General features: G+C 41.4%; 2 protein-coding genes and 1 pseudogene across 6 annotated transcripts in view; 2 read left to right on the top strand and 1 right to left on the bottom strand.

The window, feature by feature from the left end:
* Positions 1 to 13420, top strand: part of GMEB1 (glucocorticoid modulatory element binding protein 1) — a 29335-nt gene extending 15915 nt beyond the window's left edge. For all 5 annotated transcript variants that reach the window (XM_029229394.1, XM_029229392.1, XM_029229397.1 and 2 more), the window contains 6 exons: positions 248 to 351; positions 2506 to 2663; positions 4521 to 4652; positions 6006 to 6143; positions 9897 to 10019; positions 12589 to 13420. In XM_029229394.1, the coding sequence (XP_029085227.1) occupies positions 248 to 351; positions 2506 to 2663; positions 4521 to 4652; positions 6006 to 6143; positions 9897 to 10019; positions 12589 to 13289 (1356 nt within the window). In that variant the 3' untranslated portion in view covers positions 13290 to 13420. The remainder of the gene's footprint in view (positions 1 to 247; positions 352 to 2505; positions 2664 to 4520; positions 4653 to 6005; positions 6144 to 9896; positions 10020 to 12588) is intronic.
* Positions 13421 to 26083: 12663 nt separating this feature from the next.
* YTHDF2 (YTH N6-methyladenosine RNA binding protein 2) lies at positions 26084 to 57995 on the top strand. Its single transcript, XM_029228718.1, has 5 exons — positions 26084 to 26473; positions 26969 to 26993; positions 27564 to 27643; positions 30585 to 32171; positions 57147 to 57995. Exons 1-5 carry the CDS (start codon positions 26447 to 26449, stop codon positions 57168 to 57170), a joined length of 1743 nt encoding a protein of 580 aa, XP_029084551.1. The 5' UTR covers positions 26084 to 26446; the 3' UTR covers positions 57171 to 57995.
* On the bottom strand, positions 35928 to 45429 carry LOC114898735 (annotated as a pseudogene).
* Positions 57996 to 71477: the final 13482 nt, after the last annotated feature.

Here is a 71477-nt window from a genome sequence, read left to right as displayed (position 1 = left end):
CTAATCAGTGTATTAATCTCTGACCCTCCTTGTGTCTTCCGTAGCTTCGTACCAGGACAGGGCACTGTGTCCAGAGAAGGATCATCTTCTCTAGCACAATAGGGTGGGAGGATGGAGAATACAAGGCTATGACTAAAGATGTCATTTGGGTATTTTTTGTTCATAACAAGTAGAGTTATGTCTTTCTTTCCCTCTTGGCCTGCCTAAATTAACATTGGATTATTTTGGACTTTACTTTTTACATTAGTTTAATGATCAGTTGATCAGCCCCAAGCATTTTGTTCATCTGGCTGGCAAGTCCACCCTGAAGGACTGGAAGAGAGCTATTCGTCTGGGTGGAATCATGCTCAGGTGAGCTCTGATAGCAAGTTCATACCTTTCAGCTGACTGTGGGGCACTTAATCATGGTGGAATCCAGAGAGTCCAGTCTTCTTAATTTGAATTTTTATTCTGTCTGAAGGATTGGCTTAAACAATCCATGTATTATTTGACCTTCATCAACTTGTTTTTAAAATCCCTGTGAGAGAAGAAAAATTGAATTAAATTGACTCTTCCCAGCATCTAGGACAAATTCTTCTGATGTCAGAATGTTGGGCAGGATCTTCTCTGGGCAGAGAAGCTCAGGAGTAGATGACAGTCCAGCTTGAGATCACTCAGCATAGGCAGAGCTAAGCCTGGTGCTAAGAAAGCTTGACAACAACGGAGATGTGGGCTGATGGACAAATCGTGGGATAATCTGGTAGAGTAGAAGGGTGCTGTTCGTAAGTAACAATTATGCACAGCGAATGCAATCCTTGCCGTCATTGTACCATTGAAATAAACTTTATTTGTTTTTAAAAAATATTTATTTATTTATTTAGGCTGCGCCTGGTCTTAGTTGTGGCGTGCGGACTCTTAGTTGCGGCATGCATATGGGATCTAGTTCCCCAACCAGGGATCGAACCCGGGCCCCCTGCATTGGCAGCGTGGAGTCTTACCCACTGCACCACCAGGAAAGTCCCAGAAATAAACTTTAGAATGTATAGTATCCCCACTCCCATCTCTTTATGCAGCAAGTTTATCATTGTAATCCACCCCACTCCTCAGTGAAATTAACATTAGTTGGTGTTTCTTGAGCACTCAACTATTGATAGAAAATTTTAAAATGTGGTTAAGAATTAAAAGTTCCCCACAGAACATGTATCATGAGCCTTAAAAACCTCTTACCTTTTGTCTTTAATTTTTTTAAGGAATCTGTCTTAAGAGAAATCTATAGTGCTTGTAGAGATTCAAGTATAAAAATGTTCATTGCAACATAATTTATGATGGTGAAAATTACAGTCTGCTTTAATATACAATCAAGGTGTATCTAAAGTAAATTATGGCTCATCTAAATGTATATGAGTTTATACTATGGGGCATTATGAGGTCATTAAAATATTTCTAAAGAGTTTTTACATGGAAAATGCTTATGATGTAATGTAAGGAAGAAAACAAAATGTAATATCAATTGATATAGTTGTTTCAAAAAACACACATATGTAAGTAAATTTAGTAGAAAAAAATATGCTGAAATGTTGATATGATCTCTGTGTTGGATATTTTTTTAAAGAGCAGTTGTTTTCTTTATAGTTTTCTGTATTTTCCACAGAAAATGTTTTTTTCTTTACATATGATTTTTATAGTCAGAGGCATAATTAAAAAAAATTCATTCCAGATGATTTGTGTCCATTAATCAGTAGTTGAATGAAATTGGCGGTGAATACCTTTAACTTTCTTTTTTTTGTTGTTGTTCTTGGCTTGTTTTATTTGCCCAGAAAAACAAGTGTATGCCAACTTTCCCCAAATGTAAAAGACTCAGAGTGTCTAAAAAATCTTTAGTGAAAGCCAAGTAACATTATAGCATAGAGTTTACTGTAATTAAAATACCTCATGGCTTTGCTCATGGCCTATAATAACGTCTTGTGAATCTAGTTATAAGGACATTTTATAGTAGGGGTTTAGTATAATCAACTTTTCTCTGTATTTATAGGAGAGTTATCTCTTTTTTTTTTTTTTAAAGGAAAGAAATGTGCTGAAGTTTTATGTCTCCAGAAGTGGCAACAGATCTTGCTGGTCTACAAGTACTAATACATCAGAATCTAATCACAAAATTCTAATCCCCCTGTGGCATTTCTCATTTGTGCTGGGATATGAGTTAGTCTTTTCCCCTTTTGGGCTTTATTTCACTGAGATTCTATGGGGAAATTTAGCTATTGTCAGGAGTATATGTCTAAAACTTAGTGATAACGGGAAATACAAGAGAGTACTCATAATGAGTAGAGGAAGGAGGGAAGAGGAGTACTTGTAAATGTGGGCAGGACCAATGAACATTTTATAGCCCCAATTAGAATTTCTGCAACCTAATGACTTTTAATACTATTAGGTTTCATTAACATATAGAAGGGACTCAGCAACTTTGTCTCTATTTGTCCCTTCAAGATGAAGTGCAGGCTGAATTGGTACTTCTTGTCTCTCTTTGCACAGGAAAATGATGGACTCTGGACAGATTGATTTTTACCAACATGACAAGGTTTGCTCCAATACCTGCAGAAGCACCAAATTTGATCTTCTGATCAGCAGTGCAAGAGCTCCAGTGCCAGGACAGCAGACAAGTGTGGTGCAGACACCCACTTCGGCCGATGGTAGGGGGTAGGAAACCACCTGAAAACCCACTGTGTTTTTCAGTAGCACTTTTCCTCTCATTTCTTCTTTGTGTTTCTTTTTTCAATTCTCGAGAGCGTTAATGTAAGGCATGGTAATCTTGGGTGGGAGTCCCTGCTTTAGAAAGAACTCTCTTTGTTTTCTCCCAAATGATTCCTATTGGCCAGACCTCCTTCCTTGTTTCTTTATTACAGTGCATGGTAAACATAAGAAAGGTGATCCAAATAATGCTTATTTAACAGTCTCACTTTGCCACTTGACATATCTTTGAAATCAGATTGTTTTAAAAATCCTTTGCTCTTCTAGTGGCAAGGCAAGCGGGTGGATTAGAACGGAGAACGGGTTTTCAGCTGTTGAACTGAGATGTATCAAAGACAGTGTGTCATTGGCTGGGCTGGACTCTGGAGACTGCTGTAAGGATCAAAGAGCTCTGTCTGTAAGGAATTCAGATAAGCAAGCTGAGGCTTCTTCACAAATGAGATAGGATGGGCACACACTTAACTTCAGTATTGTTGAGCTTGGGACAAGGGCTCTCTAGGAAAGATATAGCCATATGAGGTTATTATTAAGGATTTAGTTCAGCTGGAGACTTAGCACAGCTAAAATTCTTAGATAGAATATGTCTAAACTACTTCCAGGAGACTTATAAATATGCCTGACAGAGACACAAGAACGCTAAAGGATGTAAGGGAAGTATTGTGCTTTAAAAATGACTTATCAAGGTTTCTTTTGGTCAGTCCTAATGTTCTGTGAGTAACCACTGGGTGAGTAGAAGCCAAATTTCTTGGAACCTAAGTTCCTTTCAGGAAAGTGTACAATATCTAGCAGTTTGAATATTTGGTGGTGTGATACTTTCACTTGAAAAGTGAAAAATGCTGTGAAATTATCTACTTCATTTTGCCGAAACTTCTTTACTTGATCATCCATATTGATATTACTTGTTTGCTTGATTATTGATATCCTTCAATGTGGAGAGTCCACACTTGTCTATATTTCTGTCTGGATCAGTTTGATTTTTCTCAATTCTCTTTGTTTAAAACCTTAATATAAAATTGATAGCAGTAGTTTTTTCCTCTGTGAATCTGCTATTCATGGATCTCTTATCTGATTTATTTTGGTCTCATTTCTCTTGCTTTCTTTTACATAGCCTGATAAATAAGTTACAGCAACTTCATGAATTCTAGATGGTTAGTATCAAACATGCTTGTAGTAGGGCTCTTGACTATAATTTTCTTTTAAATTATTTCAAGTCCTCCTCATCCTCACCAAGTCTGGGGCCTGCAGCCTGGTAATCGTGCCCACCTTCTGTCTCTTTCGAAAACGTAACTGCTCAGAAAGCAGATTGCTCTTTTGTGATTTTGTAAGTTACCTTTCACTTTCTTTTTTTCTTTCTTTCTTTATTTTTATTTATTTATTTATTTTTGCGGTATGCAGGCCTCTCACTGTTGTGGCCTCTCCCGCTGCGGAGCGCAGGCTCAGCAGCCATGGCTCACAGGCCTAGCTGCTGCGCAGCATGTGGGATCTTCCCGGGCTGGGGCACGAACCCGCGTCCCCTGCATCGGCAGGCGGACTCTCAACCACTGCGCCACCAGGGAAGCTCCTAGCTTTCACTTTCTATTCAGAGTAAGAAGAAAGCATTTTCTTTTGCAAGGCAGGTTTTATTTAGGAAATCAAATATTCATCCTGGATTACCTAGGATTCTAGTTTTTAAATATAGGGACACGCAGGCAAAAGGTTAGAAAGTTAAATAACAGGATCTCTTTGGCTGTCTGAGATAGAGGATAGTTGTGACTTTTTCATAAAATTCATGGGCCTTCCCTCTAATGGACTGCTTTTAGGTAGCATCACACAGATTGCCATCTCAGAAGAGAGCATGGAAGAGGCAGGGCTGGAATGGAACTCGGCTCTCACTGCTGCTGTCAGCATGGCCACAGAGGAGGGCATGAAGAAAGACTCAGAGGAAATTTCAGGTACTTTCTATGGGGCTCAGATTTCTTGTAAGGTTTTGTGACTCTTATCACCATTATGATTATGGACACAGAAGGCCTCTTCATTACTTGTGCTGGTTTTTCTTATGCATATTAATACTAATTACAGCTGCAAACACCTTATTTTAATCCAAGCAATAGCCCTGTAAAGTCAGATTTTATGAAGCAATTGATACTCAGAAAGGGTCAGCACCCTGCCTAAGACCAGTCACACAACTAATAATTCAGCTGTTTAACTGAATTCATCTGTTTAACTCTGAAGTCCATGCTTTTTATCCTGTCACACTGACTCCAACTTTGGCCCATTTGTTAGAGAAACCAAGCTGCAAGATGTTAGAAGAAAAAATTAGGTAGCAGGTGGTGTAGAGGATGGTGATTAATGATGATTCACTTAGAGGGGACAGGAGAAGCTTCACATCATCCTTCATTCATTAATTTATTTAACAAATATCTATTGCTGCCTGTTTTTAGCTGGTACTGTTGTTAGATCTAGATAGATGAAAAGACATAGCTTCTGCCCCCAGGGAGCTTATAACCCCACCTATTCAACTGTTTTATTGTTTTTTGGTTTTTTTTTAAATATTTATTTATTTTGGCTGCGCCGAGTCTTAGTTGCAGCACATGGGATCTTCGTTGCAGCATGTGGACTTCTTAGTTGCAGCATGTGAACTCTTAGTTGCGGCATGCATGAGGTATCTAGTTCCCTGACCAGGATTAAACCCAAGCCCCCCTGCATTGGGAGCGTGAAGTCTTACCCACTGGACCACCAGGGAAGTCCCTTTATTTTGGTTTTTTAAATATAGGATTAGAGGGAGTATATCTTTAACTTAATTTAATTTCTTTATTACTTAACATTTAAAATATTATGTATTATTTAATTTTAAATTAAATTATTTAAATAAATGCTTTAGTATTTATTAAATATTTAATTTAATATTTTTATTGGAGGAAGATACCTGTTCCCTGTAGCCAGAGGCATGACAAATTGAGGCAATTATCACAAGTCCCTATTTTGCTGCAGAGTTCAAATAATTAGATACCAACTCAGGGAGGCAGCTAGTGTTCCAAAGGCTTCTTTTCTTTTCCCAGAAATAGCCCAATAAGAAATCATTTTGAGGGGGGTTCCCCGGTTGCCTAGTGGTTAGGATTCTGGGCTTTCACTGTTGTGGCCCGGTTTCAATCTCTGGTCAGGGAACTGAGATCCTACAAGCTGCGCAGCACGGAAAAAAAAAAATCATTTTGAATCAAAATAATTTTGAATTTAACATTGAAGAGATATGCCTAAGTATATGTAGCATCCCTTGTTTACCCTCTGTCTTATCCCTCTTTTGCCAGAGGACACTTTGATGTTCTGGAAAGGAATAGCTGATGTAGGACTGATGGAAGAGGTTGTCTGCAATATACAGAAGGAAATAGAGGAGCTACTCAGGGGAGTTCAGCAGCGGCTTATCCAGGCTCCCTTCCAGGTCACAGGTAAACACACTAATCCTAACAATAGCGGTCATTGTAGGCAGATCATGTTAGCCTCATGAAACACTGAGGTATAGGTATTATTATCCTCATTTTACAGAATAGGAAACTAAGGCTCATAAAAAGTTACTATCCAAAGTTCGTAACTAGGGCTTTTTATTTTGAATTGTAAATTTTTTTTTTTATTGAGGTATAGTTGATTTACAATATTGTGTTAGTTTCAGGTGTACAGCAAAGTGATTCAGTTATATGTGTGTGTGTGTGTGTGTGTGTGTGTTTTTAAATTTATTTTTATTTAATTTATTTTATTTTTGGCTGTGTTGGGTCTTTGTTGCTGCGCGCGGGCATTCTCTAGTTGCGGCGAGTGGGGGCTACTCTTTGTTGTGGTGCTCGGGCTTCTCATTGTGGTGGCTTCTCTTGTTGCGGAGCCTGGGCTCTAGGCGTGTGGGCTTCAGTAGTTGTGGCACGTGGGCTTCAGTAGTTGTGGCTCATGGGCTCTAGAGCGCAGGCTCAGTAGTCGTGGCACACGGGCTTAGTTGCTCCGCAGCATGTGGGATCTTCCCGGACCAGGGCTTGAACCCGTGTCCCCTGCAATGACAGGCGGATTCTTAACTACTGTGCCACCAGGGAAGCCCCTATGTGTATTTTTTCAAATTATTTTCCATTATAGGTTATTAGAAGATATTGAATATAGTTCCCTGTGCTATACAGTAGATCCTTGTTGCTTATGTATTTTATACATAGTAGTGTGTATCTGTTAATCCCATACTCCTAATTTATCCCTTCCTCACTTCCCCTTTGGTAACCATAAGTTTTTTTTCTATGTCTGTGAGTCTGTTTCTGTTTTGTAAATAAATTCATTTGTATTATTTTTTGCTTCCACATGTAAGTGTAATTTGTCTTTCTCTTACTTAGTATGTTATTCTCTAGGTCCATCCACCTTGCTGCAAATGGCAATATTTCATTCTGTTTTTATAGCTAAGTAATATTCCTTTGGATATGTATACCACATCTTCTCTGTCCATTCATCTGATTGATGGACACTTAGGTTGCTTCCATGTCTTGGCTACTGTAAATTGTAAATTGCTGCTGTGAACACTGGAGTGCGTGTATCTTTTCAAATTAGAGTTTTCATCTTTTCTGGATATATGCCCAGGAGTGGGATTACTGGATCATATATGGTAGCTCTATTTTTAGCATAACTAGCTTTTGAACTCAGGTCTGGCATTGCTTTTTCCACAGGTAATTTTTGCCTTGTAAATGGTGCCAGAAAGCAATCTCTCTCTCTCTCTCTCGATATAGATACAAAGTAGATATATAGAGTCTGAAAATTGGAGAAATCCACCTGGTTTTAGACAGTTCTCATATTCTGTTCGTTTAAAGCCTCCAGAACGATTGTCTGCATTCCAGGCAGAGGGAACAAAGATCTTGAAGTTACAATGAACCTGGTGGGTTCAAAGAATTAGAGAAGCACTGACGTGGCTCCAGTGGACTAATTAATGGAGAGAGTGGTAGGTGATGAGGTTGCACAGGAGCAGAGGGGACAGTTTAGATAAGCTTTGGTCAGAACTTTGGGTTTTATTTTAAGGTGATGGTAAGCCATCATAGTGATTTTGAGCAGGGGAGTAAAGTGATCAGATATATTTATAATATAGTTTTTTAATTTTTATATCTTTTTTTTTTTTTTTTTTTGGTACGTGGGCCTCTCACTGTTGTGGCCTCTCCCGTTGCGGAGCACAGGCTCCGGACGTGCAGGCTCAGCGGCCATGGCTCACGGGCCCAGCTGCTCCGCGGCATGTGGGATCTTCTGGGACTGGGGCACGAACCCGTGTCCCCTGCATCAGCAGGCGGACTCTCAACCACTGCGCCACCAGGGAAGCCCTAATTTTTATATCTTTAATGGAAGCAAACTCATTAATATTTTCAAGATTATTTCTTGTTTGTAATTGAGTTATCACGTTTGACAATTTCTAATGACCCCATGACAGTCTTAACTAATTTTTAAAATTTTTATTTTATTTATTTATTTTTGGCTGCGTTGGGTTTTCGTTGCTGCACGCGGGGTTTCTCTAGTTTGCGGCGAGCAGGGGCTACTCTTCGTTGCAGTGTGTGGGCTTCTCATTGTGGTGGCTTCTCTTGTTGTGGAGCACAGGCTCTAGGTGCACGGGCTTAGTTGCTCCGCAGCATGTGGGATCTTCCCAGACCAGGAATCGAACCTGTGTCCCCTGCATTGGCAGATGGATTCTTAACCACTGCACCACCAGGGAAGTCCCTCAGATTTATTTATATTTTTAAAAGATCACTGTGGTTGCTGTGGGGAGAATAGATTATATGGGGCAAGAGTAGAAACAAGAAGACCAGTTGGGAAACTCTTGAAGGAATTAGTCCAGGCAAGAGATGATGGTAGCGTGGATTAGAGTGGGTAGTGGTAGACCTGGGAAGAAGGGATCATATTGGGCTTATATTTTGAATGTGGAACTGACAAGTCTTGCTGATGGATTGGATGTAGGGTGAAAAAGAAAGAAATCCAGGATGACTCATATATTTTTGGTCTGAGCTGTGAGCGGTGGTAAAATTTCCTGAGATGAAGACCACTGGGAGAAGAAATCAGAATTGGTTTTTGACTTGTTTAGTTGAGATGCTTATGAGGGCTTCAAATGGAGAAGTCATTTGGCTCAACAGAAGTATTAATCTGTAATGCAGGAAAGAGGTCTGGGCTGGAGATCTACATGTGGAAATTCTTAGCATGTCCATGATATTCAAAACCATGGAACTGGATGAGACAACTGTAGAAGAGAGTTGTAGGTGGAAAAGTGGTCTGAGTTAAGGAAGTAATGACCAGTTACTGACAGCTCTTTCAAGAAGTTTTGTTTAAAGGGGAACAGAGGGACTTCCCCTGGAGGTCCAGTGGTTAGGGCTCCGTGCTTCCACTGCAGGGGGCACGGGTTCAATCCCTGGTCAGAGAAGTAAGATCTTACATGCCGCGTGGCACAGCCAAAAAAAAAAAAAAATAATAATAATAAAGAGGAGCAGAGATAATACTATTAATAATATTGCATGTCATTTCCCATGTTTGGCACTTAAAATATGATGTTTCTAATCTTCATATCTATCTTGCAGAGTAAGTATTATTAGTCGCATTTGTTTCAGATGAGAAAACTGATGACGAAAATGACTTACCCAAGGTCACACAGATAGGCAACATCAAAACCAAGGTTCAAACTTAGCTCTGTCTAGTAGAATGACCATATTTTCTAAGACAAGTCAGAACCTATAACCAGATGCAAGATTTTTTTCCTTATTTTTGTATTTATTTATATGGAAACATGTATAAAGATATAACAATTAAATAATAATTAGTTACACATGTGATAAATCTTTGTTAAAATATTTTGAAAATGCTATTAGTATTCTAATTTCTGGATTGTTTTATTTTTCTTTTTCCCAATTTTTTTTTTTTTTCTTTTTTTTTTTGCTGTACATGGGCCTTTCACTGTTGTGGCCTCTCCCGTTGTGGAGCACAGGCTCCGGACGCACAGGCTCAGCGGCCATGGCTCACGGGCCCAGCCGCTCCGCAGCATGTGGGATCTTCCCGGACCGGGACACGAACCCGTGTCCCCTGCATCGGCAGGCAGACTCGCAACCACTGCGCCACCAGGGAAGCCCTGGATTGTTTTATATTTATAAGCGGCACAATAGGGAGTTGGTGGAACATTTCTGTTTTAACTGGACAGGCATGTCTTTTGTTTTAAATAGATGCTGCTGTTCTCAACAATGTAGCACATACATTTGGCCTAATGGACACAGTCAAGAAGGTTTTGGACAACAGAAGGAACCAAGTAGAGCAGGGAGAAGAGCAGTTTCTCTATACTCTGACAGGTATGTATAACTTCTGTCTTTTCTTAGGCGATATTATACTAATATCCTTGAGTCTTGCCATTTCTTTGTTGACTTCTGTTGGGACTGGATTGGCTTGCTTCTTCTTTCTTTCCTTCCTTCTTCCCTTCCTCTGTCCTTTCTTCCTTCTTTCTCTGTCTCTCTTTCTGTCTCTCTCTCTCTTTCTTTCTTTCAACTCACATAGTATCAGATTTGGCTTTTTCTTTGTACATAGTCCTAGGTGAGGTGGAGTGGTGGGAAGCAGAGGAAGCACAAAGGAAAAGAAAAGAAAGCCAGCAACATGATCCTCCTTCTATATCTTTGGAGGATTAAGATGTCTGCTAGATCGCTCCATTAGTCCAGTAATATAAGTGGCAGAAGAAAAAAATTGGCCTTTGTCTTTTTTACATTATTAATACTGAGTCTTTTGATATACATTTAGCACTTTCATTATTTCTGGTAATCAGAAATTATGAGCACATGGATAATTTAACTCTTTTTAATAAGTACTTTGTGCTGGTCTCCAAGCTAGGTTTTAGAAATAAAATGTTGAATAAGGTAGCCTCAGTCTCTTGAGGGCTTTCAAGGAACTCAAGGGAAAGCAGACTTAGAAATAAGTGCAAAAAGCAGTCAGTTTTGTAACAGAGGCATATAGCAGGTATAGTGGTGGAACAAAGGGAGTTATCATTTTTACCCAGAAAAGAATCAAGAGAAGCTTTTGGAGGAGGTAAGGCAGTGAAGGATGCAAAACAAGTTGGAGGTATGGATTATCAGTCTTAAATGACATAGAATATATTATAATAGTTGGTCATGAAGACAAGAGGCAAGAAAGATCATTTGGTAAGAGAAGAACAATTTAGGTTGTTTTAAACTTATTTTTATGCCCAGTTTATATTTTAAATTCGGTTTACCAGGTATTTTCAGAGATGCCCTTTTTCATTTGATCTTTCTAGGAATATTATAGGCTGTTTCCTTATTTTACAGATAACCCAGTAGAGGCACAGAGAGGATAAATGATTTGCCTGGGACCACATCACTCCTTGACAGTGAAGCCCAGAGTAGAACTCTGTCTTCTTATTCATAGTCCAATGCTGTCTTCCACCTTGAAACTTTACACCATCTGAAAAATGGTTTTTGTTAGAAATGTAGGCTTCTGGTCCCTTGTCCATATCATTTTAGTTATAACCACAGTATACATAAAGTTGTGTTTTCTGCTTTTTTCACTGTGACATACTAATATTTTTCCAAGTTGCTACACAGTATTTTACCTAGATATTCTTCTAGGGATGAATTTAAATTTTCAAAATTTTCTTCAGTAGCTTATTTTGTTGCAGTGAACTTGTATGAATATAACTTTTCTTCTTATGTTCTTTTAAACTAGTTCACAATATCAATACCATTTAAGCTTGAGGTTAAATGGTATTGATAATTTGTTTATGGAGTCTTGTGACCTATTGTCAAATTTTCAAGAAGATTATACCAATTTACATCACAAGTTTGAGCTCACCAACAATGGGCATTGTTTTTTACAATACACCCTGATTTAACTTTTTAAAATTATAGATTTGGTATCTTGTTTAGGTTCACATTTCTTTGATTACTACTAAAGTTGGAAAAAATGCATTATCTTATAACCGTAAAAGGCAATGTTTTAAAATTTTTGAATGTGTTCTTTATCACTCCCTACTCCTTTTATTCCAAACAAGGAGTTGACTTGCTCTGGGTGTTCCACAGTGAGCAAGGTGCTCTACAGGTGTGACTGGTTATTTATTGGATGCTTATCAGGTGCTAAGCAATAGAGAAGTTCTGGTGTAGAACCAGACTCACCAGTGGTCATCAAGGTTGGATTGGACCCTTGGGAGAGGGATAGTGATAGGTGTATTGGGGTGGAAAAGCCACCAAGTTGACTCTCAGAAGACTTTTGTTTTGGCCCATGCTCTGTAACCGTAAGGAAATCGCTTTATCTCTCTGGATCTATGTCAAAATGAATGTGTTAGAACTCTTAAGACCTCCTTTAGTTCTGTAATTCTTAGGGACTTCCTCTATAACTTTCTGTAGACTTCTCTGGGGGCTAATGGTAGACTAAAGCCATCTGGGTCACCAGCAAGTGATCCTGCCTTGAAGGACAGTTTGGGAATCACTGCTTTTCAGAGTGGCCATTGTAGCTCCTTTGTGGGTCCATGGCAGTTGCAAAGGGATTATGCAGATATTATTTTCATCTGTAGACCCAGGCAGGGCATATATAAGCTGGTAGACCAACTGGAGACTTCTTTGGTTTGCATTTTGGTGACAGGTGACAAAATGCCACAGGAGCTTCTAGAGTTGAGCTATAGTAGGATCACAGCACGAAAAGATTCTGAATTATTGACCTGTCTATAATCACACAATGACATGTAGTAACTGGAGGGATTTTAAAGACCATCCAGTCTAGTTTCTTCTTGAAAACAATGAAATGACTTGCCTGAGGCTACATAGTAGCAAAACCAGGACAAGACCCCAGGTCTCCTCACTCCCAGTTTACTGTTCCCAAGATTATACTTCTCTCCACATAAAGTCTGTCTTTTTTCCATAGACTTGGAACGCCAGTTGGAAGAGCAGAAGAAGCAAGCTCAGGATCACAGGCTGAAATCCCAGACGGTTCAAAACGTGGTATTGATGCCTGTGAGCACTCCTAAGCCTCCCAAAAGGCCCCGGCTCCAACGGCCAGCCTCTACCACTGTCCTGAGCCCTTCTCCTCCTGTCCAGCAGCCTCAGTTCACAGTCATCTCACCCATCACCATCACCCCCGTGGGTCAGTCGTTTTCCATGGGCAATATTCCAGTGGCCACCCTCAGCCAGGGCTCCAGTCCTGTGACTGTCCACGCACTTCCTTCTGGCCCTCAGCTCTTCCGTTATGCCACAGTGGTCTCATCTGCCAAGAGCAGCTCACCAGACACAGTGACCATCCACCCTTCATCTAGCCTGGCGCTGCTAAGCTCCACCGCCATGCAGGATGGGAGTACCCTGGGCAACATGACCACCATGGTGAGCCCTGTGGAGTTGGTGGCCATGGAGTCTGGCCTGACCTCAGCCATCCAGGCTGTTGAAAGCACCTCAGAGGATGGGCAGACCATCATTGAGATTGACCCAGCCCCAGACCCAGAGGCTGAGGATACTGAGGGCAAAGCAGTCATTTTGGAGACAGAACTGAGGACTGAGGAGAAAGTCGTGGCTGAGATGGAAGAACACCAGCATCAAGTCCACAATGTGGAGATTGTGGTCTTAGAGGATTAACTGGGGGTCTCGGGGCCAGGAGATATGTTTTGGTTTGGAATTTTAATTATTTGTTTATTTTTATCATTGTCCCACTCATTTCCACATAGGATCCTTTTTTTAAAAAACAAAATCTTGTTGTTGTAACTGAACAGGTTGGGTCCCTTCCACCCCCTCATTGAAAAATGGACAAAACAAGCTGCCCTTCCGGAAGTTGAGAGTAGGTCACTCTATGTCCTAATCCTCTTACACCAAGAAAGTGATTTCTTTTAGGGGAGGCATCAAGATAACCAGAAACCCTATCCAGAAAGCCCTTTCCAGGCTAGTCTGTCTGTGTACGCATGTGGTTTTATTCTCATAAAGGTGCATTGACCAAACCAGGGAACACAAATCTGACCCTGGAAGGCAACCCACTCACACGTGGATGCAGAAGGATACTTTACTTTGTATCCTGGAAGGGGCCCTCAGAGGCCAATGCAAAAGTCTGAAACAAAAGTAAGTTGCACTCTGCTTGGAGGGGAAGGTAGCATACCAGCAGCGGCTTAAAAAGGGAAGTGCTTTGGCCAGGATGGGGCAAGGAAATTATCTTACTTCCAGAAGTGCAACTGATGCCTCTTAATATCTCTGAGGGTTACTACCATGGCTGCCATTTTGAGGCAAGGCCAGTGTTAAGAAGAAGGGTACATTTCCACCGAGCAAGTGGCGTCAGAGGCCTGTGGCTTGGCAGAAATAGAAATCCAGAGACGTCACAGCTGTGCTTTGGGGTTCAGGTTCACCTTGCCCCCCACTCTGTCAAAACACTTACCCTCCTAGTCCATTCATTTGCAAACTGTGATGTGGTGTAAATTGCTCTGGTTCTTGGACTGTGGCTGTTCTCGGGGTGGGACTCCCAGGCCATCATTTTTATTGCATGACTCCAGGAGCAGGAGAGTTCCTCATCCAGACCAGCTGCCCTTCTTTTGGGGGGCCCTTTTTTGGCTTTGGAACCAAAAGCAGCCATTCATTTGGTGCTTCCTCTGTTCTACCCCCTGTTCCTCAGTGGTTAATGGCATCTGTCTCCTGGATCCCACGCTCTTCAGACTTTTGGCTGATTCAGAGAACAGTGACAGGTGCCTGCCTGCCTCCATCCCCTTTTAGATTCATATATACCATTTATACCACAGATGTTTCTGTGAGATATTGAGCTCATAAAAAACCCTTAGGTTTGGCAACACCCCACCCTATCCTGAGGCACCGACTAGATGTCTCCTCCTGAGCGAGCTGGACTCCCTGGGAAAGAAGCATTGTCTGCAACATTATATTATAGGAAATGTACCAGGAATGTAATAATAATATCTTTTGGGGAGTTATTTTGTTTTCTTCTTTTTTTTTAATGTTTTTGTATATTTAGAGATGGGCCCATTTTCCATGCTGTGATTCCTTCTCTTTGACCATCTTCAGTGTCTGGGGCAAGAGCGGAGTCTGTTTTTTGTTTCTTTGATTGCATTGTTTACTGCACTAGGAAAAATATAGGGAAACTGCAGACAATTTAAAAGAAAAATAGGTCAAAAAAGAAAGCATACACTTTAGGAGTGGGAGAGTTTTTTTTTTTAATTAAATACAAAACTTTAACCTGTAGTTTCCTTTTTTTTTGAAGGCACCCACCTGAAGCTATGTTTCTTCCAACAGATGTTGGAAACCCTGTTGTTAAGCAAGTGAAAACTGCATCCTGCCATCCCTCAGGTAGCTGTGTATAGCTAGAGAAGCCCTCTAACTTGAAAGGGTCAATCTTAAAAGCCTTATGGGTGAGATTTCTGAACCCCATACAGTTGTGGTTTTCAGCTTTAAAATTGGGGTTTTATTTTTCTTTTCAAAATATCTAATAGACATAGCAATCAGTTTAGAACAAACCTTTGGCCCTTTATATATCTTTAGTGAAGGAAGTGGCTTTTATTTCTTGCTTCTTTAGGTTGTCTGTTGGTACATAAAAACAAAATTTCTGCCTAAGCCTAAGACTACTACTTGAACCTAGAAAGGCACATGTCATCTCTATTGCGGTTTTTAGGGACACTTTTATCTTTCCCAGAGACAAGAGGCTCAAATCAGGACAGAGGAGGAGCCTTGGAGAACACCTACCCACTAGCTCAGGTTCCTTTCTTTCCTCCGTCAGAGCTGTTGGTAGCGTTTTAAAGTAGTGTGAGCGTCATGCTTCCAAAGTCAAGAGATCACCTCCTAAAGACAGAGCCTGTTTACTTTCACTACCTGAATATTCCAGCTGGTGGAAATACATGAGCTTTGTTGTTTTCCTGGTCTTCCAGTAGCCTGTCATTATTGCTAGATGCTATGCACCCATTCTTGAGTGTGGGTTTCCTCACAATCCTGGTCTAGATCTCAGACAGGGTGAGGCACAAGCAAGACACTGGTATATACACAAGCAGTTACAATGAATCATTCCTCAGGCTGAGTTGGCAGTAGCCATCTAATCTTTCTGTTCATTCATTAAATAAACATTTGTAAGAACCATCTATGTGCCAGGCTTTGTGCTAGGCACTGGCAGTACAGAGATGAAGGCTCAGTCCATGCACTCAAGGGATTCATTCTCCAGAGGTTGTCTGGAGTTAAGAACTATATTTCAATATAATAATTGGTTTCCTTTGTAATGCTATGTATTTTATTTCATGCGTTGATAAACATTGTTCCGAGAGTTGGTCCGTAGGTTTCAGAAGGCTACCAAAGTTACAAAATGTTTAAGCCTTTCTCTAGTGAGATACTGAAATCATCATATTGGGGTAAGTGCAGTGATAGAGCTATTGGCTGGGAGAAGAGAGAACAAGGGGTCAAGCATCTAACCCAGCTTGGAGGCAGGGGTCAGCAAATATTGGAGTACTTCCTGGAGAAGATGTATACCTAACCTGATTTAGGAGAGACCATTTTTGGCTACTGTTTTGCATTCCATTTTCAAGTAGTTGTACTTATTTATACAAGAGGGGAAAAAAATCCTAAGTCTCTTGTTGCTTCTGTCTCCAGAGCTAGGCAGAGTCAGCAGCTCAGGCAGTCTCTTCTGAGAGCAACGCACTGGTGAAAGCCCAGTCATGTGTCAGTTTCTCTGAGCTTCCATCAGATGAATCCAGGGCAGGTAAATGCCCCAAGCCTTCCTGTCATGTGGTTTCCACAAAGGCCTCAGAGTCAACTCTTGCCTTGGCCATGTCCCTGTCTGACCCCCGCTCTCCTGTTCTCTCCCCCTTTTCAATTTCCAGGTTCCATCCCTGCCCCCCTCCCCAAATTAAAACAAAACAAAAACTCCCTGGCGTCCTGAAGTAAAAAAGGGACAATAGATTTGAATATTTAAGATTTAAAGCTACTTCATGTGAAGTTTCTTTCATGCTTCTGTCCATATTTGGGAAGGAGGACCAGAGTTAATCCAAATACCTGGGAAATTAATATTCAGTTTAGGTGGTCTGAGACACCCTTTAGTGGTGGCATTTTAATCCATTTCATGAAAGCATTAAAGGTAAGTCTGTATGGTGGGAAGTACTGGTAACACTTGATGATAAAGATAGTAAAATCAAGCATGAAATATGGAACTACTAGTTCATTGAGTTATAATTGGTCCACCACTATCAAGGCGGTAGCAAGGACAAAGAAAAGGTTGAATTCTCAAAATACGTACGAGGTTGTGATTCACTTTGGGTAATACTCCTGAGGAAATAGTCCTCTCTGAGACAAAAAATCAGATTCTAGGCTAGCCCCTGCATTTTCAGTCAACGTAACCCAGTACAATTGATCACAGATCCCTCACACCTTGGATGCCTCCTCCCTGGGATATTCTCGTGTAGTCTGTAATGTACTACAATAACAACCAAGGTGGTTGCTCTAAACAAGGGATCAGTTCTGCTAGATTGGAACTCTCTGCCCCTGGAATTTCTCTTCTTAGCCTTTATTCAGTCATTTCTAGGTTTCCTTCCCAATCCTGGAACACCTTTCTTAGTCCTGAGCTATGCAATTTCACTTCCCCTAGAAGGTTCTACTTTCCTTGAACATCCTTATCGTACTCCTGCTTCTCTAGCCCTTGCTTTGGGGAACCAAATGTGACTTAGTTCCCAAATTCTGCCATGTTAGTAACTGCCTTTCTGCTATGTCAGTAACTCAACTCTTGAGACAATCACTTCTTCCCAAGAAACCCCCAAGACCCAAACCTCAGCATACATCCATAGACTGCAGTCTTCACTGCCTAGAACAGCCTTCGTCATCCATCACCTGAATTGAAGCACCTTTGAGATGTGCTTGTAAGTTCCCCAGAACACACAGATTGTAAAACCTATCTTTTACACCTGATTGATTCTCTACCTATGGTCCATGGCCCAGGCTAAGACATGCCTGTTTCCTGGATAAATTATTTCAGCCCAGTATGATTCCTACTACCTCTTCTGTTATGTCTTATGAGCCTCCCAACCTGAAGACTCCTGGTGCTCTCTCAACCTAAAGTAGGCCACACCCTACTTTGAAATTGCCTCTGGGTTCTCCTCCTGTATCTATAGTTTCCAATTCTGTACCTTTACTAGTATTGGGCTTATAATATGGTATATATGGGTTGATTTCTCTAGTTTGAGAACAAGAGCGGACATTAGTATTGGATCACATATAAAGGAAAATGTGAGGCTGGGTAATGACCCAGAAGGAAAGATGGGTTCCTCATTGGGCTTTGTAGGAGCTTCTGTAAGAGGGGGTGTGGGGGATGTTACCTGCATTTCAAAGTATAAGTTTTTTTTTTTGATTAATTAATTAATTTAGGCTGTGCTGGGTCTTTGATGCGGCACATGGGCTTCTCTAGTTGTGGTACGTGGGATCTTAGTTCCCTGACCAGGGGTCGAACCCGGGCCCCCTGCACTGGGAGCACGTAGCCTTAACCACTGGACCACCAGGGAAGTCCCCTCAAAGTATAAGTTTTTTTTAAAAAAAAACTTCTCTGCTGTTTTCTCTAAAGAAATCTACATATTGTAGAGCAAATTGGAAGCCCACAGCTCTGATTCAGCCTTAAGATTTACTTTGGCCCACATTTTAGTTTTATTTTAACTTTTTATTGAAGTATAAATGCATACAGGAAAGTGCACAAATCACTGTACAATTTGATAAACTGAACATACCCATGAAATCAGCTTTCAGATCAAGGGGAAAAAAAAAAAAAGTCACCAGCACCTCACCCAGACAGGGTAACCTCTATCTAGCTCTCTAACATCATATCTTAGTTTTACCTATTTTGAACTCTTTAGGGACTGGCTTTTTTCCTCTCAACATTATGTTGTAAGATTCACCCATAATGTTGTGTGAAGTGTAGTTGATTGCTTCCCATTGCTGTGTAGAGACTGTTATTATTTACTATGCCACAGCTGATCCATTCTAATAATGGGTACTTGGGTAGCTTACAGTTTAGGGCTATCATAAATAATGCCTCTGAATATTTTTTTTGTTTTTTTTTGGGGCCACGCCGTGCAGCTTGCAGGATCTTAGTTCCCTGACCAGGGGTTGAACCTGGGCCCTTGGCAGTGAAAACAACAAACCCTAACCACTGGACCGCCAGGGAATGCCCACCTCTGAACATTCTTGTACGTGTCTTTTGACGAACATATATATGCATTATGCCTACGACAGTTCACATGAAAAATTCAAGATAAAGTTTTTCTTAAAACAACAACAACAACAACAAAAAACCCCACAAAGCCCAGAAGATCTGACAACACTGGGTCCACATTTCCTCACGGCAACACCTGACTGGAACTGAGGCCTGTCTTAGGTGGGCCGTGGCTTCTTCACGTACTGTCACTCCCTATTACAAACCCAGATCTTATTTTTGGTAGCTTATTTTTTTCATTCAGTAATCTCAAGCACACTCTTCCCCCCAGATAACTGCAAAGCTTATTACCTCATTTCCTTCAAGTCTCTATCCACATGTTACCTTATCAGAGAGGACCTCCCTGACCACCCACCCTATGAAAAGTGGCAACTTCCTCCTGCACTATGCTTCCTATTTTCCTTTACCCTGCTTTATTTTTCTTTCTTTTACTTATCACCTGACATACATGTATTTTTTTCTCCCCCAACTAGAATCGAAGCTCCGTGAGAGCAGGGACCATTCTCGTCTCTTAGTCACTGCTGTTTCTACAGTCCCTGGAACAGTGCCTGGCATGTAGCGGAAACTGGATAGATATTTGATGCATGAATAATAAGAAGAACAATAATAACCAATACTTATTGAAGGGTAACTATGTACCAAGCATTTTTCTAAGCACTTTACATATGTTAATCCATTTGATCCTCAGGACAATCCTATGTGGTGAAGAGCATTATTTACTTCATTTTACAATGAGGAAACTAACACTTATATTCTACTCTAAACAATAACTACATTTGAAACGTTGTATACGGATCAAATTTATTAAACAGAGTCTTTAAATGTACTAGAGAAGCTTAATACCTAAAAGGAAACTTTCAACAAACCATTTTATTAGGATGATGTTTTGCTGATAACATGTTTAGTCGCTACTTAGGTTGTTTTGTTTACAGTCCAGTTCACCATCTCGCCACAGTACTGCAGAAGGAGTGGTGGAGGGAGGGAACTTCCAGTTACCTGAGAAAGGATTTTAGAACCCAGATCATCTGTCCTGTCCATCAGTCACAGGAAGTACTGATTTATCACTTTGTTAAAAGTGGTCTTGTCTTGTTTGAGATGACATTGATGTCAGGGTCCCTGGTTAGAACTCCTTCATTTGTTCGCTAAGCTCCTACTGTGTAGAGCCCAACCCCATGTGCTTTGTTACACAGGGAACCTATTCCATAGAACATTGATAATATTGTAAAACCTTTGCCCACTGAGCAAAAAGATATTCCCCTGCTCCAGGAACAAAAATGGAACCACTATGCCTCAGAAATGCTAAGTTAACATTTCCATGACAGACATTCTGGTTAGCCTTTCTGAGCAAACTGGACAGGGCTTCTCATATTCTTGCCTCTCACATTCTGTAGCTGCCACCCAAGGACCAAAAGGGAAGGATTTATCTATAAAACATTGTCACAAATAGTTTAGATGCACATTCACTGGTTTAACTATTTTTTCTTGGCACAGACTTAAAATTGAACCAGCACTTTCTGGGGCTCCCTGGCTTCATTTCCCCTTGGCACTATCTCCAGAAATCTTGTTTACACTCCATTTTTCTCTCTGGCCTATTGTCTTAGATTGAGACTGTAAGCTGTTTCCTAGCACAGTGCTGCTCAGACTTTTAGATCCCATGGATCAATAAAAGAGATTAAAAAAAAAAAAAAGGTCTTAGGAACCAACATGGGGTTCTCTGCATTATATTTTACCAAATAAGGATATTTTTAAAAATGGCTAATTTTTACTGGCATCATTTGGGAAGAAAGGGCATTTTCACATCAAAAAAGTTAGGAGGGAAATAATCTCAGAATAAAGAACAGTCTTGTGCATTGAGAAAATTTAGCTTTATGAAAAGCTCATTACATTATCATTACCTTTCTTATTTCTTGGGGGACTGGTGAAAATTTCAGCTTTCACCTCTAGACTCTAAGTTGAAACTTCAAGGCTCCTTTCCTGCTGGCTCTTTCTTGGTTCTTGTTCTTTTCTGCCCTTGACGACATCTCCAACAGGGTCCCTTGTATATACACAGCTGCTGATTCCTAGTGTCCTTAGGCCACCTGGCCCAGCTGTAGGTCTTTCCTTCCTTTAGCTTTGTGCTCACGTTGCTCTTTTCAAAACTCCATTCAGCAAGTCATAAAACACACCTGCAAGTTAAAAGCCAACCATCAGTTTATCTTGGGATTTCCACAGTGCCTTTCCTTTAACATTCAATTAAGCTAGTTAAATCTGCACATTTGACTTTTTAACCCCACCAGGTTTTCATTAATAAAATGCGGATTGACATTACTAGGGAGAATTTTGAAAATGAATGAGATAAATTAATTCAACAAACATTTACTTAGAGTTGGATTATAAAGATTAATAATAAAAAAGTTCTTTGTCGTCTAAGCAGTTATAGATTTATTAAAGAGGCAATATATAAGTTGAGAGTTGGTTCTCTTAATCTGGAGTCCATGGGATGGATGGGCTTGGGGAAGGGAGTGCTTAATGAGATTGTAGGCAAAAATTTGGGTGTATGTTCCTTTTTCTGAGAAGCTTCATTATTCTCATTAGATTTTCAACTGAGTCCAAGACTTCTAAAGGGAAAATATTGATGTAAACATTTTTTTTTATAAATTTATTTTTGGCTGTGTTGGGTCTTCGTTGCTGCATGAGGGCTTTCTCTAGTTGCAGCAAGCAGGGGCTACTCTTCGTTGTGGTGCGCAGGCTTCTCCGGTGGCTTCTTTTGTTGCGGAGCTTTCAGTAGTTGTGGCGCATGGGTCTAGTTTAGTTGCTCCGTGGCATGTGGGATCTTCCCGGACCAGGCTCGAACCCGTGTCCCCTGCATTGGCAGGTGGATTCTTAACCACTGGGCCACCTGGGAAGCCCAAACAGATAGTTGTGTTTGTTTTTTTTTTTTTTTTTTTTGCGCGGGCCTCTCACTGTTGTGGCCTCTCCCGTTGTGGAGCACAGGCTCCGGATGCGCAGGCTCAGCGGCCATGGCTCACAGGTCCAGCCGCTCCGTGGCATGTGGGATCTTCCCGGACTGGGGCACGAGCCCGCCTACCCTGCATCGGCAGGCGGACTCTCAACCACTGCGCCACCAGGGAAGCCCCAAACATAGTTTTAATACACTAAGTTACCATAAGGAAATGTGACCGATATTATGGGTGAACAAAGAATAGAACACTTTCTTTCTGCTTGAGGGAAAAAAATATGGTTTCATTGATCAGGGTCTCGAAGGACAGATAGGAATTGGGGAGGGGGGATGGCAAGGACATTTGAGGCAGAAAGAACTGCATGTGCAAAGTCATGGGTTCCAGAACAAAATGTGTATTTGAGAAAAATGCAATGTGGCTGGAGCATGGAGTGCATGGTGAGAAATATACAGGGCTAGGGAGTGACAAGCTTTGAAAACTGTGTGGACTACAGAGAACCAGCAGAAATCTTTAAAAATAGGTTTTTACACTGTCAGTTGTGTGAAGTATATAAACATTTCTCAAAGGAGGTCCCTTCTATTCCTGCCTTACTAAGGGAGTGGCTTGGGCAGCGAGGTCTGCTGTTGCTGAAGGCTGGAAAAGTTTGAGAACCAGAACTCTAGGGCCCAGCCCAGGCCATAGCAAAATTCTGAAGAGTATGTAAAATCTGTCCTCCTTTCCTGCTTCTTTTCACTTTATCCCCACTGCCCCCTTCATATATCCAGAAGGATCTGCTTGGTTTCTACCTTCCAGAATTCTAAAATGGTTGAACTAGAAGGAACCTTAGAAGTTATTTTGGTCCAACTTCCCTATTTTACAGTCTTGGAAATAGACTCTGATTAGGAAGGGATTTACTCTCCGTGTCTCCCCTTCCATCTCTGGTTTGGTGCTGGGCCTGTTGCTCTCCTCCTTCTCTTCTTTTTGTTTTGTTTTGTTTTGCTTGGCTGCGTCACTAACCAGGGATCACAGTGGAATGGAAGCGTGGAGTCTTAACCACTGGACCGCCAGGGAAGTCCCACCCTCCTTCTCTTCTGAGGAAATCCCAGGGACTCCTTTGGCTTCAACGAACATCCCCATACCAGAGACTCTAAGGTTTGTATTTCCAGCTTGATGTTACTCTCTAAGCCCAAACCTTTTAATTGTCTACAGAACATTCCTATCTGATGTTTTATGTTCTTCTGAAACCCAACATGTCCAAAGATAAATTGATGATCACAAAATCTCCTCTAGGATTCCCCACATTAGAAAATGGCACCTTACCCACCGAATCGCTCAAATCAAACTACTAGATATTATGTTGATATCTCCTCCTTTAATGCCCTCCCCACAATCCAATCAATCACTAAGACCTCTCATTTTGCCTCCTAAAATGTCCATTTTGTCCACTTCACTCTGTCTTCATCATCACTATAATAGACCATTATCTTTTGCCTGGACTTGCTGCAATATTCTTCTAACTCCTAGTCTACTCTTTTCTCCCTGAATCTACTTACCACACTGCAATCAGAGTGAACCTAAAACATAAATCTGAGAATGCTGTGCTTCTATTAACCCTTTACTAACTGATCATCGTTTGTAGCTAACAACTAAAGGCCCTATTTTTCTCTTTTCTGCCCAATTCTTGAGTCTCATCTGGTGCCACCCTCTCTCTCCTTATGCACCAGTCATGTTGGCCTTTTTTTCAGTTCTTCACCAGTGCCAAGATCCTTCCCTGCCTGGGGCCTTTGCACATATTGTCTCTCACATCCCTTCCCTCCTTGTCTGGTCAATTTCTGGTCATCTTTCAGGTTCTAGCTGAAGCTCAGGACTTCAGGGAAAACTTCTTGGTCCTCCGACTAAGTGAGGTCTGTCTGTGCTTTCTCATTGCACTGTAACAACTGTGAGTGAATAACTTTTTTTTTAATAAATAAATTAATTTTTGGCTGTGTTGGATCTTCATTGCTGTGTGCCAGCTTTCTCTAGTTGCGGCAAGCGGGGGCTACTCTTCATTGCGGTGTGTGGACTTACTGCAGTGGATTCTCTTGTTGTGGAGCACGGGCTCTAGGTGCACAGGCTTCAGTAATTGTGGCACATGGGCTCAGTAGTTGTGGCACACGGGCTTAGTTGCTCCATGGCATGTGGGATCTTCCTGGACCAGGGCTCAAACCTGTGTCCCCTGCATTGGCAGGCAGATTCTTAACCACTTTACCACCAGGGAAGCCCAGAAGTGAACTCTTAAGACTTTCTCTCTAGCACATTGCCTGGCCTTCAATAAATGCTTGTTAGAAGAGGGATTGAGTGCTTTATGCACCTAGTGGCAGAGGTGAAACTAGAACCCAAACTCATTTCTGATATGGTATTCTTTTCTCAAACCATGAGCAGTCTGCCCCCTAAGATGATATCCCACACTCCAGACTTCCTCTCCCTCTTCCCAGTGACTAAATGTATCAGTCTTGTGTGTTCTGTTCAGGGGCCTGTTAAAGCCAATCTGGTGAACTAATCCAGGTTTAGAGACTACCCTTCCCCCAGGATGTCTGCGTTTTCACTGGGAAATCCTGTAGGACAGAAAGTAATCTCAAAGGAACTAATCAAAACTTCAGGCACTATAAAAATACTGGAAGGAGGGAATTTTCACTATCATCCCTTAATGGGATTATAGGAAAGAAGTTTACAATGTACCAGATTTACTTTAATGTTTTTTTTTTTATTTTTTTGAACTTTATCTTTGTAGCAAAACTGTTAGGTAGATTTTATTATCCCCTTTATCAAATGAGGGAATCTCTGAAAGGTTTAGTAATTTACCTAATGTCGCCAATCTGTTGGGGAGGCCAGTGTTTAGTCACTCCCCCTCCCCGGTTATGACTCCTGGTCTAATCCTCTTTTCACCATATACCACTGCCGCCTTCAAGGGTAAGTGTAGGCAACTGCTTACGGTTTACACGCAAACCTGGGCCATGGGGTTAACTGGTTAACTTATATTAAAAAAAAAAAAAAAAGGATTACTATGTTTCTTCTCTTCCCTTGGTGGGATCTATGCTCTGAACCTGGACTCTGCCAGAAGTCTATCACATTTGGTGCCTGACCTTATTCATTCCAACCATAAATGTGATTATGGGCAGAAAAAATGCGTTGAGCACTTTAAGCAAAATTATGATGCAAAATCCAAGATGCTGTGTTATTTATTTTACTACTGAGTCTACCCAAGCCTCCTGTATCCAGGGAGGGGATGATATCAAGTTGACACTTGAGTGCATTATTTATCTGTTTACTACTATTTGCAATAACAAAAGCTATTAGGAGATGGACTGTCCTGGGATCAAATATCCCTGCAGGAGTCAGGTTTGCCTCTGATTAAAAATGCTTCTGCCCATCCATCTTTTAGATCGCCTCAGGATTCTGGTTCCTGAATACAGGATTTCTCTTGGAGGTGGAGGGACACTATTATGTTCCTCTCAGTGTCAGGCAAACCTTACTATTTAATAGCTTTGTGACTTTGGGCACATGACTTAACCTCTCTGTTTCCTCAGTTATAAAACGGATTGGCTGACAGCTACATTGAAGATGCTGAAAGCCTTTAATATGTTTGAAAGCACCTAACAACGAAGCCTAGTTTACAGCAGGTATTCAAATAGCATTTATTTCCTTTCTTCCCCAGGTAAGGACTCGTTGAAGGAACATGTAAAATTTTGTGTGGATGTGTGAAGTGTGTTTTTCTTGGAAATAAAGTCCATAGTTTAACAGATTATCATGGGGGCCAGCGACATCCCTAAAAAAGAATTGTGGATTCTCCTCCCTGCAACGCCGAAGGGTGAATCTCTTTCTCAGGGGACCGGATGTTTTCTGGATATTTTTGTTCTCTGGGCCCTCTTTCTGTAGCCTGCTAACAGAGGAGGATAACCAGGTGAGGGGGTGTCTTTCTCAGGGCAGGGCCCCCTTGAACTTTCCCTGAGGGCTCTGTGACTCCAGTTCGTGTTCCCCCCCATATGGGGGTGGGGTGCCATCTGCAAGTGGGAAGCAGGTTTATTTTAAGGCCTCTCAGCCTTCGGGGTTCGCTTCTTCACTGAAAACCCAGCTTTTGTGGGTTCCCCCAAGCTAGAGCTACTCCCTTCCCTCCAGCTGTTAGTCAAAACCTCGTGGTGCGACCCTGGCCGCCCCCACCCTCCTAGGCCCCAATCCCAAGGCGGTGGGGGCGGGGAGGCCGCGCGCGCCGCTTCCGCTCCTCCAGCCCACCAGAGGGCGCTGCGGCCCCACCTCTGCCTTCCCGGAGTGCTTCGCGCCGGGCCCCTTCAGCGTGTGTGAGCGAATGTGAGAGTCAGCGTCGCGCCGTGCGCGCCGTCCGCCTCCGCTGCTCGGCGGCCTTATTTCGGCTGCGAGGCGCGGGCGCGCGCGTAAAGGCATAGAGACGGGCGTTGAGCTGTCGGGCTAGAGCGTCGCCGAGTCGGAGCCGGAGCCCGAGCCGCGCGCTGTGTCTCCGCTGCGTCCGCCGAGGCCCCCGAGTGTCAGGGACAAAAGCCGCCGCTGCGCCGCCTGCTCCCGTCGCCGGGGCTCATCCGCTGCCGCCGCCACCCTGAGGAGAGTCGGCCGCCGTCGCCACCCGTGAGGATCCGAGAGCCATGTCGGCCAGCAGCCTCTTGGAGCAGGTACAGGCCCGGCCCGCATGCCTCGGCCATTGTGTGAGGCGAGAGGGAGCCCGACTAGGCCCGGGCCCGCCGCCCCCGGTCGGGCCGAGCTGAGGCGGCGCCTTTAGCGGGCCTCATTTTGAGGCTCTCAGGCCGGCCGCGCCCAGCGCCTCGCCCTCGGCCCGCTCTCCTCGCTCCTCACTGGGCCTCGGAGACCGCCGGCCGCGCCGCGTCCCCTCCTCTCAGCGGGCCTCGTTTTTCTCTTGTTTCCTTCCCCTTCTCTGAAGCCTTGGTCCCCTCGCGTTGTTTGTGGCGCTGCCCCCCCCCCCCCCCCTGGCCCCCCCCGCGTCGCGCCTCCCCCCCCCCCCATCTTCAGCCTCCCCCTCACCCCATTCCTGACGCCTCTCCTTAGGCCTGCGCCTTTATTCCCGTATCGGTCCCGGCTTTAATTTGTCTCTCCTTTTCCGTTTTTTCTTCGGACGATGTGCTGCTCGGCGACGTTTCCTTCCCCCGCAGAGACCAAAAGGTCAAGGAAACAAAGGTGAGCCCAGCTCCGCCGGTGCCCCTGGCGGGCGGGGGACCCCGTGTGGGGGGGGCGGGGTCTCCGGGAAGCGCCCCGGGGAGAGGACCTTTCGGAAGCCGCTTAGTTTGCAGGTGCCTCACAGTTAAGTATTTGACCCTTTCGGTGTGTTCCTGCAGCTGGCGAACAGCTTTGTAGTGAACAAGGAGTAATTCATTAGGGGTGGGGGTGGATTCGGTTTTGAAATGTCCCAGGTCCTTAGTTTCCTGTAGGTCTTAGAAGGCCTTTGTTTTTCATCCTCGTGGATCACACTCTGGAAGTGCTCACATGTGATGGGGGAGGGGAAGCGGGAGGGAATAGAAATCTAGAGGAGCCAATAAAATGACCTTTTTAGATCAACTTGCTCTGGGTGGAGGGAGACATTTTTACTGACGAATGTTGCTCAGCATTCATTCTCATCTTTATCCTTTCGAAACCCAAACTTATTTGCTCTGTGTAGTATGGTTTTTCTCTGGTTAGGAGGTATTTGATTAGTTTGGGAGGTGGATTGTACGATTGAGACACTCCTAATTTGAATTTTTTCTCCTTTAGTACAAAATGGATCTGTACATCAAAAGGATGGATTAAATGATGATGATTTTGAACCTTACTTGAGTCCACAGGCAAGGCCCGTGAGTAGTTAACCATTTTCGTGCTTGATCAGAGGATGCAGTATACCATTATTCTTTCTCTGCTCTATCAATAAGTTTCATTTTCAGGGGATGACTTTCTTAATATCAGTCAATATGTTATAAAACCAGTTGCTACAAATGTCATAGGCCCTTAAGGGCCTTATCTCTGTTGTGAGCAAACATACCATTCTCTGAGGCTAGTACTGATAACATTTTACAGTGTACTAACAGCAACACTTGCTTGAGTAGTTCTTCCTCCTTAGCAAGAATGTAACAATGTAAAACTTAAGAATGCTTTCTGGTGCTAAATGTTTTCACCTCCCAAACATTTTTCTTTTAGGAAAATTGGATTCATACGTGATGGGAAAAACTAACATAAAATCACCTGAACTTTATTCAGTGCTGCAGAACTGAGTATCTTCGTTTTGTCTAGTCACTAGTTAGTGGGTTCTTAGGTTATCAGAACTATTTTGGAGCTGGGTCCTCTTTCAAGTTGAGCTCCATCTTCATCTGTAAAGAGCAATTTTGTATATATCTGGCTTCTTAGGGGAGCTGTATTTACAAAATGGAGTTGAAGGAAAATAAAATACTGTTGAGAACAGAGATCAAGAATGATGGAATTCCAGTTTTTGCAATGTAATCTGTCTTCTAATGTGAAGATTAGTTGCATGTAGGTCCATATATGAACATGAACTGTGCACAGAGACTTCTTTGATTCAGCAGTTCTTTTGTGTTACTATCTTGGATCCCAAAGACAGTCACAAAGTTGTAACTAATAAGTATAACTCACCAGACTAATAAACCAAAAGGAAAATTGACAACTCATCCAGAATATCCTAAAAGATGAAAAAGTTTGTGGAACATTTATATAAATTCTGAACAGATGGTGTATGATATTCATAACAGTCTTGAATAACTTGACAGTGCGTGTGCATGTTTGGGCCTAATGCTTACATAAAACTTTTTGATCCCTTGTGTAGAATTTTCTGAATTGAAAGTGTAGAAACCGCTTAAGCAAGTGATTGGAAAAAAGTTTTTGCAGAAGACAACCAGTTAATCAGGAAAAGTAGGGAAGGAAGTGGAGGAATGAACTATTAATGGGTTCTTGCTCTTGAGGTAGTTTGCTTACATAATCATTATAACAAGGAGAGTGGGAGCATTTGGAAACATAATTCTAGGTAGTTCTTGTGAAACATTGTGTAATTCAGATTTTTGAGCTCAGGGGCATGTGGGAACCTGCCAGTTCAGGTGTAGGCATTTAGCTCTATAGTGGCATAACCTGTGATATTAAATGTGTTTGTTTTTTATTAAGTAAGCTAAAGCTTGAATATTTTTGAAAAATTTGTGGGGGAGTTGGCTTTTTATTTAAGTAAGTTAAAGCTTAAATATTTTTGAAAAATTTGGGGGGAAATATAAATTTTGGTTGAATAGACATAATCTGAGACTCTCTGTAGTCTGTCAAGGCTGTTTCATCTACTTTTTAACCAGTTTTTTATTTTAATTTTTGAATTTTATTTACTTTTTTATTCAGCAGATTCTTATTAGTTTAACCAGTTTTTCATCACCTTATATTGGAATAATTCTTCAGGCTTAATCTATTAAGGGTGGTCTGAATTTCTTATTCATAATGGATTTGGGGCTGTTAAAATTATAACACTGTCTTCGAGAAATAGACTTCTCTTAAACTTGAGAGTATATGTGGAAGAGTTAGGTTTTTAAAAGAAAATTTAGAATTGGCAGAGAGAAGCACCACCATTTTATCAAACTATATTCATTGAAATATTTAATCTTCAGGAGATGTGTTTTAGTGGCTAGGAAGAAGTACTATTGGCTTTGGTAATACAAACTTAAGGCCTGACATAGTTATGGTCATCCACGTCTCTTACGAACAAAACTCCCTATTGACTAGTTAGTGGATTCTTAGATACCAGAGCTGTTTTGAAGTTAAAGTAGTCTGTTTTTGAGTTGAGCTGAGTCTATATCTATAGAAACCAATTCTATATATCTCTGGCTTCTCATTTAAGGGAGTACTTTGTGAGTTACTAGGATTTATGAAGAAGAACTGTCAGCATAAATGAAAGTAAGAATGTTTCTGCAATGTAATCTATCTTCTAATGTGAGGACTAGTTGAGTATAACTTTATTTCTGGTTGTCATTCTGAAGGATGATTCCTTTTATAAAGATGTGGACTGTACTGTCTTTAGAATTACATTGCTGTTTTTAATGAAAAAGTTAGGTGTGCATTTTAGCTTACGGCCTTAACTTTTATAGGTGAAGCAAAACAGGTAGCAACATTTTTTTTGGTTTTGAATCCACTGGAAGCCACTGTGCATTTTCTTTCCAGGTTATAATTAAATAGTGGCATCTCTTCATGTTCCCAGATGGTTTGCCAGGAGGCTTTACTATAGAGTAGGTGTACTGAACCTTGATTTTTGGTTTATGGTTGAGGAATGGCTGCACAGATTTTTGGGGTAGAACTTGAAATTTCCAGTTATTTTTGTTTTATCTATTATATAGTAAGTTTTAATAGGAAACTCTTGTGAATACTTTTTCTTCCTGCCAATATTCCCACTCCTTCAGTCCAGAGATAGTGGTTTTAATGAAGGCATCATCTCAGTACATCTATAGAGGAAGACTTAAACTTAGTGAGATGACGGGTTTTCCCTTTTCTGAATTGTAGCACTAAAAGGTAAGGCTGGTATTCACTGTATGTCAGTTTAATTTTAAATGTTTAAGCAGTTCAATTATTAAACCAAAATATTATCTAAGTCTATAAAAATAGCAAGTTTATGGGAAGAGACCATCTGAAAAGGTCACTCTCCTTTTTTATGGTAATGACTGAAATATTTGAATTGTGTGAATAATTGGGAAAGGAAATGTTCTGGTCGTTTTATGTATTTTTGTGTTTAGTTTTAATTAACCCTTTTTTCTTCTTCCACAGAATAATGCATATACTGCCATGTCAGATTCCTACTTACCCAGTTACTACAGTCCCTCCATTGGCTTCTCCTATTCTTTGGGTGAAGCTGCTTGGTCTACTGGGGGTGACACAGCCATGCCCTATCTAACTTCTTATGGACAGCTGAGCAACGGAGAGCCTCACTTCCTACCAGATGCAATGTTCGGACAACCAGGAGCCCTGGGTAGCACTCCATTTCTTGGTCAGCATGGTTTTAATTTCTTTCCCAGTGGGATTGACTTCTCAGCTTGGGGAAATAACAGTTCTCAGGGACAGTCTACTCAGAGCTCTGGATATAGTAGCAATTATGCTTATGCACCTAGCTCCTTAGGTGGAGCCATGATTGATGGACAGTCAGCTTTTGCCAGTGAGACCCTCAATAAGGCTCCTGGCATGAATACTATAGACCAGGGGATGGCAGCCCTGAAGTTGGGTAGCACAGAAGTTGCAAGCAATGTTCCAAAAGTTGTAGGCTCTGCTGTTGGTAGCGGGTCCATTACTAGTAACATCGTGGCTTCCAATAGTTTGCCTCCAGCTACCATTGCTCCTCCAAAACCAGCATCTTGGGCTGATATTGCTAGCAAGCCTGCAAAACAGCAACCCAAGTTGAAGACCAAGAATGGCATTGCAGGGTCAAGTCTTCCACCACCTCCAATAAAACATAACATGGATATTGGAACTTGGGATAACAAGGGTCCTGTGGCAAAAACCCCCTCACAGCCTTTGGTTCAGAACATAGGTCAGCAGCCAACCCAGGGGTCTCCCCAGCCTGTAGGTCAGCAGGCTAACAGTAGCCCACCAGCGGCTCAGGCATCAGTAGGGCAACAGACACAGCCATTGCCACCACCACCACCACAGCCTGCCCAGCTCTCAGTGCAGCAACAGGCAGCTCAGCCAACCCGCTGGGTAGCACCTCGGAACCGTGGCAGTGGGTTCGGTCATAATGGGGTGGATGGTAATGGAGTAGGACAGTCTCAGGCTGGATCTGGATCTACTCCTTCAGAACCTCACCCAGTGTTGGAGAAGCTGCGGTCCATTAATAACTATAACCCCAAGGATTTTGACTGGAATCTGAAACATGGCCGGGTTTTCATCATTAAGAGCTACTCTGAGGACGATATCCACCGTTCCATTAAGTATAATATCTGGTGCAGCACAGAGCATGGTAACAAGAGACTGGATGCTGCTTATCGCTCCATGAACGGGAAGGGCCCCGTTTACTTACTTTTCAGTGTCAACGGCAGTGGACACTTCTGTGGCGTTGCAGAAATGAAATCTGCTGTGGACTACAACACATGTGCAGGTGTGTGGTCCCAGGACAAATGGAAGGGTCGTTTTGATGTCAGGTGGATTTTTGTGAAGGACGTTCCCAATAGCCAGTTGCGACACATTCGCCTAGAGAACAACGAGAATAAACCAGTGACCAACTCCAGGGACACTCAGGAAGTGCCTCTGGAAAAGGCTAAGCAGGTGTTGAAAATCATAGCCAGCTACAAGCACACCACTTCCATTTTTGATGACTTCTCACACTATGAGAAACGCCAAGAGGAAGAAGAAAGTGTTAAAAAGGTAACCAGCTTACCCTTCTTAAGACTTTAAAGGAAGGAGAAGGAACTAGAGAGAACAGGAGAGGTATTATACCGAGCCATTAATAAAAGCTTTGTAAATAACACAAGTATCACTTAACAGTTCAAGCCTTAATAGAGGATAATTGGTCTTATTATTTGAACCTTAGTGTGAAAGAATATGGGAACCTTAATGGAGGACAGAAATGTGGGCTTAAGTTAAAGCAGAAACAAACTTAGAGAAACTGACTTTACATGATGCAGAAAGAGGTGAAGAATGAGTCTGAAAAAAACACAAAGGGAATAATTGAAGTGATAGAAACGTAGAAATGAAAGTAGGAGAAGATTGAGGCTGTAATGTGGCAGAGAAAAAGATAATTCTGTTGGAATTAACTTTTGGCCTTGCTGGGGTACTGTAGTTATTTTCAAGAGTTGGTGTGTCACGAAGCCCTGACATTTCTGCCTGCCTGCTGACAACTGGCAGTGTTAAGAGGATGTTTTTCAGACCTTTCTTCCTTCTGTCTTTTGTAGTGTTCTGGTTAATCACTTTTTTTTTCAAAATCTTTTTCCCATTAGAAAAGGTAATTATATAAAACTTGGAAAGCAGATCATCCAAAAGAGCTGGCTTCTTGTTCTTAACATTTGGGTTGTATTCCTAAAGATTCACTTTCTCTTTTCCTCTGTAACAAGTGGGAATCTTGGACAGAGTGATAGGGAATAGTTCCAAAGTAAAGAGTTGAATTTATTTGAAAGGGTTGGTAATGCTTGATCCCATGTATTGAGTGTAAACTCTAGGACCATAAGAAAATGATAAAATAGTGGTTGGGGCAGATCATATTATCCAGAAGTTAGACATGTTGAAGTATAGGAAGTAGGTGAAAAGATAATGGCAAGGAGAAAATGTTTTTAAAACATATGTATATATTAATGATAGAATCCTGAGTGGTTAGCTTCAGATGTAAAATAAACAAAACCTAACAGACTTAATGTAAATACATTTTCCTTGAATTTGTCATAAATTCATAGGGATCTTATGTAATTGATCTAGGACCTGAGGCACTTATTATGCCTTTATAAAGACTTATTCCTTTGAGCAGTGGGAGGAAGACTGCTCAGAGAAGTAAGTTTGCTCTGGTAGATTCTTGACCTCCATAACACAGAATCAGAGGTCCATAGTTGTCTAACTAAAGCTGGATGGTTGACTTTTATTTTTGGCTGCATTGTGTCTTCGTTGCTGCTTGCGGGCTTCCTCTAGTTGCGGTGAGCGGCCTTCTCATTGCAGTGGCTTCTCTTGTTGTGGAGCATGGGCTCTAGGCGTGCGGGCTCTAGGGCACAGGCTCAGTAGTTGTGGCGCACGGGCTTAGTTGCTCCGCAGCATGTGGAATCTTCCCGGACAAGGGCTCGAACCCATGTCCCTTCCATTGGCAGGTGGATTCTTAACCTCTGAGCCACCAGGGAAGCCCAGGATGGTTGACTCTTTATCTTCCAGTGTGTACAGACAAATAAGAAATAGAGGTATGCTTGTCAGTGATGCTGAAAGTATTGGGGAGATAGAGCCAGGTTACTGGAAAGTTGGCTGTCAGAAAAAACTTGGTACTTTTTAGTTCTTTAAACTCTTTCCTTTCCCAGAGTTTAACAGTTTAACTTAAAATCCTCCAGAATCTATAGAGAAAAGATACTTGATTATTTTTGCCAAACATCTGAAAGGCTCTAAAGATGTCTTAACAGGCTTCTGTTTCTAGAGGAACAAGGAAGGAGGCTGTGGCCTTTTAGGCATCATGTAGTGGCATAGCAGATTATGAACGTGTGTGGGGGCATCCAGGTGCTTGGTTTAACTACTTGAAATATGCATAGTATTTGTCACATACTAAGAATCTGCTTACTTTCATCTGCAAAGTTCTGTCCTACATCTTGTGATTTAAAAGCAGGAAGGCAAAGATAGGAGTATTTTTTGGAATGTGCAGCATAGCCGCTAAGATAAATTTGTATTTGTTAGAACTAGTGGGAAAGCTTGTGTTTAAAAGTGAAGTAGCAAGTCTGAGGATTGTTAATTTGTGTGCACTTTTAATCAAGTATATATCTGTATTCACTTGAGTGGTTCAGTGAATGATAAAACTTCATAAGTAGGTGTAAGATTCATTGACTAGCCTTGTGTTTTCAGTGAGTGTAATAATAATCAAGGTTTAGGGTCTTTGTTAAGCTAACTAATGGCTCTTAAAACCGTTCTGTAAAGACTTTTGATGAATGAGTATCCTAATTGTTCTGAGGCTGGTGAACAAACCACCAAAGGTAAAAACTTAAAAGCTTCAATTATACTTGTGTCAGATTACTTTTTAGTTTACTTTCTTTAAGAAGAGCTTGCTGGGGTTTCAGGAAGGTCCCTATGATTGCTTCCAAACCCAGCTACCCTTTCAGTCAGTATTGCCTTACTCCTGTGTTGCCCACTGTTACCCTTTAACATCCTTACATAACTGACTGTAAACTGTTCTTCCAGTTTTTATTAGGCTTCCAAGACAAAACAAGTTTCATGATAATGGGACTGATAGCTCATTGAAGCATTGACTCCCTTAAGTGGGGTGTTTGTATATGTGCCTTGGTATTATTTACAAGATTGAAAAAAATCTTCCAGCCAAATGGAAACTCAGTCAGTAGGGAAATACTTAAAACTTCATCCTGAAAATGATGTCACAGCTGTTCTAAAGTTCCGTGATTGGGCATGTTTCTTGGCAGAACACACTGAAGCAGAACTACAGCCATTTTTGCCTTGTTCTGTCACATGATCTAATTCAATACCATAGAACCTTCAAGATCTGTCTGGCTTGGATATTTTGGATCTGTCTGGCTTGACACTTCCAGCAAATTTTAGTGACTTCATTTACTTCGTTGTATACTTTAGATACTATTTTGTAAACTGCTTTCTGCATTTATTTAGAACTTTCCTCTAATTGTTATTCTGTGACATCACTTTTTAAAAATTTATTTTATTTTTGTTTGCGTTGGGTCTCCGTTGCTGCGCGCGGGCTTTTCTCTGGTTGTGGCGAGCGGGGGCTACTCTTCCTTGCCGTGTGCAGGCTTCTCGTTGCAGTGGCTTCTCTTGTTGAGGAGCATGGGCTCTAGGTGTGTGGGCTTCAGTAGTTGTGGCTCACGGGCTCTAGAGCGCAGCCTCAGTAGTTGTGGTGCAGTTGTGGACTTAGTTGCTCCGCGGCTTGTGGGATCTTCCCAGACCAGGGCTCAAACCTGTGTCCCTTGCATTGGCAGGTGGATTCTTAACCGCTGAGCCACCAGGGAAGCCCTGTGACATCACTTTTTAAAAAAAATTTTATTTAATTTATTCTTTTATACAGCAGGTTCTTACTAGTTATCTATCTTATGCATATTAGTGTATATAGCTGTGACATCACTTTTGATGGCTTCATAGTATTCTATCAAAAATTTATTGTAATTTACCAGTCCCCGTTACTGAATAGCTTCTTTATAATTTTTTTTCCAGCTAAAATAACAGTTGTAAATAATACCTATCCTTAAGTGCTGTGTCAAAGGATATATGCTTTTTTTTTTTTTTTTTTTTTTTGCGGTACTCGGGCCTCTCACTGTTGTAGCCTCTCCAGTTGCGGAGCACAGGCTCCGGACGTGCAGGCTCAGCGGCCATTTCTCACGGGCCCAGCCGCTGCGCAGCATGTGGGATCTTCCCGGACCGGGGCACGAACCCGTGTCCCCTGCATCGGCAGGCGGACTCTCAACCACTGCGCCACCACGGAAGCCCAGGATATATGCTTTTTGAAGGTCTTGCCTGTGCTATATTGCCATATGAGCTTTTTTCTTAGAATTTTTTTGTTGTCGTTGGGTATTACTGTCAGCTATTCAGAAGATGATGGCAGTCAGTTAATCTTTTTCTCTGTCTCAGCTTTGGAATAGTGGGGCATAAAGGGAGAGGTACTCCCTGCAATAGTGATTTTTTTTTTTTTTTAAGAAACCTCATAAAATAGTTGGTTGAGTTCCCCCCCCCCTACAATATTTATTTATTTGGTTGTTCCCGGTCTTAGTTGCAGCAGGCAGGCTCCTTAGTTGTGGCTCCAGGGCTCCTTAGTTTGCCACACGCGGGCTCCTCATTTGTGGCATGCGAACTCTTAGTTGCAGCATGCACGTGGGTCTAGTTCCCTGAACCCGGGCCCCCCGCATTAGGAGTGCAGAGTCCTATCCACTGTGCCACCAGGGAAGTCCCTAGTTGGTTTAGTTTTGTCTTATCTTTCTAGCTTTTTAACTCAAGGTAAAAATAAGATAGTCTAGTAGGGGAGACTAAGGGCTGTGTAATTCTCTTAATGTCTAGCCCAACATTAGACTCGATCAGGCACTTGAGTAAAGATTTTTCTGAATAACTGGAAAGCTAAGGGGAGATTGAGGAGAGACAGATCTAGAGTAAATATTACTATAGTGACAACAGCTTAAGGTGTATATTTTTAAAAATTTCATTGCTATTAAGTGAGAATAGCAGGATTTTTTTTTTGACTGAATTATTTAATTAGGTTCTTTGTAAGAAGTTTAGAACACTACTTTGTGAGGATAAATTCCGTTTGTAAGAGCGAACACAGAGGGGAGGTAACCCTGGAGTTGAGGAACAGCTTTTTTTTTTGTTTGTTTGTTTTTGGTTTTTTTTGGAGGAACAGCTTTGATTCTTTGCAGAATTTGTGAGTCCACAGCTTTCTGATCAACCTTCCGCTGCTCTGTAATCTCGTATTTCTCTCTGTGTCGAAGATCTCACCTTCCTGGTGCCCGGGCTTACGCACTTTCTTCTTGAAGTAAGCGTCAGTGAGATGTTCTGGGATTTTCACACCACTGATAGCAGTTTTGGTGGAAGTGGCAATGACAAATTTCTGGTGTGTTCTCCGCAGAGGAACTTGATTGAGGGACAGAGGCCCAGTCACAAGTAGCAAGCCACTGCTCAGCTGCTTCAGGAAAATGACCCTCTTGCCTCTGTGGCACCCAATGAGGATAATCAGAATGGTCCCAGGAGTGATGCTAGCGTGCAGTTTTCTCACATGCTTACTGAAGGGTTTTTTGCCGTGACTCAACAGCTTTTGAGGCACATCTTCAGTAGGATAATACCTAGGCATTTTGTGAAGTGTAACCACCCAGGTACCACTATTCTTGTCACCACCAGCTGGTTTTGTGACAGTAGCAAGAACCTTCACCTTCTTTTTCTTTTCAACCTTGGATTTAGCTGCTGAATACTTCCTCTAGTACAAGGCCTTTCTGGAATACGTAGCCGATCGGGAATATCTGCCAATTCCTCTGACCAGGACAGGGTTTTGGCTGCATTGGGGCTTCCCCTTCTTAACCTGCTTCACCTTTTTAACCTTGCCACCAGCATCAGCCTTCTTGGCTTCAGGTATTTCTTCCTTAGTATCTGGCTTCTCAGCCTTTTCACCTGCCATCTTGCAAGATGGGAAAAAGAACTCAGGATTTCTTTACCTTTAGGATTATTCTGATTTTCAGGCAAAAGACCTAAAAATGGTGACTTGGAGTGTGTTTGGACATACTGAAAATTTATTATGGTGTTTAAGAATTGAGATGAAGCTATTTATCTTTTCTTGGAACAGCTTTACTGTGTGCTAGATACTACAGAGAAACCACAAATGTATTTGTCAGGGAGCCTTATATTAGTGACAAGTAACAATACAAAATGAAAAGTGTTTTCTCAAGGTATGCACAAGGTGCCAGTTTGGAAGCTTGAAGATTGCCTAACCCAGCTTGGGGTGTGGGTTGATTGATCATAGAAGAATCCTGCAAGAAGTGATCTCTGAGCTGAGCCTTGGAAGATGTATAGAAGATAGCCAGAGGTGTTTTGAGAAGAGTGAACATGGTTCAGAACAGCCCAAATCTGTATCCATAATAACACTGTAGAAGTAATAAGTTGGAATAGGAATTCCTGTACAGTTCAAGAACAAGTCTAATTGGAGTTTGTGGAATGGGTTTCCAGGAAGAGAAGTTTGGAGATTAGATTAGGAAAAGGGAGTTAAATGAAATGTTTATGCAGTTAGTTGGATATAGAAGGAATCTACTGAGAGAGATACAAAGTTGGCTTAAAATAAAGTACTAGAGTTTAAGAGAATGAGGAGTAAGATCTAATTTGAGTTAGGATGGCGGAGGTCCTTGATGTAAGCTTCAGTGAAAGGCAATGGGAAACTTGTAAAGGTGAACCAGTACTTCGTAATAATAGGTATCATTACTGTATATATATATATAGCTCACTTCTTCCTGCACTGTGCTTTATACATGTTATCTTATTTCTCATCGTAGTGTTTAGCTTAGTAGAGATGATTTATAAGGGGGAATATGATAGCTGTCATCAAATGATTTTTCATGCTAGTGACAGCACTGGAACCAATAGGTAAAGGTTATAGGGAGGGAGATTTTTGTAAAGGGGGAACTTTCTAAAAATGGAGTCTTAGTCACAGGAGGGTTTCAAGAAGAGACTAAAAGAACTTTTATTAGGTAAATTGTAGAGAAGATTCACACATGGGGTAGTTTAGATCAGAGAAACCGAGGAGTAAAAGAGGATTAGGTGGCCCAGGATAACATTTGAGGTTCATGGAGAGGAATTGATGGTACAAAACAGGTGTTTTTAGTAAGACCTTATTTTTGTTTGTGTTCTGTAATTTCTGACCTAAATACTAATTACATATAAAACATAAGAAAGGACTTGAGGGCTTCCCTGGTGGCGCAGTGGTTGAGAGTCCGCCTGCCAGTGCAGGGGACACGGGTTCGTGACCCCGTCCAGGGGGATCCCACATGCTGCAGAGCGGCTGGGCCCGTGGGCCATGGCTGCTGGGCCTGCGCGTCCGGAGCCTGTGCTCTGCAACGGGAGAGGCCACACACAGCAGTGAGAGGCCGCGTACCAAAAAAAAAAAAAAAAAAAAAAAAAGAAAGGACTTGAGAACAGAAGGAGATAGATGACAGATAGGATTTGTGGATTCTCAGTGAATCGTAGTATAGATTAGGTATTTGGGTAGTTATTAATATATTTACTGTGTATTAATGAAAAAAATTATTACCTAAAATGTAATAAAGTCTTAGCAAAGGAACATAGAAGTGATTACTTGAGAAATGTTCCCTTTAAAAAAAAAATCTAGTTTTCCTATAGTGTTGGCATAAGTAATATTTCTCTTATATAAGGAAGTTTTTTTTTTTTCTTACAGCCATCTTTTTCCTTCTAACCCTTTAATTTGGGCATTTAGTCCCTTGTTTATAAATGTTTGAGGTAATCATCTTGGCTCCATTTTCAACTTCAGAAAAAAATTTTAAATATCCAAGTTTTAGTGATACAAAAATCAGAAAAGAAAGAAACATCACTTTAGCCAAATATATTGTTTTCTTACTGTTAAATCTTTAGGAAATAAATGACCATGCAGTATTGTTCTTTCCATTTAACATTACTCCACTCCACCACTGTTTTAAATTGCTTCTTCAGAGCTAGTGAGTGGGCATCCTGTTTTAATCAGGATGGCAAACCTGAACGTTTTGTAAAATTCTAAGGCCGTCTATGTCGTCTTCTGTCTTGCAGATAAATTTACTTGTTTTTCTGCCAGTAGGATTGAGGGAATTCTATTTGTATTACTCACTACCTTCCTTGCTTTGTGGATAAAATGCCTTTCTGTAGCCTTGTTAAAGGAGGACCAAAAGAGAATAGGTGATACTGAATTTGGATCTCTTTGAAGCATGCCCTTTGTTTGTATCCATCTTTCAACAAATGTTTTGTGGTTTTTTTAAATTTAATTTTATTTTTGGCTGCATTGGGTCTTCTTTGCTGCACGTGGACTTTTCTCTGGTTGTGGTGAGCGGGGGCTACTACTCTTCATTGTGGTGCGAAGGCTTCTCATTGTGGTGGCTTCTCTTGTTGGGAGCCCGTGCTCTAGGCATGTGGGCTTCAGTAGTTGTGGCCTACAGGCTCAGTAGTTGTGGCTCGCAGGCTCTAGAGCACAGGCTTAGTAGTTGTGGCCCATGGGCCTTAGTTGCTCCGTGGCGTGTGGGATCTTCCCGGACCAGGGCTTGAACCCATGTCTCCTGCATTGGCAGGCGGACCACCAGGGAAGCCCCCAAATGTTTGTGTTAATTGCTAGGATAGAACAGATAAACAAGGCACCATCTTTGGCTTAGGACCAGACAGTGTTGTTAGGTGGACAACAAAATGGATAAAATACGAGATCAGAGCTGTAATAGAGGGATGAAGAAATATTTTGGCTTTCTGGAGAAGTGATAAATTTGGGGAAATTAAGAAAGTCTTCATGGGGGAAAGAACATTTGATCTATATCAAATAGAATGAGTAATTGGGTAATCAGCACTTAAATGATAGCACAGTGCTTGGCACATGGTATACATAAAAGTTTAGCTATCTCATCTAATGTATCATTCTCATATTTTAGATGAGGAAGCAGGCTCAAAGAGGTTATTTATACAAGGTCTCATAGCTAACAAGTGGTGGAGTTGGTAATTCAATGTCCAAGTCCAATAATGTGCTAGAGCTAGCTAATTGTGAGCCAGTTGTTTAGCTTTCAAGAATTTTAGCAAGCTAGTTGTTACGCACAGTCAAATTGCATAAACTTAAAAATTAAATACGGGCTTCCCTGGTGGCGCAGTGGTTGAGAGTCCGCCTGCCGATGCAGGGGACACGGGTTCGTGCCCCGGTCCGGGAAGATCCCACATGCCGCGGAGCGGCTGGGCCCGTGAGCCATGGCCGCTGAGCCTGCGCGTCTGGAGCCTGTGCTCCGCAACGGGAGAAGCCACAACAGTGAGAGGCCCGCGTACCGCAAAAAAAAAAAAAAAAAAAAAAAAAATTAAATACATTGTATTAAAAGGTGTTTTAAATGCCTTTCTATTTACATTGAATTACATTGTATACTACAGTTAGTAATATGTTACAGTTAAACTGCATAAACTTAGAATACCATTATGATTACCATTAAACTGTAATATTTAAATTCATCACTCTTAAAGTTATTATGTTTGTATCAGTATATAATATTGTGCTTTTGCACATGTCTTCTCAGCCCCACTGTATTCCTGTATTCCACTGGTAGTTTGAGGTCAGCCATGTTATTGACACCACGGAAATTGGCAAATGTTATATACAAGTCAGGACTTGATTTTTCTTGATTGTCTAGACTTAAAGGGATGGAGAAAATATTAATGTAGATTTACCACAAGGCATGTGGGATCTTAGTTCCCCGAGCAGGGATTGAGCCCGTGCCCCCTGCAGTGGAAGAGCGGAGTTCTAACCACTCAGGGAATTCCCTTAATGCAGATTAAACTTAAGTGTGTCATGTCTCTATCCCTGACATATTTTGAATAAAACAAAATTTGAAGAATTAGTCTTCCAGAATTTGAAAATTATTATCCAGTTTAGCAAGGAAGTTGCTCAAATTGACAAGCCAGTGAAGTTCTGACATATGTCTTTGTTATTTCACTTTTCACTTTTGTCTTTAAGTCATTAGTATCAGTAAATGAAAATACGTTGGAACTCCACCCAAAGCCATAGTCTCTCTCTAGTCCCAAAGCCCATGGACCACGGTGTGATATGTGGAGTTTGCCAGATAGAAAACTGGGTCTTGTGAAATGAGAAGTTTAATATGGAAAGAATAAGTGATAAAGCTGGAGAGGTTGGTTGGGCCTAGTATAAGAAGGGCTTTGGATTTTTATCCTGTACTTACGTTTTTAGATTGTAAGGGAGGATAGTCAGTGTAGAGTGACAGTTTAGAGGATGGGAAGGATGAAATACTTACTGAGCACTGACTTCGTTAGGTACTTTCATAGTTTTACTTTAATCCCCACACCCAACTCCCGGGGGCAGTATCCCATATTTATAGGTAGGAAAATGGAAACTCAGGTTAGCAACTTACCTGAAGTCATCTATTAAATGAGGAGAGAGAGGTGTAGGTGACTCAAATACCAAAGGAGAGTCTTTTACAATAGTTGGGAGAAAGACAGAGCCTGTATCAAGATAGTGGGAATGGGGAAGTTACAGTTGAAAAATGTGGTAGAAATATTTGCTGATTAGTTACTTAAAAAAAAAACTTAGAGAATGTGGGATGAGCAGCAGGTTAGGGTTTGGAGATGTGTTGGCTTTTGGAAATAGTATTTGGGGTGCTTGTAGGACAGAAAGGTGATGGTAGGATCTGGAGCCCAGGAAAGATCTGTTGATAGAAATTTGGGAGTTTCCAGCTCTCAGTATAGGTAAAGGCATGGATGAGTTTAAGATTCTTCAAGAATATTGGTAATAAAAATAATGGCTGAAATTATTGCTCATTCTGTAGTGTCTAATATGCACCTGTCCTGAATACATTTTTTAAAAGATAAATATTTGTTTTTGGCTGCATTGGGTCTGCATTGCTGCATGCGGGCTTTCTCTAGTTGGGGTGAGCGGGGACTACTCCTTGTTGTGCTGCGCGGGCTTCTCATTGTGGTGGCTTTTCTTGTTGCGGAGCATGGGCTCTAGGCGCACGGGCTTCAGTAGTTGTGGCACGTGGGCTCAGTAGTTGTGGCACACGGGCTTTAGTTGCTCTGCGGCATGTGGGATCTTCCCGGGACAGGGATCGAACTCATGTTCCCTGCATTGGCAGGTGGATTCTTAACCACTGCGCTACCAGGGAAGTCCCTGAATACATATTTTTATGTACGTTTTCATTTAATTCTACCATTGTGAGGTATGTACAGCTATCTCAGTTTTACAGATGAAGGCACTGAAGCACAGAAAAGAGTACATTCTTTTTGCACAGTTGCCCAAACTAAGAAAGCAGAGCTGATGTTCTACTTCAGTGCGGTTCCAGAGCCAACATGCATTGAGAGAAGAGGGCCAAAGAAAGAACCCCCAGCAATAACACAATTTAAAGGATGGATTAAAGAGGGACCAAGTGAAAGGGTTTGAGAGGGAGTAGTTGGAGCTTTAGAAAGAGAACAAGGAAAGGGCTATATCTTGAGTAGAATTTCAAGCAGTGGGGTATAATCAGCTTATTCAGAGACTGTAGAGAGGTAGCAGATGACTGCAAATGCCAACAACTATCTGAATAAAAGTAACATGAGAGTGCTTTGTTAGGGGTTTGAAGGTTTTGGTCTCCATACATCATTCAACAGACTGTGCATTTGTTGTTTCTATAGTGCTCCAGCCCTTCACAACCTGTGAAGTTTTCTAAGCTGTCTGTTCCAAGTCTTTCAGGGATTTAATGAAGTAAGACCAGCTTCTGTTTAGTTAGTACGGGCTGTTTTGGTGAATTAGACCATATAACAATGTCTGAAATGCAGTTGGGTATTAAAAATGTCAGTATTCTGTTTTTGCTATGGCTAAAGATTGATCCAGAGGGGACTGCTGTTTTTCCAGACTTAAACATTTTGGGACAAGGGGTAGTTAGCGATTCTAGAATCATTTAGTATTTACTCTTAATAGTTTAAATCAAGAATTACTCAGATGTGAACCATTCTGCTTACCTGCCAGAAGTAAAGATTAGTCCTATGACAGTTTTCAAACTTTTAAAAAGTGGAATTGTTTTTTCTCCTCCAAACAAAACCTTACTCAGAGCCCCATGAATGGCTAATTTCACACGCTCAGCTCTCTTTTTTTCCCTGGGTGATCTTCGAAGCATCTCCTCTATGAAGCGTAATTTGGAATCCACTGGATGACAGGAATTTTTCAAAAAATGGAATAATGGTGCATGGAGGTGGAGTTGGGGGTGGGGGAATCTATTTTGAAATTGAAGAAATGTAAGGAATCTGCAGCTTCAGCATCTCATTTAGGTGTATTGGTTATTTAGTCTTGGAGGAAGGGAGGGATTAGAAAAACATCTCACAGCAGCTGGCGATGCTACAGCATTGGCTTTGACTGCCTTAGTTTAAGGAACTGTATGATAAAGGACTGACACCTGCACTATATAGGAGTTTCATGTAGAGGAGGAAAAGCTCTGTTCCCTGAATTAGGGAAAACAAAAGATCTCTTTCTTCACCATTGAAATCTGCAAGTCTGCAAATGAGGAAGAAGAGTGTGGTAGGCTCAGATCATCCTTTCTGCCTTTCTCCACAGAAACAGGTAATTCAATTTAAATTTGCATCCTGCTGCCACCACCTCCAAAGCAAATTTTTCTAGTTATAACAACTAGACAGTATAGACTAACAACTAGCTCAATAGTGTGCCCTAATGCTTTTCATCCCTTGCTGAATAAGCAATTCCTAATTGAACTGATTTAACTCCAGTTAGCCATAGGGAGGAAATATAAGTGAAACAGTATAGTATAGTGGGTATTAAAGTGCTCATTTTGGGCTTCCCTGGTGGAGCAGTGGTTGAGAGTCCACCTGCCGATGCAGGGGACACAGGTTCGTGCCCTGGTCCGGGAAGATCCCACATGCCGCGGAGCGGCTGGGCCCGTGAGCCATGGCCGCTGAGCCTGCGCGTCCGGAGCCTGTGCTCTGCAACGGGAGAGGCCGCAACAGTGAGAAGCCAGCGTACCACCAAAAAAAAAAAAAAAAAAAGTGCTCATTTTACAGGATGAGACCAAGTACAGAAGAAAAGAATAGCAAGACCAGAGTTGAGTCATTTTTTTGGAAGACCGTCTTTGAGTTGGGTCTAGAAGGATGTATATAGGAAAAGATTGTGGAAAGAAAGACGAAGGAAGAAAATGGCTATAAACCTTCAAGTTTAAGCTGTTGGGTATGTGGGGAGCGGGAAGAGGCAGGCAGTTGCTCTTTCCAACTCATTTGCATTTACTGCTGTTGTAATACCTGGTGGTTCTTATGAGGTATTTAATACTCTGCTACATGTGTCAAAGCTAAAAATTTGGACAGATCACTTGTGTAATATGTGAAGCCATTTAGAAAAGGTAGACTTATATGTAAGCTTTTGACTTCATGTGGACCTTTTGTGCAATCAGGGCATAGATAGCATATAGAGCTTTTAAACTGTTTGCATGTTAAAAAAAATTTGCAACGTGCAAATTTTATATTAGCATTTTGCAAATTTTCCGTGTGCATTTGTTTTTCATTGTAATAACCAAATTATAAAATGTGTAGACAGTAAAAGAAAACTCACTCATAGTTCCTCTACCCTGACAAAACCGCTCATCATTTTGGCTTATTTTCCGACACAAGTTAGTGGTTTATACAGTTATAATCATATTCTATGTAGTATTTTATCCTGCTTTTCCCCCTTAATACTTCAGGTATTTACTCATATTTAGCCATTTTTTGCATTTATACATAAGGCGCTTTCCATATCTTATCTCTGATCCCTTGTAACAATCCTGTAGAATAAGATTATTTTCTTTTTTCTTCTTTTTTTTTTTTTGGCCCCGCTGCTTGGCTTGCGGGATCTTAGTTCCCTGACAAACTCGGGGCCCCCTGCAGTGGAAGCTTCCAAGTCCTAACCACGGGACCGCCAGGGAGTCTCCAAGATTATCCTCATTTTACAGTTAGGGAACTGAGATTCAGAAAGGAGTAATTTTGTTAAGATCACTAGCTAGGTTGTAGAAGAGCTGGAATTCGTTTTGCCCCAAAGCTTTTCTGTTCTTAGGCCTTGCTGCATCTTCACATTTATCATTTAAAATAACTAACTGCAATGTTCTATTATCTACTAATGCCTGTAGTTAGTCAACTCTTCGTTGGCTATATGAGGAGAGCATAATTGGTTGAAACTTAAACCTTCATTTAAGCACTTAGGTTTAAAACTCCCTCATCACAAACATCAAAAGGGAGCAGATTGGATCTACTCTACCTAACCTTCTGAGAGAGTTGCTGCTAATGACAGGCAGCAAGAGTAAGGGAGAACACAAATGGTTCTGAATAATTACTGTGGGAGGTTAAGGTTATAAAATCGAATGGGAAGGTTTTAGGCTACCTAACTCTTTTTGTACACAGACTGCAAGATTACCTCATTTTAGTGGCAGAACTAGAACCCTAGACAAGTTCTTGGGTAATTCAAAATCATTTATGACAAATGTTACCTTACTTGCAGTCCGTAAGCCTGCAAAGGGGTCCCCGGGGAGGGGAGCAGGGTCGACGTGGTGTGAGAGCTTCAGAGTATAAATTCCAAAAAAAATGGTAACAACAATTTAAAGCAAACTTTGAGTCACCTGGAAAGTATTTACAAAAATACTGATAACTAGGTTTACCCCCAGATTTACTAAACTGAAATTTTATTTAGTAAGCTCCCTAGGTAGTTCTTAAAAGGATTAGAAGCAGTTGAAGAGAAGTTTCGCAGTTTGTACAGGTTACCATCTGAGAGTTACTTACATTGCAGGTTCTTGTGTTTCCTCACCTACTGAGTGGGCACCTTTGGAGTTGAGGCTTTGGAATCTGCATTTTATCAGCCCTGTAGGTGATTCTCTTGTATTTAAATTATAAATATCATTAGCTAGTGTTTTGTATGTCCCCCACCTCAAATTCCTCATGCTTATTTTTCCTGTAAGTTTCTTCCTTTGCTGTGTAGTCCTCCTTCCAGTCTCTGCCTGCTAGTCTCAAGACTTCATCTTTTTTTTTTTTGAGATGTTGAGTTCATTTTTATTAAATATTAATCAGAACCATATGAAACTGCCATATTTCTGGGTCAGAAAAGACTTCATCTTTAGAAGCAATGTTAGAATTCACAATGTGTCTGATAAGTCTGGCTGTAACTTTTTATACTGTGGCCTACCTTAAGGCTGAAAGGGTCTTTTGAGTAGTGTTTTTCATCAGCTATCAATATTATGAGCCTCTAGTGAATTGCCTGTATTGTTTGTTCATTAAAAGGTGCAGATGTCTTTGGCTGAATATCCTCCGTGTTACTTGTTATAATCTACTCCTCAGAGACATTATGGCTACTTCTAAGAGGCTTTAATGTTTTAAGTTTTACATTATTTTATTGTATCTTTTTGTGAGCACATTAATTGTTTAGAGTTGTTAGATAATTTTTTTTTGAGTTGTTAGATAATTTTAAGCAATAAGATTTAGTGGCCACTAACCATCCTGAAGTTGCCCGAAGATGTTAACCGAGTTGTTTTTTTTTAATTTATATATTTTATTTTTTTTTGGCTGCATTGGGTCTCTGTTGCTGTGTGCGGGTTTTCTCTAGTTGTGGCGAGTGGGGGCTACTCTTCGTTGCGGTGCACGGGCCTCTCATTGCAGTGGCTTCCCTTGTTGCGGAGCACGGGCTCTAGGTGCGTGGGCTTCAGTAGTTGTGACATGTGGGCTCAGTAGTTGTGGCACGTGGGCTTAGTTGCTCCACGGCATGTGGGATCTTCCCGGACCAGGGCTCAAACCTGTGTTCCCTGCATCGGCAGGTGGAATCTCAACCACTGCGCCACCAGGGAAGCCCATGGCAGGCAGATTTTTAACCACTGTGCCACCAGTAAAGCCCGTTAACTGATTTTTAAAGGTAATTAGTGTTTTGGGATGTGGGAAGGGATTCTGTTATTCTATTAAGTATATTACGTATGATGGGCCTTTAAAAAAGTTTAGGTGTATATATACATTAGGTAGATATTATTAATAAGCATGAATCCTAGATTCTGTTTCCTTGTTAGCATAGTATTGAAAAGGCTAGGAGCTCAGAAGATGGTGTCATATCTGCCACTATCAGTGATTTGAGTAAGTAAACTTTTGAGCCTCAGTATTTTATGAAAATGGGGGAAAAAACTTACTGGGTTATTAGGATTAAATGTATATATACAAGTGAAGTACTTGCATACAGGTCTTTTATGAGTGATTGTTGTGATCCATAATCTCAGGCATATAAATGTATATATACACATAAATACACCTTCATTTATTTTAGATCAGTCATCACATTCTTCAGTAACTTTTGGCATGGTACTTAATAATGCTACTGAGTTTCCATTTTGGGGTCCCACCCTTGGAATAGACTGAGGAGGGCACAAGACTGAAAGGGCGATCAGTTAAAAGGAGCCTGTGGCAAAGTCGTATTGAGAGGGTACAGTAGCTTGGACTAGAGAGGTATTGATGGAGGTGTTGAGGATGGTTCGACTGGAAATTTTTGAAGGTGGAACTGGAGGTTATATCATTTATCAGATATCTGGAAAGCATATTCAGTGATTGCTTCATTCTTTCTGAACCTACTGTCAAATGCTGGGAGTGGGGGGGGGATTTGACTGACAAGCTATTAAAAAACCTTATTTGTTTAATTGTATTCTGAAGTGTTTTCAGAAATTGATTTTATTGTGAAATTAGTTTTTGTTCAAATGTAGTTCTTACTGGAGAGCCAAGGAGTGATTCAAAGAATAACTGAAAAAATTTTAATGTATCTGTCTTACCATTTCTTCTGTTACTAGTTAAGACTTATGATTCAGGGCCTGAAAACAGTAGATTATCCAGGCTTTTACTTCTGACCTTGTTAGTGAAATGTATATAGGATCAGCTACTAACTAACAATCTTGGAAAAGAATTTGATGGTAGGAAAGGTTATTAGTTAAATGCATTTACTTCATCCTAGTGCTCCTATGCCAGTTCCCAGAAATTTATTTCAAGTAAGTGTCCATTTCTGCACCTAGAAAATCTTAAAAGGGAGGGAATATATGTGTGTTTGTGTGTGTGTGTATAACTCATATTCATAGCATCAGAGACTGTTATGATTGATCAAGGAGTTCGCTGGCAGTTCAGTGGTTAGGACTCCGCGCTTTCACTGACGTGGCTCCGGGTTCAGTCCCTGGTCAGGGAACTAAGATGTCACAGGCCTCACAGCACAGTGCCCCCCAAAAAAAGATTGATTTCATAAGCCATATAAAGCATTGAAAGTCATATTAGTATAATCCTATTTTTTCATGTTAACCTATGTAAGCATTGTCTTATTTTCAGCCAGGGACCCTGAAATTTGTGTTCTTTTCTATCAGGGACCATGGGGATATAAGAAAACTTACTTGAGGGCTATTAAGTGGATTTTATCTAAGGGGTAGACAATCAGATTTTAAAGTTAATAAAATTCTATCCGACAAATAAATATATGTGTGCCTGTTGTGTTTTATGGCCCACTTCGAAGTGGGGAGAGGGGTGGTAGTAGAAATGAGAAAGGATATTAAGCTAAATGGAGGAAAAATTAAGCAGATTTATATCGTAGGAAGAGATTTCAAATGTGCAGACTTTAAGTAACATTGCCACCTTGTGGCTTTTAGGATATTTCCTCTAGATGAACTTTTGCATTTTATAGTTATAGATATAAGGTGAGGAGGGACTAAGATGTGATGGGTGAATGGTGTGAATATTAACCTCTAGTTATTTAAGTGACAGACCAGATATTGAGGCCTAGAAACTTCTTCCCCTGGTTTATACATTCTTAGTTAATATCTTTAAATTTATTTTTATTTTGTAAAAAAATTTTTTAGTCTCTACAATGAACAATGAGATTGTGGACTGATTTAAAGATTAGGATGAATGTCCTAGTGAGAATTTTGTGATGAGGTGTGAATTCAGTAAAATCTTGCTCTGCTGTTTTCCTTTTTTCTTTATTACCATCACAGTATCCTCAAGCTTTAGGAATGCTTCTTCCCTTCCTTTTAGCATTTGGTCTGTTTTTTGGTTAACTGGGACTTTATGATTAATTGTGTGTTTGTGCTTGAGGATCTTATGCAGGAGCTTAACCTAGACTAGCCAGCCCAGCCTGTTCCTACCACAAATCTTACTGTAGCTTCCTTGAACATAGCACTAGGTTAAAAAAGGTGGTAGGTAGGCTGCAACATGACACCACCACCACGGGGAAAGCCAGTTTGCTGCACCACTTCCCCTGCTACGGTGGGTTAGTAGCATCTTCATGTATAAAAGCTGGAGTGTCCAACAAGACACAAATGCATGTTGTGTTTATGGCAGTTCCAGCTGGGACTTGGACCCATTGGAGGTCCCAGCTTTTTTTTATGTGTTCTGCTCTTTCCTTTTATTGTGTATCTTGTCATCATTCTTCTGTCCCCCACCCTCCCAACCCCAGCTTTTTCTTTATTAAATATTACCAAGGTAGGACTGGTTAATTAGAAATGTTAATAAATACATCTGACAAGTGAAGTCTCTCGACCATAAATTGTCAAAGCAATTTAGTGGAATTCCCAGTGGTAATAGGAAATAGTCACAAAAGTGAAAGAAAAGACCTGCTGTAAGAGAAGTCTTTTATGGAAACCTAAAAGGTTTTAATGTCCCATAGTGGTTAAAATAACGGTGCTTGTGTTAGAATCTTCTCTGTGTCATTTTTTTTCTCATTTTAAAAGACTTGTAAAAAGCTGATAGGCAGATTTTTTCTTTTGCTAAAATACCCTCATGTTTGGTGATTTTAGTGTAGGTATGAGGAAATAAACACATTTCTAAGTTTCATGAGTTGTTAAACATAACTTTTTATTTATTTTTATTTTTGGATGTGTAGGGTCTTCGTTGCTGCAAGCGGGCTTTCTCTAGTTGCGGCAAGCAGGGGCTACTCTTTGTTGCAGTGTGTGGGCTTCTCATTGCGGTGGCTTCTCTTCTAGCGGAGCATGGGCTTTAGGCATGCGGGCTTCGGTGGTTGCAGCATGCGGGCTTAGTAGTTGCAGCACACGGGCCCTAGAGCGCTCGGGCTTCAGTAGTTGTGGTGTGCGGGCTCAGTAGTTCTGGCTTGTGAGTTCTAGAGCGCAGGCTCACTAGTTGTGGCACATGGGCTTAGTTGCTCCATGGCATGTGGGATCTTCCTGAACCAGGGATCGAACCTGTGTCTCCTGCATTGGCAGGTGGATTCTTAACCATTGCACCACCAGGGAAGTCCCAAATATAACTTTTTAATGCAGCCAATTTTTGCAGAAGAATTAAATGAATTATCCCCCAATTTATTAACTTTTTACTTTGAAATAATTTCAGACTTGGAGAAATTTAAAGAATAGTGCAAAGGACTCCCACATACTCTTCACCCAGATTTACCAGTGTAATATTTTGCTACATTTGCTGCATCTTCTCTTCGGAGATGTGTGTAAAATTTTTTTCTGAACCATTTGAGAGTAAGTTCCAAGACATCATGACCTTTTCTCCTAAATATTTTGCTGTGTAGTTCCTAAGAACAAGAGCATGCATTTATGAGCACGATGCAGTTTTCAAAAACGGGAAATTTAACATTGACACAATACGATTATCTGATCTACAGATCTTACTCATATTTTTACCAGTTGTCTTAATGTCCTTGGTAGCAATTTTTTGGTGGTGGTGGTGGGGGGTCCAGGGTCTAGTCCAGGATCTTTCAGTTTTATGTCTTTTAAGTGTCTTAATCTGCTGTTATACACACATACTCACACACCAACATCCCACCCATTCATCCCTTTTGTTTGTTTATGATACGACATTTTTGAAGAGTATATGCTATTTATTTTTGTAGATGTCGCTGCTTGTCTGAGGTTTCCTTTCCTCATTGTGTATATTCAGATTATGCTTTTCTGGCAGGAATACTACATAAGTGACTTTGTGTCCTCAGTGCATCACAGTAGGAAGTATAAGATGGTCTGTTTATGCCGTTATTAGTAATGTTTACTTTGATCACTTATTTAAGGTATCCTGGTTCTCCACTTAAAGGTACTATTTTCCTTTTAATAAGTGGGAAAATAGTTTGAGACTCTATATAAATACCTTTTTCCTCATCACATTTTTTTTAAACATCTTTATTGCAGTATAATTGCTTTACAGTGGTGTGTTAGTTTCTGCTTTATAACAAAGTGAATCAGTTATTCTCATCAAATTTTCACCCTTTAGATTTAGCATCCATTGTCAGTTCTTGCCCAATTAAGATATTACTGCGATAGTTGTTTACTTATCATTAAGGCTGTTTAATGCTCAAATTGGGCAATGGCAGGCCCTTCAAGCAGGATCCTCTGATTCATTCCCGTTTTCAACCAATTATTTTTTTTTTTGGCTGTGCTTGCGTGGCTTTTGGGATCTTAGTTCCCTGACCAGGGGTTGAACTTGTGCCCCTTGCAGTGGAAGCTCAGAGTCCTAACCACTGGACCTCTGGGGAATTCTCCCAAGTGTTCTTTTTGTTTGGTTTTTATTTTTTTTAATATTTGTTTATTTGGTTGTGCCGGGTCTTAGTTTTGGCACGTGGGTTCCTTAGTTGCAGCTCGCTGGCTCCTTAGTTGAGGCTTGTGGGTTCCTTAGTTGTGGCATGCATGTGGGATTTAGTTCTTGACCAGGGATCGAACCTGGGCCCCCTGCTTTGGGAGTGTGGAGTCTTATCCACTGCATCACCAGGGAAGTCCCTTTTTTTTTTTTTTTTTTTTTAATAAAAATGTTTAAAATAGCTAGTATTTAAAGTCTTGTGAACCATTTACAGTTTTATTATTGGTGCCAAATTCATTTTACTTTTCAAGATGGTATGATGTGAATGCTTAAGTATCTTTATAATCTCTGAGAAGATGGATATTATCTTTATCATCTGTAAATATATAAGCTTATTTTTTGTGTACACATCAAAATTGTATCTGGAAATAGAGCAGTTTAATCAGCTTGCTGAATTGTATCAATGTAATATTTTCTTGATGTTGATCAGGAGATTAAGGCAGCTAGTGCCATTTGTTGTTTGCATGTAATTTCCATAATTTAAGCTTCTGTCACACAGGTTTACATTAGGGCACAGGTGGTACTTGTCCTCTTGGTATAATTGTGTAGCTAAGATTCAGGAATTTTTTTTTTTTTTTTTTTTTGCGGTACGCGGGCCTCTCACTGTTGTGGCCTCTCCCGTTGCGGAGCACAGGCTCCGGACGTGCAGGCTCACGGGCCCAGCTGCTCTGCGGCATGTGGGATCTTCCCGGACCGGGGCACGAACCCATGTCCCCTGCATCGGCAGGCAGACTCTCAACCACTGTGCCACCAGGGAAGCCCTCGTTTTTTCTTTTTTTATGAATTTATGAATTTATTTAATTTTTGGCTGCATTGGGTCTTCGCTGCTGCGCGCGGGCTTTCTCTAGTTGCGGCTAGCGGGGGCTGCTCTTCGTTGTGGTGCGCGGGCTTCTCATTGCGGTGGCTTCTCGTTGTGGAGCACGGACTCTAGGCGCATGGGCTTCGGTAGTTGTGGTTCGGGGGCTCTAGAGCGCAGGCTCAGTAGCCGTGGTGCACCAGCTTAATTGCTGCGCGGCATGTGGGATCTTCCCAGACCAGGGCTCAAACCTGTGTCCCCTGCATTGGCAGGCGGATTCTTAACCACTGCACCACCAGGGAAGCCCCAGGAATAGTTTTATGTTACGTTTGAGGCAAAATTGAACACAGGTGGATTTAGTATCACATTATAGAGGAACAAACTTCGTGTTTAAAAATGAGATGACTTAATAAGTGCAATTTCACAGTGCTATTTTGCATTTCTTTTGACTAAATATTTTAAATGCTGTTACTAAGCATTGTGATGAACTTACAAGTGTGTATTTCTATTTGTTTGTTTGTTTTGACGAGCTGCGTGGCGTGTGGGGAACTAAGGTCCTCTGATCAGGAGTAGAACCAGTGCCCCCCCTGCAGTGGAAGCGTGGAGTCCTAACCACCGGACCGCCAGGGAATTCCCATAAGTGTGTTTCTTAGGGAAAAATGGATTTGGCAAAGTCTAGGTTTTCTAATTTAATGGTACAATTTGGAGCATGTAAGTTTATTTGTATTCCTGGGGTTACATTACATTAAAATGAGATAATAGGCAGAATTTTTTCTCCAGTTTTTTTTGTTTTTCTGCCAGTCCGTTTTATTTTTTGATGTATTTCAAAGAAATTGTCATTATCAGTATACTTCACCCCTAAACATTTCAGCATGCGTATCATTAACTAGAGCTCAGTATTTGTTTTACGTATTTTTTGAGTTAAATAAAACGCACAAATTTTAAGTGTATATTTGCTGAGTGCTGACAAATGTACCCATCTGTGTAACCCAAACCCCAGTGACGATATAGAACATTACCATCCTAGAAATTTCCACCCCCACCCCACCCCACCCCAGACAACTACTGTTCTAATTTTGTCCCCACCGTAGATTCATTTTCCGTTATAAAACTTCACATAATTGGAATCATACAGTGTGTATTCTTTTGTCTGAGGCTTCTTTCATTCATCATAATGTCTTTGAGAACTGCTTCTCTTTTAGATCTTCAATTCCTTCCTTCCGTCCGTCTCTCCGTCCGTCCGTCTTTGTTGCTGCACATGGGCTTTCTCTAGTCTGGCAAGCAGGGGCTACTCTTCATTGCGGTGCGTGAGCTTCTCATTTTGGTGGCTTCTCTTGTTGCGGAGCACGGGCTCTAGGCTCATGAGCTTCAGTAGTTGTGGTGCACGGGCTTAGTTGCTCCGTGGCATGTGGGATCTTCCCGGACCAGGGCTTGAACCTGTGTCCCCTGCATTGACAGGCGGATTCTTAACCACTGCGCCACCAGGGAAGCCCTAGATCTTCAATTCTTGAATTCAGAGCAAGGAGGGTGCTCCCAGACCCATAAAAAAAACAGATCTGTATGTGCTAAAATTTAATAATCTGCAAGACATATTAAGTGACAGGAAAAAAAGCAAAATGAAGTGTGTTTTGTATGCTACTTGTGAAAAGAAAAAACAAAAGATGTAATAAGCTTTTATATGCTTAAAATAACTCAGGAAGGACACAAGAAACTGGTAACAGAAGTTGCCTCTAGCGATTTCTCCCATTTTTATTGAGATATAATTGACATACAACATTGTTAAAGGTGTACTACAACATAATGATTTGATATATGTGTTTATTGTGAAATGCTTACCACAATAAGTTTAGTTAACATCCATCACCATTTTTTTTTCTTGTGATGAGAACCAGAATTTTACATAAAAGTCAACTGTAGCCTGTTATCCACTGCTAAACTCACGAATAAGTTTGTGAGTGAGCTTAGCTAAAGAACTGTTCTTTGCTTTCTAGGAGCTTTTGGTTGAGTTGAGACTAATTTTATATGAAATAAGTCAATACAATTTGATTTTCAATTGTGGATGCAGATTTAGAAGCACCTTGAAAACTGCAGTGGTTGAGGAAGTCTCAGAGAAGGAAGGGGTTTTGAAGTGTACCCCAGGGCCAGAAGGCCAGGCACTCTTGGCTTTTAAAAGCATGGGAATGAGATTTAATCAGGAAACACGAAGAAAAGAGTCCATATTTCCTGAAACTAAAGGTAGATTTTGATTAGCAATAGAAGAGAGGTTAGATAAATAGTATCCATCCAAATTAAGAAAGACTGAAAGAGGTAGATGAGTTTATGATTGATAGGAGAACCTACTCCTATCACAGCACAGGGGGAACTGTATATTCAGTATCTTGTAATAACCTGTAACAGAAAGGAATCTGAAAAAGAATATGTATATGTATGTATAACTGAATCACTTTGCTGTATACCTGAAACTAACACAACATTGTAAATCAACTACAGTTTTTAAAAAAAAGATTGATATGAGAATCTAGGTGCTTTTGTAAGTTTCATTTTGGTCAATGCCAGAGGGTTTTGGTTTTTTTTTTAGTTGTGATTTTCCTATTATAAACAATATATTAATTATCAAAACTTTGGGAGAGTTATAGAAAGGAGAGGGTCAGTACTGCAGCCCAGGAACATCAAAACTTTTGAGGTCCCTTTTATGTTGGATTGAATTTCTTTTTCTTACTCTTGAATTGAGTTTGATTTCCAGAAACAGTGTGTGGGTGAATTGTTTTATTAAATTAATTTTATAAAGGTTGAAGTTTCAAAATGACTTATTTTGAAAATATCCCAGATCCTTGTATGTTGGTGAGTTTATCTCTGAATTCCAGATATGTGAAGTGGGACATCACAAAAAGATAACTGTTCCTTCTGAAATTTACTGTTTTTATATCCTTGGAGTAGTTTAGTGGTGGTAGTCAGTTCATCACAGAGCCTCACTTAACTTCGTTGACTTTTACGTAAATATTTGTAATGACATGGTGTAGGTAAAGAGCCATATAGCCATGGATTTGAATCTTGGTTCTTAGGTAACCTTGGTCAGTTAACTTTTTTGAGCTTTAGTTTTCTTATCTCTAAAGCAGGAATAGTATAGTCCTTGTAAGGTGGTTATCAAGATCATTATGTACAGTGCCTGGAACATGGAAGCCCATAAGTAGTAGTTGCTGTTCTTTTTTAATAGGAATCATGTTTAACTTCAGAACCATAGTTATCATAAGGTGAATGGGAGCAAATGACTCTATTCATGTGGCTTGATGAATCGAGTCTAAGTTCAGGTCTGTGTGCTTGCTCCTAACCACTTAATGCTTTTGCTTTTTTTGCTTTTGGTTTTGCTTTTAAAAGGCATGTGGATTGAGTCATATTTTTAAAAATCCCAATAAGTGAGGTAGTGTGTGAAATGGAATGCTGTTTGGGGTACATTTAGGAAAGGCTCATAAAGAATGATTCTTAATAAGGAAGGAGCATTTAGATCTATTTCAGGGAAAATGTAAGTATTGCATTCAGTTTTCAAAATCCACTTCTGAGTGTATTTTAAACTCTCCCTAGGGGAAAAGGATGATTTTCTTGCCTGCTATGGACTAAGAGCTTTCTATATGTCGACTCATTAATTCTCCCACAGCCCAGATACATATCCTCACTTTATTTAAAAAGAAGGAAATTAAGGCCTGTGAATATGGTTAAGGCCTTGGGACTAATACGGGATGACTCTAGTACTGTTAGGGCTTATGCTGCTTCCCTGCTGCAGGTCATTGATAGATATATGTTTGAGTTACTTAGGCCCATATTTTGGGGGGACTGACACATATTAGCGTAAACCAACTATAATAGGAAAACAAATGTGTTTAGTCAGTTAAGAATTTTAAAGTCAAAGAAAAATAATTTTGTATTAATTGGGGTGCTTGAGTGCAAGTACTTTGGTTTAAAATATAAGAAGTAAAAATCAGTTTTTATTTGTGGGGAATATTCTATTTAGCACAAATAATTAAATTTCTGTTGAGTTATTCTATGAAGTTGTAATTCTTAAACATGTTCAGATAAGTTTTAACTAACCATTTCAATTTTTTTTTAACTTATAGGAACGTCAAGGTCGTGGGAAATAAGAGGCAGTTCTGCACAGACTGCAGCAACGGTTGCATCTGCATATCCTAAGAGGAAAAAAATTGACCTTCAAGAGAATTAGGACTTTTTTCTTAATTTCATTGACTTCAGAGACGATTGCAGACTTGCAGTTTAAGTATTGGAATTTCACAAAAGACATAGGACTTAACTGGAAAATGAAAAAAAAAAGAAAAAGAAAAAACTAAACAAAAAATCCCTCTAGGTAGTTTAGGTGAAAAATGTCCCTTTTATTTTGGCTTTGGTTGTGATTTCAGAGCATAATGCTTTGTTTTTTTGTCTTTTTACTATGTTTTTCGGATTTTAAAGTCCGTAAGTGCATACAGTTTTCTCTAATTTTTAAACCCTTTCCTCCCCCCATTTTGACATTTGCACTTGGAGAACACTTGAGTGTTGAAGGTTTTCGGCATCCACCCCAGAAAGTGGGAATTTGTTTTTTCCCTTCTGAACTGGAAGAACATTTTTATGAAGAATTTTTGTCTTGGAGAATTTAACAGTGTTACCCAAGGTTGTGTCTTTAAGGGTGGTTCATTTTCTCTGACCCTTTGTTATTCAAAGTAAAATACTAGGAGTCCTAAGAAATGTTCTGTTCTTGTACATTATACTGATTAAGTCAGGATTAATTTGATTTCAAAGCTAAGAACAGTGGTAAAAACTTGTTTACAGAAATGCATTTTGGAAGAGAAAAATATTGTAAAACGTGTAGTGAATGTTTCTTCAGTTTCTTGTTCAGCCAATGAGGAAAGGGCATTGCCTTTCTTTTTACCATTAATCACTTCTCAATAAACGTGAGATCCTGTTGAGCATCACTTCTAGTACCATTTATTAGTATTATTTGAATCTGCTATATTTTATGAAAGCTTTGGAGTATAAGGAGTTTTAAGAGGTGAGACAGCAACCATTTTTAGAAAGTTCACTGAGATGGAATAGTTCAGGCTTGCTTTGGTACCCAGGGTTGGATAACCATGACCTCTGCAAAGCAAGATGGGCCAATATTCATAATGCTTTATTTCTGGATATTTCCCTGAGAAGGTAGAGCCACTGCTATGCTAAATTGTTCAACAAATACTTGATCGTGAGTGCTTATTAGGTGCCAGGCATTGTGCTAATAACCTTGAGGAAACCTGGCCACATATCTTACGTGCAGAGTAGGTAGAGCCCAGTATCGAGGTTTTAAGTGTTTAATCTGAAATATGACTTATTTAGGCAGGATTCCATGTGGTCCAAGAATAAGAAATTCCAATGGGCTTGAATCTTTGTGAACCATATAACCATAATGGTAATTGATTCATCCTTGTTTATTTCCTAAGGTTTGGAGCTTCTCTGCCTTAAAGATTTTTAGCCCTTAAGATGTCCCAATTTTGGAGATTTAGTTAAATGTGTAAAAACTTCTGTAGTAAGAAAGGGTTCTGAAAATGGATTATAATACTGTTGGACCCTATTTTGCCCACAGATTACTTATTCATCCTATTCTACACAGCCCAGGCTACTAAATCAAGGGTGCGATAAAATTAATAAATGTTGATTTTGTAATTAGCATTATTGTTGACACTTTGAGTTGAGAACTTTTCTCTGCCTATCTGAAGCATCGCACAATATACCTAGATATTCCTATTTGCTAAGCTTTTTGAAGTATATTCCCCCCAGATTGGGGAGTCCTTTGTGCTTTCATCGGTTTGAAGATGCCCAATTTTGAATTGGAAATGTAGCATTTATTGCTTTCAATTTTAGCTGAAACTTCTGTGACTTCTACAGGACTCCCATGGGCTTGATGGAGGTTTAGTATTTCACCTTTGAAAGAGAAAAAAATATCCGGAGAAAAGCAAATTCAAAATCAGTTTTACCTAGATTTTCCTACCTTGTATTCAAGTTGGATATGAGATTATTCAATATGCTTTTTTACAGTTTGAAATGTTAGTGCCTCAGTATTTAAGCCAGTCCTTCCCAGTCTTTATTTTACATCACATAGAAACTACTGGTATGGCTTTGAGGACAAGCTGAAAGGAATTTGGAGCCCTTAAAAAGGCTGCTCACCCAGCTGTCCCTGAGTGAGTGTTGAGGGAGGCAGGGTGTTGAATTTGTGTATTTTTTTAAAAACCATACTGGCCTTGTAATGTATAAAAAAATTAGATAATATTCACTCTTAAAGAGTTGGTCCAGAAGTTGGTTTGGTGAAGATCCCAAAATGCAGCTCAACTAGTTCTCTTATTTGCTAACAACAACTTTGCCAGTGGAAAGTGTTGACTTTTGACTGTTTGCCCTTAATGCTTTGTTCTGTCATTTGTGAATGTAAGACTTTGGATAGCCATGCTTGTTTACTGTTCTCCTTTATTGAATATGAGGGGAAACTGAACAGTCTCACAACGTGCCATCAGTGTTAAATTCAAAGCATTTTTTAAACCTTTAATATCAAAAAATGTATAAGTCACTAGATTTAATTCACTAGATTTAATCTTAGTTACACTTGATGGGCTACCTTCCCCCAACATGTTCCATTTAAAAAAAAACTTATTTTGCAGAAATGGTGTGAAGAGTTCTCATACACCCTTCACTCAGCTTCCCCCAAATGTTAACATTTTACATACCATGGAATGATTTTCAAAAACAGTAAATATTGATACAGTACTATTAACTAATCTATAGACCATATTTGGATTGTGCCGGTTGTTCAAGGAATGTCTCTTTTCTAGCTCAGCATCCAGTCCAGGATCCCACAGTATGGTTAGTTGTCTCTAGTCTGTAGACTGCAAGTTCTTCAGTGTTCATCTTTTATGATTTTGACACTTTTGGAGAGTACTGACCAGTTGTTTATGGAGTGCCCCTCGAGTTGAATTTGTCTAATACTTTCTCACTATTGAAATTATTTTTTTGTAAGAATACTGCAAAAATCATATGGCCTTCTTAGTGCATTATATCAGGGTACATGATGTCCATATGTATTATTACTGGTGATGTTAACTTTGATCACATTAAGGTAGTATTTGCTGTATTTCTCCACTGTAAAGTTATTGTTTCCCTTTGTAATGAATAAGTAACTTGTGGAGGAATATAATTTTAAACTATCAATCTTTGGTTCACTAATTTTGACGTCTTTGAATTGTTATTCCCCGGAACAAGTACTGCTGTGGCGTTTGCCTAATGTTAATTCATTATGTCTATTATTTCTTCTACATTCATACTAATTAGAATTCTGCTATAAGGAGGAGCTGTCCCTTCTCCCCATTTTATTTATTCAGTGATATCAGTATGGACTTTGTATTTTATTCCATAGGTCAATGCTATCATTTAATTTCTTGCTCAGATTGTCCCACCTTTGGCCATTGGGACCTCCTTCAAGTTGGCTCCTTTGTCTTTTTGACATGCCCCCAATGTTTTTTGGAGCCCTTCTGTAAGATGTTCTTGGCTAGTCTTGTATTTTCAGTGCCCCAGCCCCATTTTTCAAAAGGAACAAAGGTTCCTTTTATTGGGGAATATTTAGAAACCAATCGTTGATTTCTTTTTTAAAGCAACATTTTAAATAGCAACAGATTATTAAAGTGGAGTTTTTATTACTCCTGTAGGTGAAGAATTATTTAGCCTAATCAAAACACCTAACCACTTCATCTCTTCCTCCACTTTTGTAGAGCTTTTATACCAGTCTTCTGGAGTTGTGGAGAGGGCTTTTCACCTGGCATAATACTTCACCTAGAGTGAGGTCCAATGAATGTAGGTTGGTTTGCACCCTTCCATAATTTCTATCTTTAGCCTTGTAAATAGAGACCCAAAATGTTGGCCTGGTTTCCAACGCATCTAAACTGTTTTAGGGGTTCAGAGCTTTTTCTACCTGTGAAAAAATAAATGGTCATATACTGAAGTTTTCTGTTTTTCATTAGGGAGCAGATAGCAGTTGAATATTGCCGCTTTTATTTGAAAAACAATTTTTCTGGAGAAGTAATCTTGTGTCATGAATGTAGGACCCTTCCCTCTGAAAATGAAAGTGAGTAAAAGTGTCCCTAGGATTCAGATATGATAAAGCCAGTTTACAATCATTTTTGTTTTTTGCCTTGGGTAGTATTGCTACTTAAGACTGTATCACTCACTGCTAGTGGTTTCTGGGCAGCTGGTGGAACTCCTTACCCCTGAGAAGCCATTCTTTGAAACTAATACTTAATTTCAGCTGCAGGGTTTTTTGCACGTGGAAAGCTGACATGGCTGTTGGGTAAGCCATCCATAGCGAGACTAAGTGGGTTGGAGAAGGTCCCACAAACCTGCTTACAGGTTTCCTGATCTGGCTCTGTAGCCCCGCCTACTGGAGAGTTTAGGGTGGCCCCGCCTGCCCTGTCCCGTCCAGCAGCTGGGCTCGGTGACTGGACGGCGCGAGCACGTCGGCGGCCATGTATGGTGGCCACTGCATCGTGACCCGCAGGGAGGCAAACCTCTGTCCTGCTAACGTGATTCTCTCCATACTCCCGCGACCCCGTCAACTCTAGCCCGCTGCAGCCTGGGGGGCCGCTCAGCATACCCGTTCATTTTGTGTGCTTTTCCCCTGCCCTATTTTACCGCGAAAAATGTGGGTTTAAGACGGTGTCGCCATTGCCTTTGCACCTGCGCAAAAGCCTCTCCCAGTGCCAAACCTTTTACCTTCATAGGTGAGCTAGGTCTCCTATGGGACGGGGAACTGGAATTTCACGCTATCCTGCTCGCAGGGCAAAGATGACATTAGTGCCATGCGTGGCTTGTTGCTCTCTTCTACCTTTTAAAATAATGATCGACCGCGTGGCTGGCTAAAGTTTGTAAAACTGTTACTGTGGCCCCACCTGCTGGCCATAGGCAACGTTCACGTGCTCAAAAAAGAAAGTTACTTTGGAGTTGCCTTTTAAGGGGAAGCTCCCTGAAGAAACTCCCAATTTTGCTGCTTTGTCCAGTTTTTCGTGTTAGTGTATTCATGTGCTTTTCCCATCTGTTCATTCATTCTGTGTTTTGTGAGCCCCTGTTGGTGCTATTGGGCACTGGGGGAAAGGGAAATGAATAATATTCTTGTCCTCAGAATTTAAGGATTACACTGTAATATGGTTTAGAGTTGGGGAAATACAGGGTAGGAAGAGAAGAGGGGCATCTATCCAGCAGATTGCTATTTCAATATTGGGTCTTCCTTCCTAGCTTTTTCTTAATCAGTGGAAACCATGAGCTCCTTGCCTCTTTATCTTCCTTCGCAGTTTCCGCTCTCCTAGGTACTCTGCTCCATCATTGAGATGTCTGATTGGGCAAGTCAGGGAAATACTCTGTGCACATACTTCCTCATTGGAAAGAGGAAATGACCTCTGAAGCCACTTGATGTATGATTTTTGCAGGGATTTAAATTCATTTTAACTACTAGTGCTTTTCTAATTAAAACAAAACCACCAGTCCAGACGGTTACATATAGAATAAAACAATATATATATCTTGGTATAACACTTTGCTATCCTTCTAAACCTTTTAAAAAATTGCTTTATGATACATGTAAATTCAGTATATAGTATATAGCATGTGTGTATTCCTGAAAGTAACCCATATAATTCTAAGTTATTTTACAAAAATGGAATAATACAAGACCATCTACAGTGTCCCCTCCTCCCCCCATCACAATTCCATGAATTTCTGTTTTGGTCTGCTTGAGAAGGACCCAGGTCTTCTGTAACAACTTAATATGGCTGGCCTTCTAGGATCCTGGAGTGAGCAGTGCCCCAAGGGCCTAGGTCTCTGTCATCAACAGCTACCTGGCAGAACCCTGACCTTTTCATCTTGTTCTTCTTAAGCACTGGGACCCAAACTTTTCCAGACTTCTGTTTCCCCAAAGCCTTTCAATGTGAAGAGTTTCTGTTTCTCTTCAGTGTGAAGAGTTTCTAGGCACTCTGTTTTTAGAGGCATGTCATTCCAAATCAAGGCATTTTGCTGCAGAAGTATAGGACATGTCCTGGGCGTGCGGGAAGAGTAAGCTGGCCAGGAGTGGATAGGGGAGCGCTGCTAAATGCCAGGCAGAATTCTAGGCACCGGGGCGGTAGCAGAAAGCTAAGAGCTCCTGCCTTCAATGGGACGTCAGTTCTGGTGGAGAGACAGGCACATTTGTCAGGTGTGATGAGTACTATAGAGAAAAGTAACACAAGATAAATGAGGCTGGAAGAGTCACGCTAATCAATTCAGAGAGGTGAGTGATGAAGACAAGCTGGGTAAGGCTTTGAGAGGGAAGCACTCACTTTTGAGAAAAGTGTATCATCACCTTTTCATTTTACCTCACCTTACCGCACCTGTCTTCTTTCCCAGATGAAATCCATGGTCCATCATAATCCCCCTCCCACCTTGTCTTCACCATCATCCCCTTGCCCCTTTCTCTTCATCTATTTTAATTGACAAACCACAATCCTGGTTACATATAACTCTGCATCTACCCGCACCTCTGCAGTTTAGAGTGGTTGGAGAAAACATTCAACCAGTGTCTTAAATTCATGATCAGCAACCTCAGGAGGGGGATCATCAACATTTGCCCCATTTGTTCAGTTTCCTCCTTACAAGACAACCATTTCATACCTTCTTCCTTTCCTCAAACCTCCAACACCTTGTATTCCACCTTTACTCTCAATGACTTTATTTGACTGAGAAAAAGCAATCAGAACGAGACATAACCTACTCCTTCCACTACATGTACTTACCTCACCTCACATAATTGTAGATCGATGTTTCTTAAAGCCTGGTCTCTGGGCCAGCTGTATCAGCACCACCGGAGAACTTGTCAGAAATGCAAATTCTTGGGTCCCACTTAAGACCTACTGAATCAAATTCTGAGGGTGGGGCCCAGCAATCTGTGCTTTTATAAGTGCTCCAGGTGATTCTGATGAAGCTTAGTTTGCGAACTAATGCCCTTGGGACTATGCATGTTTCTGTCTAGAAAGAGTCCCTTCATTTGTGCACCAGACCTTCGTCTCTCAGCAACTCAGGAACATGGCTCCATCAAACCTCCCTCTTCCACATCCCAATTTCACCTCTATTGGATCATTCCCATCAGCGTAAAAATGTGCCGCTGTTTCTCCCATTTCTTCCTTCAGTTACCACCCGTTTCTCTATTCCTCTTTGCATCAAGACCCCAAAGAGGAAGCTGTTACTCACTGGCTCCATTTCTTCTTCATTCTCTCTAAACCACTCCAATCAGGCTTTCATCCTCTGCTTTCCGGTGGAACTGATCTTGTCAAGGTCACTAGTGACCTCACATTGTTAATTCTCAGCCTTTATTTAACCTATAAATGGCATGTGATCTCCTTGATATACTTTCTTCACTTGGATTCGAGCACAGCATACCTCCTGATTTTCCTCCTGTTTTACTGGTTGTTCCTGCTTAGTCTCCTTGGTTGGTTCCTCCTCTGCTTTTTGTCCTCTTGATGCCAGAGTGATCCAGGGCTTAGTCCTCGACCCTCTACACTCTAAATTTCATCCAGTCCTGTGGCTTTAAACACCAACCATGTGCCAACAACACCCAAATGTAGAGTCAGTCCAGGTCTGTCTCCTGAACTCTGGTATATTCAGTTGCCAGCTCAGCCTCTCCACTAATGGCTCACCAACATCTCAAACCCAACACTTACAAACCTAAACTCCTTCCTTCCTCATCTGCCCCATCTCTTGTAATAAATTCATCTCTCCCATTTCTCAGGCCAAACCCTGAGAATAATGTTTGATTCCCTATCTCACATCATATTTGGCAGCAAATCTTACTGGTTGACCACTTCTCGCCGTATCTATGGTCAAGTCACCATCCTTTCTCTCCCAGATGACTGCACCAATCTCTTAGCTGGTCTCTACTTGGCAGTTTCGCTTCTAACAGTCAATCCTCCACACGGCAATAAAGGGATCCTGTGAAAATGTACATCAGATCATATTTCTGAGCTCAGACTTTCTCCTGGCTCCCATCTCACTCAGAGTAAAGGCCAGAGCCTTCGACGCCTCACCAATCACTGTGCCATCTGACCCTCCCATTTCCACTTTCATCTCACTGTTCTTATCTGCTCCACTCACCTTGTCCTCCCCGCTACCCTTCAAATGAGCCAGGTTCCTGTCGGAGGGTCTGCACCCTAGCTGGCTCTTCCACCTGGAATACCCTTCCCTCATATGTCTGCAGGGCAGACTATTCCCATTCGTTCTCCCATCTCCTGCGCTGCCTGCCTCCCTTGCTCTGGGAGTAGGCAGCGGTGGACCTGAGATTCCATTCACCGCACATCTGCCTCTCTCTACTCTGAGGTGGGCAGTCAAGAAAGCTAATAAAAAGCTGTCACACAATTTAAAAAAATTGAATGAATCAGCAATTCGTGGTTAACAGAATTTTAAAGATATAGTTTCTATTCTCCAATTCCAACTCCTGCTTCCCTAGAGTGATAGAACACTGACCTGGGAATCAGAAGCCTTGGATCAACCCTAGGCCTGGCTCTGTCACTAAGGAGCTCTGTGACCTGTGGCAAGCAAGTCTTGAGGCTTGCTCAGCCCAGGAAGTGAGGGAACTGGGACTAAATGATCTATAAGGTTGACCCTCCAATCCTGTCAACCCTACTTCCAAAATACATCCCAACACTGTCAGTGTTTCTCATCCCCACTGCCACCACCACCTCTCCATGCTGTTTTTATTTCCTGCATGGGCTACTGCATCAGCCTCCTTTCTCATCTCCTCCTTTCACTCTTGTCCTTTAATCCACTTTCCACATAGCTGCCTAAGTGAATGTACAAGTATGAATCAGGGCATGCCCATTTCTCTCTTGAGCCCTCCAGCAGCTTCCTGCTGCACTTAGAATCACCCCTGTGCTCCTTACCCTGGCCTACAGGGCCCCTCGCCATCTGGCTCTGTGCTCCCTCCACCTCATCTGGTTTCATCCACAGTGGTTTCCAACACCTCAAGTATGCCAAGCTCATTCCTGCCTTGGCAGTCCTTTGTTTTGCTTGCACGTTCTTCCTCCTGTGTTCTCCTGGTGGATTTCCTCTCATTTTTTTAGGACTCAGCTTCAGTGTCATTTCCTGAGTGTGAGCTTCCTTTCCTGATCACTTTATCTAAAGCCAGTTCTCCCTTGTTATTTTAAAATTAAGCTCCCTACTTATTTTCTGTTTTCATCATAACATTTATCACAATGTAGCATTATTTTAAACCATGCAATATTCACACAATGGAATACCATACAACTGTAAAAAAAAGATAGAAATCTATGTATTGATATAGAACGATTTCTTAAGATATATTGTTAAGTGAAAAAGAGCCCAAGGTGCAGTGCAGAGTGTATAGAATACCACCATCTGTATAATAAGGCTGGGGGGTGGGCGGGGAGAATATATTTGCTTGTATATTCGTATGTTATCTCTGGATGGGTACAGAAGAAACCGATAACATTGCTGGCCTCTATGGAGGGGACTAGGTGGCTAGGGGCAGGAGTGGGGGGCTTTTCACTGTGCACCTTTTTGTATTTTGAATCATATAGTGTACCACCTATTAAAAATAAATAAGTAAATATTAAAAGTTGTGTACTTGCTTTGTTTCCTATCTCCTCAAAGAGAACATAAACATCATGAGAGTGTATACCATGTCCTTTCTTGTTCCCTGTTATGTCCTCAGCACTTAACACAATGCCTGGCACCTAATAGTGCTCAATAAGTAATTATGGGATGGATGAATGAAGGCCTCTTCCTGCTCTCACACTGTGATTCTAATCTTAGGGCTTCAAGAATATAAGACATGATATGGGGATATAGGTATATGTATAGCTGATTCACTTTGTTATAAAGCAGAAACTAACACACCATTGTAAAGCAATTATACTCCAATAAAGATGTTTTAAAAATAAATTAAAAAAAAAAAAAAAGAGATTCTAGGACTGGCCATTTAGAGGCACCAAAAGAGAATTGTTTTGCAGTGTGGTATACTGTTTTTCTTTGTTGTTATCAATAAGCTTTAAAAAAAAAATAGTGAGGGGGAGTGTGTGGCGGGTGAAATATGGAGGACCTGCCTGCCACAGACGTGCTTCCCAAGCAAGAGCCCAAGTGCCAGAAGAGGACAATGTCCTGCTTAGACCATGACCCAATCATGGCCTCTGCGGATAGCAGCCAGCCTGAGGGACAGGCAAAGAAGCCCCCTTTCCTGAGGCCTCAAAACGTTCAGGATCACAGCTCCTACCACACTCTAGTTCTAAGATTGTCTTCTTCTCTAGATTGTAAATTTTTTGAGGCCAGGAACTGCGTATGTCTTGCTCACCAGTATACTTAGAGCCTGGAATAGAAGTGACAAAAGAGCGAACTGAAAGAATTTGAGTTGAAAGCCCGAAATCAGGCTCTGTCATACCCCATCTAGCCAGGAGGTGGCACCAAAGGAGCATTTTCTGAGATGTCAGTTCTGCCCAAGCCCACATTCTGGGGGGCAGAGCCCTATTTTGACCAGGGGAGGGGGTAGCTGATTTTTGACAAATTTACTAAGCAGCTCTACTAGGCACTAAGGGTTGTAAGAAGAGATAGCTGGGCCAGGGAGACAGAAGCCTCACACAGAAATCAACACTGTACAGGAAGACAAGTGCTATTCTGGCCCTTAGGAGCCCCGATAAGGGAGGATTAAGTTTGAGTCATTTAGGAAAAGTTCACGGAGGAAGTGACATCTGAACTGGGCCTTGAAAATGAGGAGGATTTATGCAGTTGGAGGACATTCTAGGTAGAGCGAATGGATTCATGGGAAATTGGGAGAGTGGTGAATTGCCAAGAATGGCTGGGTTATCCCAGTTCGGTGGGAGATAAAGGGGTAAAGAAAACATTCTGCTCTGAGAGTTTACATTTTTGGTGAAAGGACAAAAGACTTATGGAATTAATGCAATGCATAGCAGCTCAAGAAATAGTCAATGGATTGAGATTTATGTGTCAGGTAAGTAGTAGAGGCTCAATAAATATGTTGTTGAATGAATGAATCATGGGACTGTGGTGATTTCTTTGCTAAATCACATGTCCTTGCTGATGCTTTAAGACTGTGTTTGCTAAGATTCTTTCCTCCTGTGTCTGAAGCTCTTCACAGACAGCTTTTCTTTCCCTTAAAGACAAGAAAAGCCTGACCCGAAAGGGGAAAGGATTGCAATTAACCTGTGAGGTCCCCGGTGTCCAGAGCCTTCCTTATTAGAGGATTCCCAAGTCTTGTCCCTGGAGCATAGTCTCCTTCCTTAGGGGTGAGAAAATAGTAATCATCACTTATATTTTTATAGGAGCTGATGTCATCCATCGCATCCATATTGATAAACCCACTGAATTCCAATCCTCATTCTTAGTTCAGAGGACTCCTCTCTCGAAACAGTCTCCTTCCTACTTGTGCAACCCCATCCTCTCCAGTTTACCACGTGCCTCTCTCCTCTTCTTGGTTTCTTCTGCTGGTTTCTTCCATTCCTCTCTGTAGCCATTTAAGGTTGAGTTCTAGGCCCTAGCCTCCTCTTGCTTTATCCTTTCCCTGGGTGATCTCATTCTTCCCCGTGGTTTCAACTACCATCTAGATGTCAACCGTCCTCGGAGTTGTCGTCGTAGCTCTCCTCTGAGCTCTAGCCCACACATCCAACAGCGTACTTGCCTTTTTCGTTTGGATGTTTCTTGGGCATCTTAATCTCAGCATGTATAAAAACTCCGCATCTTCCCCACCTATTCCTCTATCATGGTGAAGGGCCGCATCACCCAGCCTGTCTAGTCAGCCAGAAGCCTGTGTGTGTGTGAGTCATCCTTGACTCAAGTCCTGATCGTTCCGCCCCCTCACTCTCTCCTGAATCTTTCCACTGCCTTCCATTCACATCACTACCGTCACCTCCAGCTGCTCCCTCTGCAGGCCATTCTCTCCTCAGTAGCCAAAGTGACATTATAAAAATGCAAATAGATCATGCCACGACTCAACATTCTTCAAACCCTCTCATTTCTTTGCTGTCCTTATCGTTGTTGTTTTCCCTCCATTTCCTTCATATAAAGTCCTTGCCCTTTAACCATGACCTTCAAGACCCTGCATGCTCTGGCTGATGCCCACCTCTCAGGCTCCATCTCATGCTGGACTTTCCTCCACTCTACTTCAGCCAGTAGGAATTTCATTTAAGCATTCATTCAATCATTCATTCAGGCAACCAGGTATTTATAGAGTGCCTCACTGGTGCTAGGAGTGGTACTAGGAGACTGGGTGTGAACAAGGTGAATGTCTCTGCCCTCAAGACCCCTCCCGGGCTTCCTCTTCCTGCTTCAGGCTCTTTTCACACGCTGGTCCCTCTGCCACAACTCTCTCCTCACACTCACGTGTTCTGCTCCCCTCAACTACTAACCCTGGTTCATCATTCAGGTCAAAATTAAACCTCATTTCCTCTCTGAAGCTCTCCTGGGGCTTCCAGGCTCAGTTAGGACCCCTGTTAATAGACCCCAGGGTTCTGACCTTGCCTTCTTTATGCATGCCTGTTGCCCCTGCTAGACCAGAGGCTCCATGAGAATAAAAACCAGGTCTGCTGTGTTCACCAGTGCCTGGCACTATGCCTGGCTCACGTCATGATCTCAACACATATGAAGAAAAGGCCACGGCCATTTCATTTGGATCTGCTCTTTTATCATTTATTTATTTGCTTATTTATTGGCTGCACAGCTTGTGGAATCTTAGTTCCCCGACCAGGGATCACACCTGAGCCCTTGGCAGTGAGAGTGCGGAGCCTTACCACTGGAACACCAGGGAATGCCCTGGATCTGCTCTTTTAGAGTATTTGAGGATGACATCTTAAATGCTCACAGACCGGGCCACCCTAGTTACAGCCTTGCACAATCCAGTCTACCAGGCTCCAATGCTATACTTTAAAAGAGGCCATTGAGGGCTTCCCTGGTGGCGCAGTGGTTGAGAGTCTGCCTGCCGATGCAGGGGACACGGGTTCGTGCCCCGGTCCAGGAAGATCCCACACGCTGCGGAGCGGCTGGGCCCGTGAGCCATGGCCGCTGAGCCTGCGCGTCCGGAGCCTGTGCTCTGCAACGGGAGAGGCCACAGCAGTGAGAGGCCCGCGTACCGCAAAAATAAATAAATAAATAAATAAAAAATAAAAGAGGCCATTGACCCTGACATCACCCTGGTTCAAGAAAGCAAATACCCAGGCTGCACAGAGATTTGCTGCTATAGCGTTTCATGCAGTCAGCTTGTCCTACAGAAAGGCGGTCAGGGGTGTCAGACAAAGAACAAGGGCTTTCCATTGGGATTCTAGCTTCCAGTCTTGGCCACTTGCTAGTTGTGTGAACATGTCATTCAACGTTTCTGCCCCTCAGCTTTCCCACCTGCGGGAAAGATGGGCATAATCATATGTGCACTTCTGGGCTGATGGGAGGAGTTCATGAGCTGTCACAGAGGACCTCCATGCCATTAATGTCAGCTTCCTTCCTAACCGCGAGGCAGTGCAAGTTAGTGGTTAGCAGTCTGGGTTCTGGGTCACTTCTTAGTAAGCTGAACTTGGAGAAGTCACGTGACATCACTGAGTCTCAGTGCGCTTACGCGGAAAATGGGGACAAGTCGTAACCGCATCCAGAGTTGTTGTAAGCGCTTATGTGGAGCTCATGCGTATAAAGGGCTCAGCCTGGTACGTCGTAGGTGCTCAATAGATGCGCACAGCATCATGACGGAGACAGTCAAGGGGACAGAGAAAGTGGGTCTGATCCTCATTGGTGAGGTCATTTGAGAACTATTTATCGAGCATCTAATTTGTGGAGCGTCCTGTGTGGGGAACCATTTGAAATGGATCCCCCACCCCAAGTCTAGAATAGGACAGAAAACATAAATAAGAAAGCTTTCATGGGACTTCGCTGGTGGTCCAGTGGTTAAGACTTTGCCTTCCAGGGACTTCCCTGGTGGTGCAGCGGTTAAAAATCCACCTGCCAATGCAGGGGACACGGGTTCGATCCCTGGTCCAGGAAGATCCCACATGCAGAGCCCGTGCGCCACAACTACTGAGCCTGCAATCTGGAGTCCGTGCTCCCCAACAAGAGAAGCCACTGCAATGAGAAGCCCGTGCACTGCAACGAAGTGTAGCCTCTGCTCTCCACAACTAGAGAAAGCCCGCACGCAGCAACGAAGACCCAACGCAGCCAAAAATAAAATAAATACATACATACATACTAAAAAAAAAAAAAAAGACTTCGCCTTCCAATGCAGAGGGTGTGGGTTCGATCCCTGGTTGGGGAGCTAAGATCCCACGTGCCTCATGGCCAAAAACCAAAACATAAAACAGAAGCATTACTGTAACAAATTCAATAGAGACTTTAAAAATGGTCCACGTCAAAAAAATCTT

Source organism: Monodon monoceros, unplaced genomic scaffold (genome assembly GCF_005190385.1).
Source record: "Monodon monoceros isolate NGI ecotype Baffin Bay Population unplaced genomic scaffold, NGI_Narwhal_1 Super_Scaffold_18, whole genome shotgun sequence".
Lineage (NCBI taxonomy): Eukaryota > Metazoa > Chordata > Mammalia > Artiodactyla > Monodontidae > Monodon > Monodon monoceros.
The sequence above is the reverse complement of the archived record's forward strand: the minus strand, read 5'-3'. Positions and strand labels throughout refer to the sequence as shown.

Bases quoted from the DNA above. Each gene is read 5' to 3' on its own strand.
- YTHDF2 (XM_029228718.1), top strand. From the start codon at position 26,447: ATGTCGGCCAGCAGCCTCTTGGAGCAG. The intron at 26,474-26,968 runs GTACAGGCCCGG...CTTCCCCCGCAG, and splicing joins CCAGCAGCCTCTTGGAGCAG to AGACCAAAAGGTCAAGGAAA. The intron at 32,172-57,146 runs GTAACCAGCTTA...TTTAACTTATAG, and splicing joins AAGAAGAAAGTGTTAAAAAG to GAACGTCAAGGTCGTGGGAA.